This window comes from Catharus ustulatus, chromosome 1 (genome assembly GCF_009819885.2).
Source record: "Catharus ustulatus isolate bCatUst1 chromosome 1, bCatUst1.pri.v2, whole genome shotgun sequence".
NCBI lineage: Eukaryota > Metazoa > Chordata > Aves > Passeriformes > Turdidae > Catharus > Catharus ustulatus.
The window spans coordinates 26,486,544-26,558,154 of NC_046221.1; the positions used below are offsets into that span (position 1 = coordinate 26,486,544).

Below are 71,611 nucleotides of genomic sequence, written 5' to 3' on the forward strand. Positions count from 1 at the left end.
TTGCCCATTTGGGATTATCTCCACACCAGTAAATTCATTTCCAAAGTGAGGCCTCGCAAACACATCTGCTTCCTCAATTCCCTACTGCACAGCAATAGCTTTCATGAAAAAAATTCACACAAAGCAGCCTCTCCTTCCTCACATTTAAAGCTACATTTCACTGGTAAATCATGGCAAACATGTATTAATATTCTTTGTTCAGGTTCTCTTTTAAGAGCTGCAAAAATTGCTTCTAGATTTTATTTAACCATTATTTTTACTGCCTAATATGATTATGAGTAACACAGCTCTGTACATATTATGATCATTAATCATTATTTGTAGTCACCTCATTTCTGTGGAGGCACTATTTTCTGTGTAAGAGAAAGAGAGGACAAAAGCAGCTGTATTTTTAAATGACTACTTACCAGAGGAAAATAAGATTTTTCTCTATCTGACTAGCCCACCTAGCTAGTATGCTGAAGAGATTCCTATTGCTTAATTTGACTACTTTAATTAGGTTTGAAACCTGACCTACGGGATTTTCTCAGCATTTTATCTGAATGACAGAAACTTTTTAGTATGGAGACTATGAATGGTAAATGACTCATATTTTTATTCCTATGGAAGTATAAGCCTTCCAGAGTTGTAAGTATGCAAGTACTTACACAGCTATGCTTACATGCATAAATGCAGTCAAATGAAAAATAATCTGCTGTTCAGTCTAGTGTTTCCAACTGCTCTCATAAGGACTATTCAAGCAGTTATAATCATTGGCACAGGCTGATTCCATAAATAAAACTACTATACTATTTACTCTTTCCTAGCTATCAGGACAGCTACTGTCCTTCATAGAGTGTATGTAGGGATTGCTTAAACAATCAGGTTAGACATTTCAGATACAGTATGACATTTTTTTTTCAAAACATGAATGAAAACCACACTGCTTCTTGCTTCTTGAGGCATGGAAAGCAGCTGCATTCACAGACACAACTGGGCTATCTCTGCTATGGTATGTTATCAAAAAAGCCCTGGAATCTGTGCTTTAACCTGAAACTGTCACCCAGATGCATCAACTGGGATGGTTCCCACAGTTATTGCTCTGTGTTCAGACCACAAAATCTGAAAAGAACCCACTCTGGGTTAGACCAAAGATGCATCATCCCAGAGTCCTTTCTTCAATACTTACCCAGCGGGGAAGGAGGACAGCCTGATGAGGAAAATAATTTTCACAGTGTTGCTTATTCCTTGCATCCCTAGAGTGCTGATCTGCAATTTTCCCAAATGCAGAAAATTTTTGATCAGCTGGGCCATATTCACAAGGAGAAGGAGAAGGAGAAGGAGAAGGAGAAGGAGAAGGAGAAGGAGAAGGAGAAGGAGAAGGAGAAGGAGAAGGAGAAGGAGAAGGAGAAGGAGAAGGAGAAGGAGAAGGAGAAGGGAAAAGAAAAAAGAAAAAAGGAAAGAGAAAAAGGAAAAGAAGAAAAGAAAAGAAAAGAAAAGAAAAGAAAAGAAAAGAAAAGAAAAGAAAAGAAAAGAAAAGAAAAGAAAAGAAAAGAAAAGAAAATAAAAGAAAAGAAAAGAAAAGAAAAGAAAAGAAAAGAAAAAAGAAAAGAAAAGAAAAGAAAAGAAAAGAAAAGAAAAGAAAAGAAAAGAAAAGAAAAGAAAAGAAAAGAAAAGAAAAGAAAAGAAAAGAAAAGAAAAGAAAAGAAAAGAAAAGAAAAGAAAAGAAAAGAAAAGAAAAGAAAAGGTGAGACAGTACCTACGCACCAGTGAAAGGTGCTAAAGCTCCTTAAGAAGTCACTATGGAACCTCAGCTCCTGGTGCATCCTCCAAGTCACACATCAGTTCTCTCCCTGCATCTGGGACCAATCTGAGGAATATGGGAACAAGCAGCACATGATGAAAACTGTGCAACTGCTCAAACAAGCCATGTTTTCAGCCTCCCATCATTCCCTTTCCTCCTGGTGGCAGGTCTTACAAGAGATGCAAGTGCTATAGGTTTCCTCAAAGGCGCTTGCATCACAGCATACCCTGATTCTCTCTCCAAAAGAGCACAGTGGACAGTGTGTCACTTAGAAAGAGGGGGAGAGTTTGAACAGTTAGGAGAAGCTGATGGAGCAAAAATGGATGTCCTGCCGCCAAATTGTAAGAAGATGTCTCTGGAGTGACACCCTCAGATGTCTTACACAAAATCACGAGTGTGAATAAATTCGTCTAAAGCAGTTTGTCTTTGCGAGGCAAACTTTTACTTTGAAAGCAAAGTTATCAAGAAATACGTACTTCTGTAATTAATGTAGAACAAATCTAAATAACATGAATGGGAAACATTTTGTGTAATACAAATCCCACTTCCCAAAATACAGGACCAGATAGCAAAGAGACAAAAATAGAAAATAACACTTCTGAACATTTCCTGTCCCCTAAAACTTAAATCTCAAGGACATCCTGGTGCTCTCAATACATTTTTGATCCCTTTTGATTGTGAAGTGTGACTGGTTGTTAATAAACCCAATAAATGTTTTTACAGCATCCCAGGAAGAGATATCTGCAAGTTTCCCCTGTGATACATATTACTCCTTGTGAACCTTCCTCCTACTTGCTGCTCTCTAATGCCTCCTTGCTTGTTGTTGTACAGTCCATATCCATCTCTCTATGGAAAACTGTTATTACCTTCCGTTTGCTTAGCTCTAACAGTCTGAAAAATTGCCAGATCCTCTCTCTGCCTGTCACCCACCTGGAGTCTCCCAAAATGTCATTACGAACTCAATGGCTAGGATGAGTCTGGTGTCTAAAGACAGAATATGGAGCTCCTCAAGTGTACAAACTGTTTAGTGAGCAGGCAAATGCATGCATTTTGTTTCTTTAGGCTCTACCCTATTTTAGTTTTCCACAGCCACATCCTGTGGCTTTGTCTTCATAGGAGAGCAGTAATTTCAACCATGTTGTTAAGACAGGCACTGTGTCTTCCTGAAATTTGAGGAAAATCTTTCAGGAACCATTGCTTTTACCGTATTTGGTTGGCATTGTGACTATCACGTGAATAAATGTTCACAGTGGGCTGAAGGACTGATGCAGAAACACACAGACCTCATGACGGTACAAGCCTTGTTTCCTAAGAAGCTGAGCCAAAGCTTACAATGAGCTAATAAATTATTACTCATTCCAAATCACATTTCTCATATGATCTATTCTTTTCTGAGCAAAAAGGGATATTAGGCCAATAAATCCTTTATTCATTGACAAGATAACAGACCTGTTAACATAAAAGCTTTTTTATTTTACATATGAAAAGTAAGTCTTATAACCAGTTTAATAAGAAAGCATTTATATTCTTTTTTTCTATTGTTTTAGTGACTCAAAAGCTGTGAAACCCTGAATTAATTTGAGAATGAGCTAGTTAATAAATTAATTTTCCTGAATATTATTTTACTTTGAAATACAAATGCTATTGCAAAACTGGCAAAGACAATTAAATTCTACAGAAAAAATCTTAATATGGAGGAAATAATTTAATCAAAGGAGATTATTTGGTAGTGGTAGAGGCAGAGGAAGGGGGAGAAAAGGCCTTCCACACCCCAAATTTAAATTCTCTTTAAATGAAACTGGGTCCACATTAGATAAAGCAACTTCATGCTATGTATGGGTGCATTTGGCTCATTGTAGGTAATCGTAACAGCATAGCACCACTCTCCATTCCCATTTCAATTCAAATATGATTTGGTGGCATAAATCCAAAACTGCTTGCTTAATGCCTTTGTGCATCACCTTTATTATGCAGACACTCTCAAAACACTTGCAATTAGTTCCCATATCCTTCATACTCTTAAGCAGACCAGGTGTTTTGGACCAGTATGGAAGCTGTTCATTTTTCTTGTTGTGCTTCTTGTCCATTTCTCTTCTCATGGCGTAATTTCTCCTTGAGCAACTCCTGATCTAGACTGTGATATATGGTCTTGAAAAATTTATTTGAGAGTGATGTTTTCCCCTCTTCACTCTAAAATGTTGAACAGTGTTTGCAGTCAGCTGAGACATTTGGATGGCACTGACAGCTTAGACACTGCACGGCTCATCACTCAGAAGAAGAAACTGCAACATGCTTTAGGAAGAGCAAAAGCAGCTTTCAGGACAAGTTAACTTTCCTCACCAGGACAGATTGTTTGAGTGAAAAAATCCTTGAAAATATTTTGTGCTTCTCTTGTATCATTTTATAATGTCCTACCACAGCACAGTGAACTGTTCAACTTACCTAACACTGCTCATATGAGCTATGAGGAAGACGATTTTGTCAGCACTTGACAGAATAATGTATAAAACCATCTCAAGTAAGGGTGTCACAGGTAAGTTTGTTTTACATGGCAGTCTTCTAGATAAAACCATGGCTTCCGACAGAACAATTTAATATATGAATGTACAGGAAAACACTACTTTCTACCAGAATATCTGAAGGATAAACATTTCACTACTAACAGCATCAAATCCTCACTATTCCTATTTACTCTGATTTCAATACAATTTGTGGTTTGGTTCTACTTCTAGAAACCTGAAAGTATTATTGTACATTCCCAATGGTAAATAGACCAGGCATTGGAGCATTCAGTGAATATGGGAATTTGTAATTCTCCTATTTTGAAAATGAAAGATGTAACCACTCTCCACTGTTTGAACGCCATAGGCAATGTAACCTTGATTAAGATCTCTAGGATGCTTGAAGCACCCTTGAGATGGGAGTAAAGCTGTATAAATCCATGTAATGTTAAATTATGGTAAAATACAGCACCTGGGCAATATCTATCTTACTAGTCTGGGATGCAGACATGTTCCTGTGTTCAGGAACATAACTTAGCCGTATACCAGTTCTGTTTGACATCAATATCTAAGTGCTCCTCACCAGAATGTGGGAGAGGAATCACAGGAGATACAAATAGGTGCCGGATGTGGGTAACTGCTGGCAGTCCCACAGCATACCAGTGTGCATCACAAGGTGACTCAAGGCACAAACTCAGGGCTCCTGCAGAAAGACAGCTCATGCCTACTGTCATAGGACAAATCCCACCCTGGAGTGTTTCTTAGGCAGAAATGGTTCTAAATGTTCAGCTGTGAAATACAGCCAGTCAGAAAAGCATGAGAACAGAGCAGGAAATTTGTATCATGAATCTTGAAACCAGAAAAGTACCATTGTTCTATGCAATTATGAATATAATAGCTCCTTTTTGGAAAAGAAGGGAAAAAAATCATGCATCTGTTATTTTTATATTACCCTACTGCTATATTATGTTATATTCAGACCATCTACAGCTTCAGTGAAATTACTATATAATAGGCAGTGATAAATGACTCAAATAATCTGTTTTCCCCTTGTGAGTAGAAATAGTCCCCATAACCATTTCCGTCTCTTGATTGTACTAGAAGTCCTGGACAAGTGATAGTTCCTCTCCCCTGAGTACATACACCACAGCAGCCCTGATCTCTGGCGGCACATCTTGTGTCTTAAGCCGTGAACCTGAAGTGCAAAAACAGACACTGCCCACCACCTCTCCCTTTGCTCAGGAAGCACAGCACTATCTTTCTCGAGTTCTCTTCAGGTTCACTGTTCATCCATCATCTTCCTGTTCATCCCAAACAAAAATAGCTCAATTTAAATGGAGCTTCTTTTTAATATTGTTGTTTTTTGACTGCTTCTCTGTTGGCATTACTAAACTGTTAAGTCAAAATCAAGAAGCAGATCCTTATTACCTTAGAAACAACAGATCCTTCTGTATAGGCCATTGCACTAGTGGCAGGAAGGCACAGGAAGGTGAAAACAGCACATTCTTCACTCAGCAGTCACCATGCTGATGAGGACATGTGGGACAATGGTTGCAGGTGAATAGCAAGAAAAAAGGGATTTAAATTCATGTTTCCCAAACCAGCTCCACCCTGTCACTGTGCTGATCATCACCCTTTCCACCAGAGAAAAACTTAGGTTGAAATGTATTTTTGGATGTGATCCAGACCATCTCTTCTCAGTTCTAGGATAAATTCAAAATTCTATCAGGGACAACAAACCTGCTCTTCCCTTCTTAGTCATGGACAGAGAGCACACACTCTTACGCTTCTCAATCGGTTATTTGTGTATCACTACATGGAAAAGGATAATTTTCCACAGCAAATTTTCTATCCAACAGGCTGACTGGGACACTAGTTTCTGATTGTGGAATCAGTGTAAATTGAAGCACCTCTCAAAACTTTCTCCAAGTCTGAAACTTTTCAATCTAGTGCAAGTACTGGTCCTCAGGACTGACCACATGACTGAAGAAGGAGATTCATTTACAGGTGATTCTTGACATTTTGGTAACTCCTTATCATTGTCTTCCTCTCTCAAGAAACCGACAAAACTTCTGTAAGAGTCTTCTCCTAGACACACAAGGTACTGCCTGTGCACAAGGCTGGATGTGGCTGCTTCATGAAAGCCTCCACGCTTTAGTTCTCTTTGCCACAGAACCCACATCCTTTTCCACAGGTTTTGGAAGCATGTAGGAACTATGGCATTTGTGAAGATCCTTGGAGCACAAAAGACCCAGAATTGCTAGTAGTATCAGAGCCTCTGTTCACGATGCATAGCTACAGAAAAAATCAGACTCATCTCTATTGGAGACAAGGCACCAGACAAATCTCTGCATGCTTTAACATCAAGGAGATTAAAGTGGTGTTTATGCATGTGCTCTCCTAATCTCTGCTTTACCTCTCTGGAAAGTCACACCTAAATAATGGTCTGAAAATATGGTCTAAAAAGGTACATAAGGGGTAAAGTGCCTTTAATGTAGAAGTAATAATGATGGTGAAATTATACTAGCCCTTGGCAAATGTGTTTATTGATGTTTTTAAGAGAAAGGACTTTTTGTCACCTGTTGTTTGTTTTCTATGTTGTACACTTTACCACGTGTGTAGACTTTGCCTGTATGTTAATAAAATAATTGTAGCTAATAAAAGAATTGTAATCAAACCAATCTGCCAGTGACAAACCTTTACTTTCACATGTTAGTATAAAAATAGAGTTTTATTCAGAAAGCAAATGCTATCATCTTCCATTTTTCTTAAGGAAAATATCAAGGGAAAAGTATAAAAAGTGTATGAAACCAGTAATGTTTAATGAGATACTTGGGAACATATGAAAAACAGAATACATAATTCGTCCTGAGGTAATAGACCTCAGATCTTTGACTAATATTTTTAACTTTGATGTATCCAAACGTATTTAACATGTTTCTCATTATTTGCTGCACAAAACTTGGGATAAGCTACGCAAGAAAGATGTGGATGTTTTATAAGCACAAGCTATCTGCGTTCTAAGATGGGGAGGAAAATGTCCACCACTCCAGCTTTCACTTGGAGCATGTTTATTCAACATGCTGCCTCAGAGTAGGCATCTTTATTCTGGCATAAATCTTACATCATTCTAATATTATCAGCAAAGTATTCTCCCTGCTGCAATGGAAGCACCAGTGTATCTGTCAGCTCTGCTAAGCACAGTATCACCTTTCAGTCTATTTTCACTCACCAGGGCTTTACGTGAAGGTCGATGCCAATGCCTTCATCCTCCTTTTCCAAAGCTAAGAATAAATCACTGAGCAATGTGCATTGCCTTTAATGCACTGTGCAGTGAGTGTACACCAATTGTGGTAGATCCATATGTAATCCACTTCCCAAATTAGTTAAAATGAGTAGCATCTTTCCTGTTGTTTTAACCACAGCAATTCCCTTGAGCTCTTTGGAGGAGTGGTTTAGAACTTTATTTTCAAGAAAGAACAAACAGCTGATGAGACGATTACCTTGAAGATGGGAAGGACAGGAGTGTTGCACACTTTCTACTGACTAACCCCAGGGGGTCTGACTATGCATTGGATGTTTGCATTCTGCTTTCAAGCATCTGCCTGTTCCTGGTATTGGTCAAGAGAAGTAGGAACCTTCAACCTGAATTTCATTCCTTTAGGTACTCTAGTAGGCAGCTAAAATTTAAACACTGTAGTCCTTATGTTTTTATGTATCTAAATCTTCAATAATAATAACAATAATAATAATGATAATAGCATATTTAATATACAGGAAGACCTCCACAATTTGGAACACATGCAAGGCATGTGATATGCTTCCACTATTTGGACAAACACTATGCCAGCTGAAGTACATTTTACTAAACAGCCATTCCTCCTTCACATTCATGGCCACAGACAGGCACTGTTGCCTGCGCACAGCACAGCCAATGCCCCCAGCTCTGTGTGCAGCTGTGGATGCAGAGAGCCAAGTGAACTTGCATGTTGGCATGTTATGTGGGAGCCAGCACAGCTGCAAATTTGCTCATAATTTCTGTCTGAATTCATTGTTCTGGATGTCCTGGGTAATTCAACTGTCTAGGATACTGTTCAGAGTACACTTTTGTAATCAATACAAACTATCAAAACTATTTGTGTACACACAGTACAAGGTATCTGTAAGAGCAATGGCATGGAGGAAGAGCATGGGTCTTAATGGTCACTCTGAGATCAGTCCTCATGCATCTCTGGATTAATTAAAATATGACAGTTTTCCTTATATGGAGAATGGTATGGACCTAGATGAGAACCATCTCTTATTACTGCAGGTGAGCAGAAAGACAAGGAATTCAGCAGAGTGCAGGAATTCAGCCCTTTTCTGAGCAGGGCTGGGTGGTGTGCAGAAACAGGCTTTATATTTGGGAATGACAGAGTCTGCTGCTTCACTCCTTGAAGGGATGAAATGGTTTTTTTTCCTAGTCAAGTAATGACCCAGTGATGTAAGCATTCCTGAAAGACTTGATTTTCTCACCTTCTTAATTTGACTACTTCTTATTTTATACCTCAAGCTCACAAAAAATTAATTTCTTAATACTGTATGAATTGTGAATTGGACAGCAATTAGCAAGTGTCTTAGGCAGACCAGTATTTCATTTCAGGTGACTGCAAGCCCAGTAGAAGTGAGGGCTCTCCCAAAGGCATGATGCTTCTAGGTTAACACGTCATTCACTGGTCTCCACTAACAAGAGAAAGAACCTGGGAGCAAAATCATAATGGTGGGTGAGATGTGAGTGAATGAAAAGGGGGGTGAGGAAGAGAGCTCTCATGGAGCTGTGATTTCAGGGTGCCACAGGGCACGGCAGGGAGAGCCCAAACACTCACCAGGGAGTCCTCCTTCCTTAGACCAAGCCAAGGTTTTGTGATGCTCCTGCTCTGTCCTCTAGCCCTTTGCACAGACCCCTCAAACCTTTCATCGTGCACATCAAAAGGAATACTAGAAGAAACAGATGTAAATTATCCAAGTATGAATCCCACCATATCAAGGACTTTGCATCAAGCAGTGGGGGCTGTGGGGTGAGAGAAAGCTTCTTTAATTTCATTGGGCATGGATGTCGTCCCCCAAGAGTTGCTGTGAGGATCTGTCCCTCCCTCTTAGCTGCTGACAATGGTGGGGCTCAGCCCTTGTTAAAGCATTTGCGTCAGACGTGACAAGGTTTTAAAATTGCTCTGAACCAGCGTGGGGTGAGTGGGAAAGGATGACAGCAACAAGCAGGTAAAATATCTTCACATGCAATCTGACAGAAAAGCCTCAAGTTTCCATAGCATCCACCAATTCTGCAATTCTGTCACCTTCCTCCTCAGGACACACATTTGAATTCCAGTGTGAATAGCCCTTCTTTGGTTAGGCAGCTACTTCTATTAAACTTCTGTGTAATAAATAATCCCTATAAATTGATTTCACACTTTTTGTTATCTTTCCAGCTGAAGAACTTGCAAGGAGGTAACCTACTTTAAAATGATCTTGTCACAGACATGAGTTTAGAACTTGACAGTTTTTTTAAAATATGGGTAAATTGTAAGATTCAATATTGGAAGACAAGACAGCCAGGCCATAGAAAGATATTTTACTTCAAGTGATTATCAAAGTAGCAAAATTGCCTTGCTATTTTCTTGCTTTCTCTTCCTTTTTTTTTCTGTTTTACTTGAGCATCTTAACTCCTTAAATCTCCTACTGATTCATGCTCAAGCAATTTCTCTTTCTTTACTTCACTTTTATCTCACCATACACAGCATTACATCCAACACAAAATTTCTGGGTGTTTGTTCCAAAAATGTCAGTGTGCCTTTACAAGTTGTTGCACATAGGTTCATAAGGAATTAGAATGAAGTCTCCTAAAAATGGAAGCAAACACAAAGTAGAAAATTCGTGAGTGAGATTTTTGAGGACTTCAAAGACTTCTGGAGATATTGTGAACTTCTGTTGAAGATAAGTGAGGAAGAAGAGAGGTACACTGAGATGCAACAAGTGCTAATAATGAAGATAATGTTATGCGTTTGTAAAAGTTGTTTTGCATAACTACTAAAAACCTGGTAGTCGTAGTAATATTAGAATTAATTTAAATTTTGCCAAAACTGTGCCCTTTTATCCTGCTGATTTCTGAATCTGTTATTCAAATATACTGAGTTACTGAGAAAACTATTAATATTCAATGAAAGTATAGTCATATAAATTATCCAGTTTTTAATATAGCTTAGAGAAGAGGATGATTCATCAGTGTTTGATCTCGAGTTAAGAAAGTGTTTCAATTAATCAGAAATCGTAGCAGCCATGAGTAGCTATTCCTTTTTTGCTGTTGCAACGAGCACTGAGATGCTGTGGGGAATTGGCTGAAGGAGCCAGTGTAAGACATGCCTCATCATCCATGCAGGAGAAGGTCTGGAAGTGGGGGTGGGCGGTGAGGCCACCCCTCCCTGTGCCCAGCCACTGAGAGCTGTTGTTGCACAGAGATCTAAACAGACTGGGTGGGACAGTGGTGTGAGTGGTGTGAGCATGGGTTTCCCAGATAACCTTGCAGTGCTGTTGTGTATTCCCATGGCATGGACCAGGGCTCTTCCACTTCCTGGGCTATCCCTCCAACCTGACCCTTGTCCTCCACCCCTTCTGTCCTCAGCAGGAGCCAGACAGAGTCAGTGCAGTGAGGACAGGTTCTGGTGGCAGGATCAGATAGAAGATGCTCTGGTTGAACACAGACTTTGATGATCCATCTGCAAAATTCGCTAAGGCTGAGGTCAGTCTCTGAGAAAAGATTGTCCTTCCTACAGAAAAGCTTTACAGAAGGTGCACTGAGCCCAGATTATAAGCCAGGGTTTTACTTTCACCTGTTGACAAAGTAAGTCTAAATCCTCCTTTACCCTCACAGGTCACTGTGAGGTAGTTTACAAATAATCTTGGACAACTGAAGCAAAAAGCCCTAAAGAGTGATCTTCAGACTCAGAAGGTTTGGTTTGAAACAAATCAACTGATTTATACATATATTTGTAAACCAGTAAGTATTCTGGAGACAAAACAGGATCTCTGCATCAGAATGAAGTGATGTTGTCAGTTTTCTTCCAAGAGTGACAAACTTAATTCCTCTCAAGCATCTGCTCCTTGGCTGCTCTGAGCCTTTTGAACTGTGAGGAGAGTTCAAATTGCAGTTTTTCCCAGGTCAAGCTCAGAGCAGTGATGCTCGCAGTTTGCCTCAGCTTTGGAAATATTTTGTACCATATTTCATGGTTTTTCCTGGCAATCTTGTTGGTGATGGCAAATGCGAAAAAACCCCCTGGTTTCATGGTTATAAGCAACAGACACTGTTTTTGTGAGAGGAGTACTGTCCTGTATTTGCTGTTGAAATGCTTAGCAAATATTGTATCTCTCATTTTTCTTATGAAAACCATTTGGAGAGTTATGGCAAGGCATCTCCAGGTACCAAATCCAGTTCTTCTCGCAGTTGTTTTGAAATAATACACATCTAGAAATGCCTCTAGAGGCCCTTCTCCTCACCAACTCCCCCATAGTTGCTGCAGATGTAGAGATGGCTTTGCACAACTTTGTTTCTCAGACATCTCCAAACAGATGGAAGAAAGTGCTTTTTCCTCTCCAAGGACATGCTCTCTCTCGAGCCCAAGAAGCTCTACAGGACTGCAATTACTTCCCTTGCAGATGATTGACTCTAGAGATATTAGGTTGAGGGGATAACCTTCTCTGCAACATTCATGTTGTAGGTTTAAATTCAGCATTTTCATACCCTGACATTTATTTCCATTTGGTCCCACATCCCAGCTTCATGTCTAGCTTAGTGTGGACAAAAGTGAGCCTCAGATCAGGGTAAAGGAAGCTCACTTTAGGTAAGATGTGATGATACTAGTGGGTGGGTAGGGTGGAGAGCAGTGTTGGGAGTATAAAAGATGACAGATACAAGAAGAGTGGGGAAACCTGTTAACTTTTCAAAGAGGCAGTTGAAGACCAACATTGCATTTTCAGCTCTTAGCAGGTGATTCAGTAACTGTGAGATCAGCCTTGCTTCTGCCTGTGCCTGCCCAAGAAAGGGCATTCCTGTGGCGTGCAATTCTCACTGCTCCCCCCCTTGCCTGCCCATGAGCACAGTATAATTGAGCCTAGACAGAAGAATAAGAACTCATTCTTTATAGATGGATAGAGGGGAAAAGAGAGAGAGAGAGAGATGCGTAATTACCACATATGCCTCACATGCATTTATATGTACAAGCATATGCTCTGAAAATGTAAATCTTCATTAAAGGAAAAATTGAAGATGACAAATTCGTAATGTTAGATTTAAAACACAAGAAGGGTGAAAAATTAATTCAATAGTCTGTCCACACTTAAATAGAAAATAGGATGCTATGGTGAGTTCTGCTAATTTTTCCAATGCCACTTGGATGCATTGCAAATAAATAATCTTATGGTGGCAAAATGAATCATTGTGTTACAAAGAGCCCTCATCTGCAATCGAAATCATTCTATTTTCCCCGGAGACACATACCTATGAAAAATTCAGGAGGTCATCAATCACAGTCTCTCTTTCCAATGTTTATAAAGTTGTGTCTTTGGATAAGAACATTTCCAGTCTTCTTGTAACAATCAAAATCAGAGCTGAGGTGTGGTATATGTACAGGGAGGATCACTGTGCTCAGGTAGGCTGCATCTCATCCCTAATTTCTTCTGGGGCTGTCTCTGTTACTTGAATGCCCCTGGTAAAGCGATGAAAAGTGATCTCAATGTACACAGGAATTAGGTTCTAGGTTTAAATATGTAGTCTGCAATTGTATAGCATAAGACCACTGAAGATATCTATCCACAATGATAGATGCATTCATTTCATGTCAAGTGCTCTGAAACTGTGCATACTCAAAAAATCCAAATCTGCATTCTGCACAAAATCTTACATGGGCACATGTAATCTGTTATTCTCCCATCACACATTAGCTGTTTCTTAATGGTATAAGAATCACGGGGTATAGCAGCCAATGTAACTTATCATTTAATGATTAGACTTTTTTACTGGAAACCAAAACATCATCAGAAAATTAAAATAAAACAAGGATCATCACAAGGAGGTATCACATTAAGCCTACTGATAAACCAATTCTCTGAAGTGTGTTTCACAGGCAATTGCTTCTCAAATAGTTTTCCATTAGTGTTGAGATTCAAGCCACAACAAGTGCCTTTAGTCCAGTTCCTAATCCTTATTAAGGAAATGTCTGAATAAGGCCTCTGGAGGCAGCTTTCTGTGTCACTTCACAGGAAACTTATTTGTCATTTGTCAACCCTTATTTGGGTCTTTTGGACCTAATGGTCTCTTGATTCATGACCAAAAATCTTCAGTCTGTTGGAAATCACAAGGTCTAACTGTAACAGAGGTGTGGGGTCTGTGCCCTGAGTAGGGGTAGAGAAGGAATATTCACCACAGACACCTTGTACCTGCCTTTGAGCTCAGATATGCATTCAACAAGGCTGCTCATAGATATAAAGATGCTACTACCATGTCTGAGGAAGAGGTAGCTTTATAGCTTTGAGGGCCTTGTGAACGAATATGTGAAACAAGATTTTGTTTGTAAACAAAGGGCACATCCCTAGGATACACCTAATACGTCCCTAGGATAGGGACTGGGCAGCACAAAGGCAGGAGCTTCAGCTTGCTTCCTAATTTCAATCTTCTATGCCCTTTTCACATGAAAACAATGAACTCAGATAATCTTCCTAGGAATCAGCTTTGCTCATTAACCATGAAATCTGCTCACTTTCTGAAAAGTTCATAGTGCAATGTCTGGCTATGTCAGGTCAAAAAAAGATTAAGCAGCAAATTTATTCTAAAATTGAGAAAGAGAAAAGTGAGCTTGAGCTATTAATCAGTTTTTCACTTCCACCCAAACTATTAGATAAGTCTGAGATAAAGCATTTGAATTCATTAAATTCTCTGAAGACTGGGAAGGACCCTTTTTTAATTTTTCTTCTTTTGGTCTCTCAAAAATGAAGATCACTGTAATTTCATAGGTCAAGTTATGGTTACATCCATTTTGGTAAAATGTTGAATTAGAGAATTAGAACAGATAGGATATTTCAGTACAAACTTGTATTTTCCATGGACTCACAAGTGATAGAAATTGACTTCGTAGGAAGTTGGGAGTTCTCAGGATTTCTGAGAGACATGAGCTTCAGGAACATTTGTTGGATTGGCAAGCCTGGTTTGATATATCTGACCAGTGCCCTTTTGTCACTATAGTTAACAGAAACAAAATAATAAACAAAACTACAAGAAAACTATTTTTCTTCAAGAGACTTCAAAGTTCACACATCAAAGGGAATGCTGCAGTGCTGCAGCATGAAAATCTGACGGTTTGGGTTTCCAGAGTTGATAAACACTGTAGTTTCTGCTAGTTTGTTGATAGAATAAGGAGCATTCTCATCACCCATGCTCGAGGCCTCAACAGAGGTGCCCACTGGAGGTGCTTGTGCTGCATGAAGTCCCTTCTCTAAACCACTATTTCTTGACCACACTTTCAAGCAGCCCATGTTGATCAGAGTGACCCTCAGCTCAGGGCCACAGTCTTTCTTATTTAAGGGTAATCTTATAGACAAAGTGTAGACACCCTCAGAACCTGGAAGAGTCTCCTGGCTGATTGTGTTCTGGGGAGTGCTTTGAGTTTTGAGGAGCATTTCTGGTTAACAGGGAGGCCTGATATTAACCACGTCTTTATTTAAAGAAGTTTCGGAGTCTCCCTTGGATCCACAATTATATGTCAATGCACAATCCTTAGAGAGAAGATTTACCACATCCTGGAGCAGGAAGTGGTACCAAGGAGCTCCTGAGCATCTAATTCGTTATCAAAGAAAGATTGTTAATTCCCTCTAAACTCTATCCAGACTGCCTGTTTTAGGCTTATAACACAGGGGCTGAGGGACCACCAAGGTTAACTGAGAAGCCTCATGCACAGTGGACCTTGGAGAAATAAGATGGGGTAACCGTGAAAGAGATAATAACCTAAACAATTACCTGAGCCGAATGCCAGCAGCAGCGCAAAGCTGTCACAGGGGAAGGACGCCGGCAGGGTTGTGCTGCTGGAGAGACTGGCTCAGTTCTCTTTCCAGTGCAGGCGTTCGCCTTCTACAGCAGCAGCCCAGCGGTGCCAGCTGTTGCCCAGCGGCGGCAGCCCCTCTGCAGGGGCACACACACACCAGACCTGCCCCAAGCCGGCACCCACCCGGCCAGTGCCCTCCTCAGCTTCGTGCATCCCTCACTTTTAGTCCCGGGGGACTGGGGCTACCTGAGCAGCAGCACGGGGGAGACAGACCCGGGAGAGGGAACAGACCCGGGCACGGGACGCTGCCCCTCTGAAGGGCTCCCTTCTCGTTTACCGCTGCCCTCCATTCCGGGGGTGCCGCTCGCAGCGGAGAGCAGCACCCCGTGCCCTGGGGGAGCGGGGCGGGGAGGCAGAGGCATCTGCACCCTTACATCCGCACCCGCATCCCGCATCCCGCATCCACACCCACACCCACACCCCGCGTCCGCACCCTCGCCCGCCGCCGGGACGCGCCTTGGCCGCGGACGGTGCGGGGCGGCCCCGAGGGCACGGAGCTGCAGCGAAAGCAGCGGGGGAAGCGGAGGGAGCCGGGGGAGCGGGGGGAGCCGCCCGGCCGGCCCGCACTGCCTGGCCCCGGGCACAGCCCAGAGCCGCCGCCGGAGCGGGGGGCGGGCGCTGCTCGCCGGGGCGGGGGCTGTCGCGGGGCTGGGACGATAAAACCGGGGGTAATTGCACTTAGGCAAATGAGGCTGCCTCTGCCCTCCCCGTCTCCAGGTATATAAAGTGGGGAGCGCTCCCGCAGCCGGTCAATGCGCTCGGAGAGCAGCGCCCGCCCTCCCCGCTGCAGACGGTGCGTGCGCTGCGGGAGCCCGGCCGTGCCCGTGTGCGAGGGGTCCGCTTGTCCCGTGCTTGTGAGGGGGTGTGCGTGTGTACATTCTCGTCCCGGTCTGTCTGTGTGTGCCTCTCTGGGGGTGGGTGCTTCTGTGTCCGTAAGTGCGTGCCTCTGGATGTGCAGCATGTTTTCGTGCCTGTCCTTACGTGTCTGTCTGGATGTACAAAGGGATGAGGGTGCACCTCTGGACACGTGTGTCTCTGTGTTTGTGTGTGTGGACAACTACAGTGGGTGTGAGCATTTAAGGTATGTAGCTCTTTGTATGGGTTCGTAAGTGGATGCATATGTACCTGGATGTGTGTACGAGGGGGATGTATCCGGCTGCGCGTGTATCTTTGGGAAGGTGTGAATCCTAGATGTGCCTGGACGTGTGAGGGTGTATTTATGTCCTCACCGTGAGTGTGTGAAGGGGCACCGCTGGCTGTGTGTGTGCGACCTGTGTGCCCCTCTGTGTGTGTGGGTGTGTGTCTATCCATTCGGGGTGTGTGTCTATCCATTCGGGGTGCCGGTGTAACTCGCTGTACGGGCGAGGCAGTGTGTCCCCAGCAGTGCCCACGGCCGTGCCGGGGTGTGCGGGGGGCCGTGCCGGGGTGTGCGGGGGGCCGTGCCGGGGTGTGCGGGGGGCCGTGCCGGGGTGTGCGGGGGGCCGTGCCGGGGTGTGCGGGGGGCCGTGCCGGGGTGTGCGGAGCCGTGCCGGGGTCCCACAGCGCTCCCACCTGTGCCCCGCAGGACGTCGAGGCGGCGATGAGGCTCCCGCTGGCTTTCGCCGTGCTCCTCCTGGTCTCGTCGCAGGCGTTGGCCGAGGAGATGGGAACCACCGACGACCTCAGCTACTGGTCCGACTGGTCGGACAGTGAGCAGGCCAAGGTGAGCCCCGGCGGGGTGGGGAGCCAGGGCTCTGTGCGGGCGGGACTGAGCGGGGGGTCCGCACTGAGCGCCGCCGCTGTCGCCCCGCAGGAGGAGCTGCCGCTGCCCCTGGAGCATTTCCTGCAGAGGATGGCCCGGAGACCCCGGCCCCAGCAGTTCTTCGGCCTCATGGGCAAGCGGGATGCCGGTGAGTGGGGCGGGGGGCTGTCCTCTTCTCCCAGTGCCTGCCCAAACCTTACACGGTTATCGTTCGGGATCGGGATCTCTTCGTGGGCTGCCGTGAGGGTACTTTGGGTTTAGGCTTTTTTGTTCGGTTGTTTCTTTTAAGTTTTGTGTGAGAAACTCGCTGATTGGGAAAGAGAGGGCTTTAAAATCTTAAGTGTGTACCTGTTACAGTATATAAATCCCAGTAAATGATAGCAAGATAATTCATAGGTCAGTATACATGCCACCAAATCATCAAAGTGTGGAAATGGGTTCAGTATACAATTATTGTCACGTTTTCTACATGTTTACTGAACCAATAATTGATCTAAAAAATTGGAGCTGAACTAATCTAAATTGTGTGGGTTAAGCTGAAACAAGTTTTTTAGTCTCTTCAAAGAGAAATGCAGTGGTAAACCATCACCCTAATTTCTTTAAGTGGAATATGTGTAGGTTCGTTCTTCTATTTGATTTTTTTAAAGCACTGCAGTAGCATCATATGTATAAGCCAATTCTTTTCTAACAACTCTTTGTCCTTTTTCTCTTTCCTCTTCGAATCAGGATATGGCCAGATCTCTCACAAAAGTAAGTTTAAAAATACAAATATTTTAACTAATCATTAGAAGATTTTCTAATAGAGAATAGTGTATTTGACAGGATTATTTAGAAGGTGACTGATTTCAGCTAGGGACTGGCAGCACCACTGGTGGATAAATGATCTGTTAGAGAATTGAAAACTCCCCTTCAGTGCCACTGTGAGCCTGTATCTCATCTGAGCTGCTGCAAGCTTTGAGATTTCAATCCATATTAATGTGCGGATGTTGCAGCTCTCTCTTATTTCCCAAGGGGAGGATTTTGTAAGCCTTTCTCGTTGGCAAGGCAGGCTTACTGCCAGACTCTGAGAGGAGCAATTAAGATGGCAAAATCTGGAAAATTAGAATAATGAATTCCCAAGTCCCCAAGAATGCTTTCATGGGAGTGCCTGTGTCCTCATATCAGAGATGCTGTGTCTGTGCTCTCAGCATTGTCTGAGAATCAGACTCCTGCTCACAGAAAGGGCTGATTGATGATGTGCTGCCATATGAAGAGCCATATCTTGTCCCATTAATAAGTGTGCCTTGCTCTGCTTCTGTGTAACACCAAGCAGGAGATGATATCAACACTGGGGTGTTACCTTGCTCTGCACAGTGGTAGTTTTATTTTCTGAAATTTGCTCAAGACGTTTAAAGAGAAACTGGAAAATTTTTATTAAGTAAACATGATCTTATATATCACAGGATCTGTGAAACCTCCTCTGTCCATGGAGGCCAGCAAATGTCCCAGTGTTCTACTATACACAAGATGCTTCCTCTAGGGTTATGTCTTGGAAGACCAAATAAAGAATCTGATACAAAGCTCATGCCAAATTAGCTGCTGACTAAAGTAAAAAAATTATAGTTTTCTGAAGCTGCTTCAGCTTGAATTAATACATGTGAGGTCTGAGTATCTTGCTTTGTCTATGAATTCACCAAGCAAAATTCTTTCCAAAGAGATACTTCTATTCTGTCTCAAAAGTCAGTTTAGAAAAAGAAGAACAGTTCATTTTCATTCCTTATCTGAAACTACGGCTACTACTATAACCTGTACTGTATAACCTGTACTGTAGGCCTAAACTTAGAGTAATTTATCCTCTACACTTCCAGTGACTTGAGAATTACTAATGGGACAGGGAGGTAATACCTGAACTTATAAATATTCCAAAAATAGAGCCAGGCTGTCTAGCTCAGACGTGTCCAGACACAGAGTCCCCTTGGCCCCTTCAGCAAGAGCTCGACCTGAACTGTGAGGGAGGATTTTCTTCCATGTTACAGAAATAACAACAGGTGGAAGAGATGCATCACACAGATGCAGGCTATACCAAGACACTGCCTTCTTGTGCATTTGCTCAGATCAGTAGGAATTGTACTGGGAGAGAAATAAGATTTGTACTGTTAGTGGCCATTGTTTTTCCATTATACTTAACCCCAAAACCAAAGGTCTGTCTAAGGTAATGAGAAGATGTCCACCAACTGGCCTGTGCCTTGGTCTATCCTGTTTATTCTGTTTAGTCAGACTGCTGTTCCTTCTCTGGTGTCTGAGAGTGATGTGAACAACTGGTCTGTGATATAAACAGTTTTGGACCCTGTCTTCTTTCCTTGCAAGAACCTGTTATTTTAAAAGCCTGATTAGTTAAAATGTATTAAAACACCCCTAAATATATTTTTTCAGGGCATAAAACAGACTCCTTTGTTGGACTTATGGGCAAAAGATCTTTAAATTCTGGTATGTATTTGACTAAATCTGATACTTGGTGATATACAGCCTCTTCATTCCGTTGCCTCTTTGTTCTCTCACAGCGGATGGAAGAAGCAGTTTTCATGTAATGTAGATACAGAGCTCTCTGAAAAACAATCAGGACTTTCTTTGTTACCCAAGATTTTTCACTTCACTTCAACGCTTGAAATGACCAGGCTGGAAAGCTGCAGGCAAGCTCAGGTAGAATTCCCCAGAGCACTTTCATTACTGCCCTGTCCTTGCATATTCTGCTAATCCCCAAAGTGGTAATAAAAGAAAAAAGCCTAAATTTTACTGACATATCAAGAAAAATTTGGAGGCTGAAAATGCAAGGTTCACTTAACTTGTGATCTAAATCCAGATCCCATCAGGTAAAGGAATATCTTCTCTGGAGATCCTTATTCCTAATACTTGGAGTAGAAGGTGAAAGAACAAAACTTTACCATTAACATCACGTCATTCTGCAGATCAGGCTGTTAAACATTCACAGTCTCTTTCAGCTTTTGACTTCACCTAAGGCATTTTAAACTCTGAATGGATACTGTGAACTTATTTTCCCCATAGCATCTATACAGAGCAGAATTTTCCTGTCCCCTCATACGCAGAACTCCTGTGGGAAACTGGGAGGCTCCCCACAGCTCTACCTTCCTTCCTTGTGCTATAGGGCTGTACTGAGAAAATCCTTCATTGTGAACCATAAAGTAACAGTTGATTCTCCAGGATAAGAATTTTAAAAAAATAAAAAAATATATATGTATTTCATGTCTCTTCAATAGTTCTTACTGTTTTGTTAAATGGATGATAAAAGTTAAATTACTAGCTGACACCTTCATATTATGTGGAGACATGCTGTGATCTATATTCTGCAATTATGGTTGTCAGTAACTTTTATTTTCAATTAAACCCCCATCAAGACTGGTAATATTGCTCTCTGCATTATTTTGCAAATTGCTACATATCAGGAATAATTTTGTACAATTTTCTGCTGTGGCAATAGCTATTAAATGCATAATACCTGTAAATATATCTGCTATCACAAAAGTAAATAGCCTGTAAGTAATAAATTGGGTTTGGTTTCCACTGGGATTACATTTACATTAATGTGAGAATGTAAAATACAGAAGATGTTTTAAGAAAATGCGAAGATTTTATTGCCCTAATTTCAAAATTGCTGGTATAGTCAGGATACTGTTATGTGGTATTTCTAACAAAAGGGAATAATGATGTTTTACTTTGTTGGGCTATGTAACACCTGTCTGAGAGGTAAAACTAGAATTCATAGCTTTTCTGCCTGATTCCTTGAGGGGGAAATGGTAAGATTTTTCTGCTCCACTAGAGAAGATAGGTCCTAAGGGCTGTGTAATCAAAGCAAGATCAGGAATAGTAAGTGTTAGGACTACCTTCATTTCTCCCTTTTGGAAGATATTTAACTGGGCAGGACCACTAGCCCATGCTGTGATTTTCTTCTGCAAAAAGCCCCTGAGCTCCCTGGTAATGGGCAGGAGTCCATGCTGCCCCCTGGGTGTGAGCATGTTGCTGATTTACAGCCTCAGGTGCCAAAGCAGGATAAGGGGACACTGATGTCTCAGTCCTTGGTTTGGGCACAGCCTTGCTCAAAAACGGCTCTCTGGATTTCCCTCTCATTTTAAATAAGCAAGAGGAGAGATCTACCACTACCAAGCATAAAATATGTTAGTTTGGACTATTTTAGCCTGCAGCTTATCAGCACGGTAGTCTGAGTACGTCTGAGGAGCTCGCCTCCTGCCGCAGCCTACAGTAAAATTATCCCTGTGCGCAGGGCTGGTGTGCAGAGAGAGTTTCAAAGAGCTGACTGCACAGGAATATGTCTGTGGAGAAACCCTCTACCACGAATTGACCTGAATGCTTAGATCCCATCAGTTAGATGAATTACTGAGAGGTAAAGGGACTCTGAGTTAATGCTGCTTCAAGCAGCTCAGCAGACAAGAGGAGGAAAACACTGCTCAGAGCTTCAGCCTTCTGGAGGACAGCGCAGTCTGAGAGGTAAAATCAAGTCAAAGCAGCTCAGGGATGGTGCCAGCTGGCTGCAGTCTCTGACACATCTTGGGCCTGTTGGTGTTCGTGCTAGGCTGTACCTTGTTCTTCAATCTGCTTCATTTTTTTGCAGGGTCCTCCGAAGGGAGCGTAGCACAGAATTACGAACGGAGGCGTAAATGAAATATTCCCATGTATTATTTATTAAACTTCATTTGTCCTAATGGCCAATGCAGTGTAATATAAACTAACCACTGTATGAAAAAATTATTTATTTAATAACTGAAGAGGTTTTGGTTGAGTTGTACATTCAATAAAATTATTATTTTTCATATTGTGGCAGTGACACATGTTGTGTAGGTGTGTTGTGGTTCTGAAAGGACCAGCAACGCTGGTGATGTCTCACAACAAAGCACATTGTTTGATATGACCTGTAAAGTTATGTTTACTAAACAAGCAAGTGTTCTTTTGTTCATTGAAAGCGAGTCTATCAGCTTCACAGCTAGTGCAGAACAGAACTGATGTTCAGTCTAGTGCCTCAATTTGTTTTCATGGTTTATAATGTACTGTAATTTCTGTATCAAAAATATATTTGTATCATTGCAGCATGTTTTATGTTCTGTGATTATGTATCAATATATTTTAAAAAGGGGGATGGATAATGTTTGAATGGGAATCCAAGGTCTTCATTTCATAGTCTGGAATTTTATGATAGTAACATTTTAAATAAAACTACTCTGGGGCTTTTGCAACATACTTCCTCTGGTGATAGTGATGGAGTTATTTCCCATGTTGGTCTGGAATGAGATTTGGATCCAAGCAACAGTGGTCTGAGACTGGAAAGAAATATAAAATTGTTTTCTTTTTTGCAGGGAGGCTGTGAGCCTCCTCATGTGTTTGGTGAATGTTTGAGGGCTTTTTTAGTGGAGATAGAGTTCCTGAGATTGCTCCGGGTCACACAAGTTGCCATCCTTTCTAAACCTGATGGAAATCATGGAAAGAGTATGATGTATTCCTCAGCTCCAAAGGGAATAATTTGCTATGGAATTAATCTAATATTGCAGGTTTATTGTTTGAAAGCCAAGCTCTTAATAAATTCTATTCCTCAGATTCACAATAAAAGCACCTGTGGGCATGAATCCATGCAATCTAAAAGAAAAAAAAAGTACCTGTAATTATCTTTTTGATTAAAATATCTGAATACTGTGTATCTGGGATAGTCCTGAAATGCTACATCCATCTTACCGGATGCCAAGGCATCTGGAGCTCTATCTTCTTTCCCCCTGCTACGACCTATACTTCTCTGATGCTATGATGTAAACTTTCATAGCAGATGAATCACCAATAAAAACAGTCAGTGTATAAAAACTAAATTTAAAAATAAATAATACAAAGGGATTCACTGCTTGTTGTTTTCCATTTTGGAAATTAATTAATACACTTCCCTCTTCAAGGTTATCTGAAGCACCATCATAACTACCTCCCTCAGGAGCATGTGGCTGCTGGACCTCACTCCTGCTAGGTTAGAAGCAGCACCTAAGCCTGCCCATACTTAAAACAGATCCCTCTTTCAGCTAGGTAGAAGCCAGATCTAGCAAGGTGCGGTGGGGGCTACATGGTGGGAAAACTGAGGTGACTTGGGGACCACATTGATGTGAGACATGGTGGTTGTACTGGCACTCTGGCAGCTCTTTGTCTTTTCAGGGCTAATTTTCAGACTAATAAACTTCTGTATGATCTCACACTGAGCTCAGTGAGGAGGAAAAGATGACTGCTGGGCTAGCAGCACAGCAAAAGGACTGTGGAAATCATGTTGAATAATGCTCAGTGAAGGGTGGAAAGAAAGAAAACCTTTAAAATGTTGTTACCCTTGCCTGGAGGACCCCAGCACTCACAGAGCTTACAGTCTGTGTGTGATGAATTGTGAGACACAGAGAGGAAAGAAAAAGCCCCAATTCACTCCCTGCAGCCTGCACATCTCAAAAACCTCCCTGCAGAAGCTATTGCAAAGCCCAGAAACATACACGGGCTTTAAGTGTTTGAAAGACAGCACAGGACTAAATAACAGCATCCAGTAAACAGATAGGACTGAGTTTTCTAGAAAAAAAACATAGAGTGGTTTGGGTTGGAAGGCACCTTTAGAGATCATCTAGTCCAACCCCCTGCCATGAACAGGGACACCTTTCACTAGATCAGTTTGCTCAGAGATCCAGCCCCAATGTCACTCAACTCTTCCAGAAATGGGGTACCCACAATTTCTCTGACCAACATGTTGCAGGGGCTCACCACCCTCATTGTAAAGATTTCCTTCCTTAAAACTAATTTAAGACTAATCTCTTTCAATTTAAATATCTGATCATGTTCATGCCCACCCGCTGTAGTTGCTCCAGCTACAGAGTCCATGTTCCTCCTGTACTGGGGAACCCAGAGCTGGATGCAGCACTGCAGGTGGGGACTCATCAAAGCAGAGTAGAAGGACAGGATCCCTCAGCCTGCACTGCTTTGGATGCAGCCCAGGATGTGATTTTCTTTTTGGGCTGCAAGCTGGGTCATGTTGAGTTGCTTATCCACAAAGAGCCCCAAGTCCTTTTCCCCAGGGCTGCTCTCAATCCATTCCCTGCCCAGCCTCTATTTCTTCTTGGGATTGCCCTGACAAAGGTATGGGACCTTATACTTGGCCTTGCTGAACCTCATGGAATTCACATAGCTTCACTCCTCACAGCTGTCAAAGTCCTTCTGGGTGGCATCACCTCAAGCATGTCAGTGGCATTACTGATGTATTTTTTGTGCTGATACAATTTACTCCACAAAGAAAGGCTGAGCCTCTGTCACCAAAATAGTCTTTTACATCTCAGTCTGTTGAGTGGTTTCAACCTGGCATTTGAAACAATTAATTTTAATTTCTGGTGGCAAAATAATGTCAGATTTGTGCTACTTCGGGTTTTGAACAACAAGTTTCAAATTGGCATTGATTTATATATTTGTATAAGCATATATTCCAAGCTACAAAAAAAGCAAACACACCAAATGGCATAGCCTGAAATGTTCCAACTGTCTCTACCAACAAAACATTCAAAATCCCTCTTCACATTTCAGCACTGGCAGGAAAAGAGAACGCTCCTCTCATTTCAGTGCAGGCAGGGATGGCTCAGCCAGGCTGTGCCACATCAGGGCTGTGGGGCTGTGCCTGCCCAGGAGGTCCTGGGCAGATGTGGAGGTGCATGAATTGCACACATTTGCAGGCATCCACAACAATATTTGCCCTCACAGGCATCCTGGGGTCCTGGAGACACAAAGAGAAATTATGTCTTTTGTCTGCCTTCAGTCTAAAGCAGCATAGTCTATGAACTATTGAGCATTTCAAAGGGAGTTTTAAATAATTTCTGTGGTCTTTAATCTCCCTTTTAGGGCTCCACCAGCTTTTAAACATTTTTATATGTTGGATACTATTGCTTGCAGCCCCATTTGTGCCTTAGATGGCTGGGCACTCTCCAGCTCCACTGCAGGCTTTGGAGAGGCTTTCACCAAATCCCTCACTGTCTCCACAACAGCCAGCCACAACTGTGACACAGACTGAGCTCTTTTTGGTGGCAGTAGACTGGCATCCCTCATGTTGCATAAGCTAATCAATAACACTGCAGCAAGGCATCTGGCAGCGAAATGCAAGCAAGATTTAAATAAAGCCATAAAAGTCTTTCTAGGAAGTCAGCACAGAGAGTAAACCCTATGCTGATAATTGTCCCCACTAGGGATGCTATATGCAGTTTGACATCACAGCCCACCTCCAACATGCTTAGCACCTTTTCAGGTTATTTTTTTCCCCAGAAATACATCAATCATCTGCATTGTGACATGTGGCTGCTCTACTGGCAGGCACTGTCTACACACAGGCACTCCCTTCACCCAGACAGGGATGTTGAAGTCAAGTTCTCAGAAGCCTGTCTTGCCCAAGAGTGACACAGAAGGCCAGCAGCTCTATCCATCATCTCCATCTCTCTGCTGTTGCATGGAGACTGGGTGTCCAAGCTGGAGATGCAGCCAAACTCAACCTGGCAAGCCAAAGCCAGAGGCATTGCTCACAAATCCTGCCCATGAAATGGGGAGCTGGGAGAGGGGTCGGGCCCCCCACACCTCACTTCACGTGGGGACCTCAGGCTCTGCAGTGCTTTCCTGATTCTGATGCCGCAAACAAATCCTTGCTCTGTTCATGCCAGGAGACTGGTATTTTTCAGCATGGTCCTAACCAAAAGAAAAGGAAGGTTTTGGAAATGTCTGGGCATGGAGATCTTGCAGGAACCCAGACCCTAGCCATCATGAGCAAAAGCAGAAAAACATCAAGAGGTTTTATGAAAATTATTAAAGCAAGTCTTTAAAAGGCTGTTTATTCAGAGTACACCAGTAACAGCTCTTCCAGAGCTACCAATAGCCATTATTTAAATCAAATTTTGTCCCTTAAACGATGTCTCCTAAATTATGGCTGACTGCTTTGTCATAAGAGATACTGAGCAAGTCCAAGTGCAAACTCCAGTAGCCCAAGCAGCTCCTTTGGCCATCATGTTACACATTGCACTGACAAACATCTCAGAGTGACGGAGAGGAGCACACAGTGGCTCCTTCCCTGGAGCTGGTCTGTGTCAGTATACAGCCTGCAGTGCTGCATGTCCTTATGTTACCTGCAAAAGAACTCACTCCCCTTTATAGAAAATACTTGTTTCTGAAAGAGTAATGATTTTTAAATTTTTGTTTTTGATGTTAACAAGTGAACAAATATTCTTTCAGAGAAGAAAAAAAAGACACTGTGGATTAATCTCTTAATTCTTCTGATACAGACTGAAACATTTGTCAGCTGGAGAGGCTGTGTAAAAATCAATATGATATTTATTAAAAATTATCACTGCTCCATTCCTGATATATATCTGATTTCTACCAGAACAAACCAGCTCAGAAACTCCTTTTTAAAGAGAGGTATACAGAGCATGTGCAAAAAACATTACCTCTTGTTTTCTACATCCATCTCCAAATTAAACAATGTTACCACTTACTGCAGATGGAAGAAATGAAATGTGAACAGACAACAAAACACTTCAACTGTCATGGTGCTTCATGCTCTCCCAGAAGCCTGGAGGGAGGAAGCCCAGCAAGGTGAAATGGCTTGGCCAGAAGTAACAACACTGGCTGAGCTAGAAATGCAATGCACATCATGCACCTAACCAGCCACTTCAGTGCAAAGAAACTTCACAAATTTTAAAGAATAATGCTAAATGCCAAGAAAATATTTGCAGGGGGGAAAAGTACAGTAAATTCACGAATACAAGCCGCACTGAGTATAAGCCGCATCTCTGGGTGTTGGCAAACATTTCGGTTTTTGTCCATAGATAAGCCGCACCCGAATATAAGCCGCTCTGTCGTTCGCAGCGAGGACCTGCGTGCAATTAGTAACAGAACTGCGGGAGGGCGGGGTTTACTGGCTGAGCTAAGGCTGTGCAGGCTCGGCCCGCTAGGGGCCGCTGACGGGGCCAGGTGGCCCAGCCCGGTGCTGCAGCTCGGGGCCGGCCGCCGCTGCCACTGGGCTCGGTCACCCCGGGTCGGCACTGCCCTGCGGTAGCAGGCAGGGACGGAGCTTCCCCCGCTCCTACGGCAGCGGCGGCGGGCAGGGACGGAGTTTCCCCGCTCCTGCCGCGGCGGCGGCGGGCGGGGACAAAGCACCCCGTCGGCTCCCCGAGCCGCAGCAATGGCGGCGCGCGCTTCCCCCCCCTCCCCGGGCCGCAGCAACGGCAGCGCGCGCTTCCCCCCCACTCCCTGGGCCACAGCAATGGCTGCGCGGGACTCCTGTCGGCTCCCCGGGCCGCAGCAATGGCTGCGCGGGGCTCCTGTCGGCTCCCCGAGCCGCAGCAATGGCGGCGCGGGCTTCCCCCCCCCCTCCCCGGGTCGCAGCAATGGCGGCGCGGGCTTCCCCCCCCCTCCCTGGGCCGTGGTAGGGGCGGCCCGGGTCCCCCCTCTCCTCCCCGGGCCGCGGCAATGGCGGCGCCGCGCCCCCTCCCGTCTCTCCCCTGGGCTGTGGCAGAGGAGGAAAGAGAGCTCTCCCGCCTCTCTCCCCGCCCCCCGAGCTGCCTGCAGGGAGCCAGGCTCCACCCGCGGTGCAACAGAGTAGTGATTTGTAACAATCGCAAAATGCCGACTTTGCAGCTGCTCGGCTCAGCACTCTGGCAGGCACTTCTGAGGTTGTATTAGCCGCTCCTGATTATTAGCCGCATTTCCGGTTTAGGAGCAAAATCTTAGTCAAATTGGTGCGGCTTGTATTCGTGAAATTACTGTACCTTTTTCTGTTTTGTTTTTTTTTTCCTGTCAAAACAATTTCCTACATTTTTATTTCAGCAGCATAGCTGAAATACATCTGCAAGGATACACCTGCACCAACATATCACAGAGGCATTTAGATTTAAAAAGACCCTTAAGATCATCGAGTCAAACAAATGTAACAATGGAGACACCACCTGAAGGCAAGAGAGACTGGAGCTGTGTGAAGCAGGTAAAGAGCTGCATAAATTCATGCCTTATATTCTCAGCCAGAACTGGAGTGTCTCAACTCCAATACATGCTAATACACCTTCAGCATTTTATTTTCATGAACTGGTTAGCATTGAAAACATATAGCTGAGTAACAGAACACCTTTAATTACAGGTATTCAATTTTTGGCACATAGAAATGCTTTCATTTCCACTGTTACAACACTCAGACAATAGCCACGTTGTGTTTCTGTGTACCAAAGCGTTAAAATTCAAGCAACATGCTCTGGAAGCAAACCTTGCTTGGAGAAGACACACAAAAATTAGTGAAGGAATATATACATGTGGTGGAGTTATTCTAAGACTGCATTAAAAAAACGATATAATTCAGTGAATTTTAAAACAGTGAATTCCATAATACCCAGAAGACATCATAGCTGTTTTGTGAGACTTGAACATTTGCAGTTCGGATTCCCATGGTGCTAACTCAGCCTGAGCAAAGCCTGCACTGTGTGGGTGTGAGTGAGACCCACCCAGAGTGCCACAAACCTCCCCAAAACTGTACACAGGCACAAGACAGCACTTCAGAACAGTTTATTGAAATCCAGAATAATCAATTCTGATGTCTGCAGATGGAAACCTGTTTATCCACAGCACATCTTCCCCACACTTCCTTACCAGCCCAATTCTAGCTTGAGGAAACAATCAAACCTTCCTGTCCTGCCCTCCCAGGCTGCCAAAGGAGTTCCAATTAGTGTCAATTGGGATAATAGCTCTATTTGCATTTTTAAGCTATTATTAGCAAGTTGTCAGTCAGTTAGTAATTTGTATCACTTTGGTATAATGAGTATTTAAATATTTAAAAAGAGAACATTCCTTTCTACCACCCCCTTCCTTTTTGTGCTCTAATAATAATGGTTTTAATCAAAAGTAATTTGTATTAATATACATTTTGCCCCAGGTGTTATAGTCAGTCTTCAAGAGCAGTGGTGAGAGATGTTAAATAATAGAGTTTATTAATATAGATAATTACTCCTGTCCTTGATAGTAGCAAAAATGTAGGCAGCTTTTGCAACCAGAATAATCTGACTCTCCTCTTGGCTTCTGCAATATGATTATGGTCTAGGAATTGAGGTCAGTTCAAACAATTTTAAGTACAGTAATTTCACGACCATAAGGCACACCAGACTATAAGGCGCACGCCCCGGGAGTCGGCAAATTTCACAACTCTGTAGATCATATAAGGCGCACCGGACTACAAGGCGCACTTTTTGTTTGCCATGAAGATCGGTGCTGTGTGCCAACAAAGTAACGAATTAGTAACGGAATCCCGCAATCGTGGAGTTTACTGGCAGGTGCTCAATTTGCAAATATTTTTCACAGATTGGTGTAGCCTTTAAACGCAGCCCCAAGCGTCCTCCCCGTGTGCAGGACCCGGCGTTCCCGTCCGCCCCCGGCTGGCGAGGCGGGGCTCAGGGTGGCTGCGGCTCGGGGTGGCCACGGCTCACACCTCGGAGTTGCTGCAGTTCAGGGCGGCTGGGGACCATTCACGGCTCGGGGCGGCATGGTGCTGCCCACTCCCTCTCTCCCTGTGCGACTGCTGCTGGTCGGTGCCTGGCTGGTGTCACACAGCCTGTGCTGTGGGGGCTGGCTGGGGGTTGGCCGCTCCGTCTCTCTCCGTGCGGCTGCTGCTGGCCTAAGGCCGGCTGGCGCTGCCCAGCCTGTGCAGCAGGGGCTGGCCGGTGCCTGGCCGGTGCCACCCAGCCTGCGCTGTGGGGGCTAGCAGGGAGCTGGTCGGTGATGCCCCGCCTCGCAACTCGGCGCTCCCGCGGCACCGCCCCCCCATTGCAGCTCGCACTTCTGGGTCGGCAAATGTCGCAACTTTGTACATCATATAAGGCACACTGGACTATAAGGCGCACTTCCGGGTTCGGGGCAAAATTTTAGTCAAAAGGGTATGCCTTATAGTCGCGAAATTACTGTACCTAGTATTACAATTTTCTAAAGGACTATTATTTTGGATTCAATTACTTTATCTTCTCATTAATGAAAATTCGCCAATTAAGCACTCTGTTCCACAAAAAAAAAAAATAAATTAAAAATTAAAAAAAATAAAATAAAAAAAAGGAAAGCAGAAGATCTCTTTCACAGCATGCCTGGAGCAGGCAAAAGGCTGTGTGTTTGCACCACCAGTGGTCACTGGGGGATGCTTTCTCCTGACAGGGCTCAAGTCTAGATGCTCAGGTGTACACAATGCATTTGTATTTTTTAAATAATACTTTTTGAGAAAACAAATACCTAAGCCTTTCTGATGTGCACCTGTAAAACTTCCTAGTAGCTTTGAGAGGTGGGTCCCTGAAGTTCAGCTGGGCTGAGGGCAAGGCTCACACCTGGGTCAGAGTAACCCAAAGCATAAATACAGGCCAGTGAAGGATGGGTTGAGAGTAGCCCCGAAGAAAGGGAAGGACTTGGGATGCGGGTGGATAAGCAAGAGCTGGCAGTGTGTGCTCAGAGCCCAGGAAGGTGATGGTTTCCAGGGCTGCACCACAAGATGTATGGGCAAAAGATCAGTGGAGGGGATTCTGCCCCTCTGCTCCACTCTGGTGAAACCACACCTGGACTGCTGCATCCAGCTCTGGGTCTCCCAGCATAGGAAGGACCTGGAGTAGTTGGAGAAAGTCTAGAGGATGTCATGAAGATGATCAGGGGTGGGAGTAGCTCTCCATGAAGACAGGCAGGGTTGGGGCTGTTCAGCCTGGAAAAGGGAAGATCTTACAGCACCTTACAGTACCCAAAAGGAACCTACAAGAAAGCTGGAGAGGGATGTTTTAGTGACTGAACAAGGGGAATGGCTTTTAACTGAAGGACAGTAGATTTAGATTAGATATAAGGAAGAAATTCTTTACTGTGAGGATGTGAGACACTGGAACAGGTTTTCCAGAGAAGTTGTGGGAGTCCCATCTCTGGAAGTGTTCAAGGTCAGGTTGGATGGGACTTTGAGCAACCTGGTCTAGTGAAAGGTATCCCTGCCAATGGAAGGGAGGTTGGAACTAGATGATCTCTAAAGTCCTTTTGAACTCAAACTTTTCTATGATTCTATCTAATGTTGTCTTTGCATAACTATCTGAAATCCTGTGATCTAATCATGAAGGAAAAAGGAAAAGCTAAAAACCCTAACAACTTCAGAGGTAAAATTAACATTGCTTATTTCCTAGTCTGGTATTGTCTTCCATCTTCCCTAGAACTGACATTTTATACCTATTCCAACTCACATTACTGATTTTTAATATAACTAGTTTTGACTAGTTATATGTCTAAGGTGAATATTGAATGCCTTCAATACTAATATAATTCATCTCTCAGCTGCTGCCTTACCTGCAGCAGCAGCATGAAAAGCTCTGCACAACATCTTTTGAGCAAGATCTATTTGAAAGTATTTTATTTTATGCTTGGCTTTATCCTTATTCTAATCAAGTACTTATTAAATTGCACGAGGCTCACGCACAAATCCCAGTGACAATCGTTTGTGAAGGAAGATATTAAAAAAAAGAGAGCAGGATGAAGAGCATCTTCCCCAGGGATGAGGAGCTCATGTGCACGGACGCGCTGGCTAGCGGCTGCCATCTGCCGGCTAGGAAAAGAAATTTTTTTAAAAATTAGGAAATCATTCCGGAAGGAACTTCCCGATCCGAATTCAAATTTTGACAGATTCTTTGCCTGGCTGCCCGTTGGCTTCTCGGAACACAGAACAAGGGGCGGAATCAGCCCCGAGTCACTTGCACGGGAAAAACACAAAGTTGGGTGACTCCAGGGTATTCAACATCTGTTGTACTCACAGGATGATTGAAGGGTCCAAACCTGGGCATAGTGCTGGGAAAAAAAAGGTTGCCCAGCTAGTTTTCTCTTGTTGGAAGAGTTTCCAGGCAACAAAAAGATGGGAAGTGGCACTACAGAGAGGGGTGGGTGAAATACCTCAACAGGTCTTAGAAAGCAGCTGTTAATGTACCACCTCCTTCACCACTACTCCCACCAACCTGCAGAGAAGCACAGCAGCAAAGACCACCTCCCTGCTTCATTCTTCCTTGACTTTTTTCTGGGAACAAGCTTTGTAAATAAAAACTAATATTACTCTTTTAAATGAAAATAAATTGAAATTATTAAATTAAAGTTAAATTCTCTGTATTACCTGCATCCAGAGACACACACAAAACTAAGACTTTCCTAACTGCAGCCTTTCTGTCAACCACAATGTCTACGTAAATACATAAATAAAAAGCAATAGGGCCCTAAGTTCCAAAAGGAGGAACTGTGACAGCCATGGTCCAGGTGATGCATGTGTTTTGTCTATCCCATGGAGAAGCACTGAGGAACACACAGTGTAACTTGTTACAGAAATAAGCAGCCTCTCCCACAGTTCAGCTGCTCTCTCCTTTGGAGACACTGTTGGATAGCCAGCTCAAACACAGGCTTACCTTGTGCCAAATCCTCCTTCCACAACTTCTGTTAATGGGAACCAAAAATTAGGTCTCTATCAGGGAAAAATAAAAAGAAGAAAAAAGAAAAAAAAACCAAAAAAACCCCCAAAAAACCAAAAAAACCCCAAAAAAACCTCTACCCCTCCAAAGACTAAAATAGGTTGCTTTTACATTTTACTGTGATTTTATACAGAGTTTCAAAAATTTTATGTAATTTCAAACCATCCCACATAAAACTCTGACCAATGGACTAAGGGCTGCTAAAGTCCTGCCAAGTGTTCTCTGGATCTTACATGTTGGTTTGTACTGGGGAGCTTCTCTAGAGAGCCACTGTCAGGGAGGCTCCACACAAGCAACCAACAGGAGGTTAAAACAGCATGTAGGCTTTATTTAAAAGGTGAAGGGCAGAGGTAGCACTGGGCAACCTTAAGTACCTGGTATGTCTCATACCCTGCAGTGCTCTCTTCGGAACTGTTAATTTCTCATTCCTCAAAGGGAGGAAAGACTGTTGCGAAATAAAATTTAATAACTTGATAGATTTAAATTAAAACAAAACCGAACAAATCCAACCCAAATAAATTTTAAAAACCCTACATTTTTTAGCCACTTTGCAAGAACCCTACAGGTTCTCCCTCAGCCCTCATCAGTTCTTCAAGCCAAGCAAATACTCATCTCTGCCTTCCCATGTAACCACAGACTTCAATTGCCCATCCCCACCTGACACAATACTCAAACCAATACACTCAAGCTGTCAGAACCATCCAGGTTAATTTTATCCAAAAGAATGAGAAAAAGAGGCCACCACATTAGGAAGAAAACTAGACAAGAGCGCATTGCACCCTGGATCTGCATACTGTTCCCTCCTGTGAAAAATTACATGCATTGCTGCAGCTGGCAAATGATCCAGAGTGGCTGGATGTTTTTGTTTCAAATTTTCTTTTCTGTTTTGTCTTTTTTTTGCCTCAATTTTTATTTTAAAGGAGAAAAAAGAAAAGAGAAAACATAGCATCACAGAAATCAAAAAGGCTGTAGAATTCCATACATAGAAAAGGAATGAACAGGTTTTATACTCACAAGACCTTTGACAAGGCAGCAAGCACTGTATTCTTCCTGCGCATATTAGTAAAAAGTTAAAATAACTAAATCATCAATCCAGAATGTTTCCCTGATACATAAAACTCCAATGTTCTAGGAGTTTTTTTTAAAATTAACTGGATTTCCTTGAATGCTGCAATGTTGCAGCAGAAAGCGCATTTGAGCAGTGATCCCAAAATATGTTTAGCCTATTTTGACTTCAGGCAAATACTGTTTTCTTTCTTTTTGGAAGTTTACAGTGAGTAGCAAATCTGACCTGTACACATCAGTACCTAACCACATACTCTACACTCCTCTCTCAACTCAAAATATTCTTAACTGTTTCAAAGAATCCAAAAAGAGAAGCACATAGCCCTTAAGTAAAGAAGGTTGCAGAAACATTACAGAGAGCACACAAGTGCTGTGGTGCCACCAAAAGGTTTCAGTAAAATTTCAGGGATACAGACTCAAATGCAGGACTAGGGTGGAGCAACAAACAGACAACCAGTCATTTTGTGAAAGTTTTAAATCAGAACAGTTTATATTTTATCTTTTAAATAAAAGATGGCTTTGGTTTTCTAGTCAAGAGGGACAATAAAGAAGATTCATTTTCATAAAGAGCATAATGCTAATCAAGTCCATCTGCACACACACGTATTTCTTGACCACCCTCATACTTATGTTACCTTCCTAAAAGTGACCCTCAAGACTAAGTAGCGAATAAAAAGTTATCTTGGGTAAAAATTCAGGTGTTTTTTCAGTAGCATATTAGAAGCTCTTGTGATTTCTGAAGCAGTTTTTCCCTCCTTTTTCCAAGCGAGGCATCTGATCCCATTGTTGTCAATGATGTTTTGTCCAACTACAACCTATGGTTAACAGGTTTGGTTCACACAGTCGGCTACATGCAGTTCAGCAGCAACACAGTTGACCTTTCATCATACAGGTGGGAAAACTATCACAATAAATGAAAAATTTCTTAAAATACTTACTCATACATCAGACTGATACCCACCATCCAGTTAACACTATTTTTTCAAGAATAATAAATACATTTATAAAAACTGAAGTTCTTGAGTTAGAAACAAAGACATAACTTGGCTTCTCTTATCCATTCTGCTCTTTGATAACAGTCACAATATCTTTCAACTGATGGTATATTTACAGAACAGCCAACTGGTGGCTTCGCAGTAACAAATAAGATTGCCATTCATTTAATTAACACCTACCACCACCTCAATAAACTCTAGAAAGCATCTCTGCATAGCTATGAATATCTAAATACTTTTTGAAAACTAGATCAAGGTTTTCAGGAGTGTGTAGAAGAACATTCAGAATAGAATATAGATACAATCCAAGCCCCTCAGCCCAGAAAAGAAATCACCAGACAGCTAGAGTCCAATTCCCCTTTGCTCAGAGGGGAGTTTGCATCCCTCAGCCTGATTCAGGTCCTCAAAACAGAGCTCACATTAAAATATATTAAATGATTCAAGAAAAATTAATACAATCAAGGTTACATAAGGAACAGAGCTGTCAAACAAAGTAGTCCCTTGTCCAGAAAGTATTTCCCTGCGAATTACAAAGTTTTGGTACAGCAGCATAAATTCTTAATAGTACACTAACAACAGAAAGCTTTTATTTCCAGTAGCATTGTCAAAGTACATCTTAAAGACAATTTAAGCTTTAGGTTTGCATAATTTGTTTGGTTTTCTTAAAGCAGAGTGCACACAAAACGCTTGCAGCACTTTTCTATGGGGATTATTTGAACAGTCTATTCTTGGGGAGCTGACTTGTAATGTTTCAATGTGCGTGCAGAAGGATCAGTAGCTTTAACCCATCTTGGCATCCAGTAGTGGGGTAGCCAGCTGCTCTGCCCTGGGTAGTGCTTTTCAAAGATCTGGCGGTAATAATAACTTTCTTTTGTTTTAGGAGGATTGAAAGGATATTTCTCTGCTGCCTTCTCCAGTAAAAGGTCATCAACCTACAGACACAAGCAAAACTCAAGTTAAGCCACAAATATCTTCAACTTTTCAAGACACACAAGGATTCACCAACTACTAAATATCCACAGTTTTGAAAAAAAAAACAAGTCTATTCCAGAGGCACAGATTTAACAGGTCAGACCTGTGTCACAGGCTCATTTGATCTTTATGAATATGTAAATGTATTTCCAGTGCTATTGGTATTTTGGTATATTGACATGTGAAGTCCATTTCTCTGGGTCACAACCACCTTAGTAAGGTCACAGACACATCTTTCCTACCCTTCCTTTGCTGTGAAACGGGTACAAAACTTAAAAGCAGTCATTTTGCCATGTACGTGGCTTCCTAGGTTGCTTTTGTAGCTTGGGGAAGAGTTGGCTGTTATAATTAACACCAATAACCATGCTCTTTGCAACAGAAGACCTGGGATGCAGAGGCAAAGACACCTGCAGTTGCTAAGGTGGCTGAGAAAGGAAGGATTAAATAGTTGCACCAGTTGAGGCAATTTCAATGAACAGTTTCTGCTGCCATCATGCTGTTTAACTTTTCATGTCTGTGAAATAAATTTGCTGCTCCTACAGCAGTACAGGCTCAGAACAGGAAGAAGAATACTGTTGCCTGACCCAACTACTTCCTTGTCTGAGGAAACTGAGAAAGAAAACAGGGAAGAAAGAGTTGGTGGTAGGACAGACAAGCTCCCAGGCTTGACTACATGTATTTCCATGTAACAGAGCTCTGGTGTAAATAGGATGTTATTCCTTCCTCTCTATGATTAAACTACCTCTGCACTCCAGAGAGGATTATCCTTTGAACAGACTCAAAATGCTGTAAGTCTTCACTGGTTAACAATACAAGAAGAGGCTTTAAAAAGCAAAAAGGCTTAGCTAGGGACGGCTTTGAAAAACGAATGACGCAAACAAGAAAGTACATTATAAAGTCATTATGTTGTTATTCAGCTGCAGAGTAAGTTCATGCAAGTGCCTTCAGCTGAAGCAGCTGCTTTGCCTGTAACCCAGAAATTGGGTCTGTTGATACACAATCTAATTTGCAATCCAGACACTTAAATGATGTTCATTTCCTTACACAGTCATTTCTGGCAGGGTCTAGCACACAAATGCCTTTAACCAACTCAGATATCTAGAAGAACACTGATTAAGGTTTATCTTACTTCTCCACAAGGAAGCTCAAGTTAACTGTTACATCCAGACTTATTCTCTCAAGCATGTGAGCTGCCTCCCACTGGCAATGATATCTAATACACCCAAGTCAGAAAGGAAAAAGCGGTATTCTACCTGTTGATCAATATAGTCCTGAAGAATGGAAAACCAGGATTTCTTTACCGATGCTATACCATCACTGAAAGCTTCTTTGGGTCTCCAGAGAATTTCTTTGGGAAGTAAGTTGGAATCTTCAAAGGACAATCTTAAAAGGTATTTTTCAATTCCATTCTGTTTGCAGAACAAAAAAACAATGTCATGAGTCTCAGGAACTGCACTGCAAAGGTCTGGATTTAAACATTTACGAAATGGTCCCCTTTCAGAAGTTTTGGTCAGAAAAGTGTTCCCAGTAGACCAACAATTCAGTAAAATATTTGAGAGCGTGCTTCATTTTGGGTGGAGGATTTAACCATCAAATTCAGCAACCTGGTCATGCTTAGAACATGTATCAGAGAATTTGTAAACTTGCACTTGGATCCAATCCACTTTTACGTACCTTTGGGATTCGCAGTTCTGCTGGCAGAGATAAATAATAAGAAGTAAACCGATGATCCAAAAATGGGACTCTCAGTTCAAGGCTAAGCAGGGAGAATAAACGGAAAAGATACTGAATTAATCCAACAAGCCACCTACTTAAAAATTCCACAGAAACTAAGCTTTCCCTGTCTTTCACATAAACACCGGATTTTCTGCTTTTACTTGGAAGAAATTTCACTTGCATATTTACAAGTACCTGAATTTGATTCACCAATTCGTAAAGTTAGGTGTATGGTCTACACAGATTAAAGACTACTATGTTTTATAATGCCACATGCTGGGCAGTTTATAGTGCCCTGAATTTGCACACTACAGTCCTGTAGGATCTGCAACAATCATCACAACATGTATGCAAAAGCACATTTAAAAAAATAGTCCTCTCAGAGAACTACCAAGTTGCTCACTAGGATTTCCATCAGCATTTGTAAACATATCACAGAACCAAGCAAGGACTTCTGCTGTCATTTCTGAAATCCACATTTGTTTGTATTTTCAAGAAACAACAAAAAGGAGCCCTGCAGCATTCCTGCAAGTTCTCTCTTGTATCAGTGGTAGATAAACACATGCAAAGCCTTCCTGCTTTTGTATACCACAGCTTCTAAGGACACAGAAGGCAACAAATAAAATGACAGTAACTGCAGCTTCAGCAGAAAGAACCCCTCTCAGTGTGTCTGTTAAAGAGAAATTATGTTGTCCAGCTTCACAAGTGAAAGATGTTATACTGCATCCTAGTAATTTCATTGTCTCTTTAGTTTCTACTCTGATAAAAAGCTTCAGCTACTTCAGGTAATACCCACTTTATGAAAAAAAACCAAATGAATCCAATACTGAGTATTCAGTAATCAAATACTGAGGGCTGTTTCTCCATATACTAACAAGGTTTACACTGTATGTCGTTCCTTACAGTTATTCTTGTTCCTAACTGATAATGGTAGTTTCACCCTTTCCTCTCTACTCTTACTTCTTCTCCCTTTTCTCCATAAATGTGAACTCCTTGAATTCTGTTCTGATTTGTTAATACAACGGCTCTTTCTCCCTAACGGCGCTGTGCAGCAGAATCCAAAGAAAAACAAAAGCAGCCAGCATGTGATACTGAACAGCCTTGAAAGTGTGCTGAAAATTTTCAGCACAAAACAAATTATGAGACAAATGGCAGGTCTCCTGCACTAGGTAAAGAGAAACAAGAAAATTGCAAAAAGCTGGGCAAGTCATTTTGTGGCAGGATCAATATACAACAAAAGCTTCCCAACAGATAAGTTGTTTGCTTTGCCAAAGGCACGATTTTTTCTTACCTACAGACAGCTTTCCAACATTTTTCTCAGTTTAATTAATGTATTTCTTTTAGTAAAATGCTTCTGTCTAGTAAAAAAATACTATTTTCTACAGCACTCAATTTGGAGATTCTTTAAAGTATCAGTTACACAGATTGTATCTTATTATCTCTTTATTACAGTCAGCTACCTAATGCACATACCTTTTTCAGTATGTTTAGTTCTGACAATCATCAGATTCAAGATTTCCCTTTGTCTAAACCTCCAAAGACCCCAATCAAACACAAGTTTGCCTTCCCTCCTTAACTCTGAATATTTTTCTTTCCAATTCACTGCTTCTGTAAAGACCAGTACAATCCTAGACAAAAAATATTTCAGTTGGCAACATAGTGGGCCCTATAGTCACAGATCAGATTAAATTTGGCAGCGTGCTTCATTGTTGCTCAAATTCCTTAAGCCCACAACTTCATGTTGGCATACAAATCCTCAGCAGTCTTTTCCTGCCTAATCTTCTTTTGCTTTTAATTATGAGTGCTCAGCATCCAAGGGAATACATTTTACCCATGAGCTGCAGTAGTTCTGTCTGCACGAAGTACATCAAATATGTAGAGCTCCTTCAGAAGCCTCTCACTCTCTCTGCAGCTTCCTCAGGAGATGGTGCCTGAAAACAAACAAAGCATGGAGCACACAGAGGGAACATGGATGCACTGAGGAAAACATTGCTGGTTGTCCTGCTTTAAATAGTAGTGATCACCAGGCAATCTCAAAACCAGCAAAAAAATACATATAAGAAATAACAACCTCAAGAACTTCTCAAGATTAAGAAAGCTATTTCTTAGGTGATTAAATCCCCTGGATTTCATGTCACCTCAGAAGAAAAACTCAACAAAGATACAGTAATAACAACCCTGAAATATCACACAAGTTCTGTTGAAAGGCAGAACAAGCAGCTCAAGGGCATTCTGTATAGTGAACACATTTACCTTATGGAAATATATATATCCTTGAGTCAGCTCATCTGATCCTTCTCCTGAAAAAATTACCACACTGTCTGTTTTCTTCCGAATATATCTGGAGACAAGATACATACCTTAAAAAAAAAAGCATAAAGTTATTAAAGTACATCTACATACATTATGCCATATACAGCTAGTAGTTTAAAATTTAGCATTTTAGAAATTTGTCTCCTACACTACTTCCTTCTGTAGCAAAAAATTGATGCAAAGTAGCATCTCATTGTTACTCAAAGCCACTAACAGACTCACCAAGCTGGTGCTGCAAATACATCTAAACTGTGTACTTACACTCGGCCACCAAAATATCAGAAAGATGTGTCTTCTTGTAACCCTGGGAACACTGGAGGATTCCCATGGGAACACAGAGAGGAGTTAGTTGTTCTGATTCAATTTGAAATTAAGTATATCATTAATTCCAGCACAGTGCTGAAGAAACCTTCTAGCCTTGGGGAAAAGCAAAAGTTTCTGTTTAACTCTCCACCACTCTGAGTTGAGCTGGATGAAGCCCTTTTTTCAATTTTTTTTGTAAAGAATTATTTATAAAACAGAATTCTGCCTTCCACTCAATGCATCTTTCTGAATGGGATGCCTTTATAACAAAAGTATTACAAACCTAAAGAAAAGTATCTGGTTCATTATTTACCTAAGCAGCAAATCCCAAAGAAAAGACGACAGAAAAAAGTTTTAGTAAAATGCTTCAATTTTTAAAAAAATGCATTCATTATTTCACATTGCTAAATCCCATCTTCATGGAGGAAATTCTACCCAGAGAGCTCAGAGTTTTGAAAACTGTGTTGTCTATTTGGCTTAAAAACTCTTTATGATGACACAAGATTAACTGGGTAAAATGCTGTAGCTTGCATTACACAAAAGCCCAATTGGATTAGGGGTTTTCCCCTTTTATCAGGCTGGCAGTGCTCAGTTGGAAGCTGCTGATGACTCCCTTCACGTCTCAGAATCAAGTGCACATTCTAAGAACCTGTATTACTGAACCTATGTTACTAAAGGGCAATAATAAATATTTCACATTAGTATCAAAATTATGCAAGAATGGGTAACTGATTTGTCGTCATAATATTCAGTACCCCAGAAAACCTGTGAATATCCCCCTTCCTCCAAGAGCAGAAAACTTAGATCTGTAGACCTAATATTTCTTATTCATGTAACTATGCTTTCCATCTCAAAGCTTCAAGAACAGTTCATGACAGTTGCTTTGTGCAGTCAGGGACTTGTAAGTAACTGCTTTGCCTCAGTATGGTACCATAGATAAGTCTGGGTAGCAGAACTTTGGAGTCCAGTCCCCAGATTCTGTGCCAGCTAAGGAATCCAGTAGACCACCATGTAAGTTTGCATAAAATTTTATTTGGGTGATAGAAACCAAAGATGGTCACTAAAAAAAAATCTTACCAATAGAAGCTCTTATTGTTGTTATATCGTAGGTTTCCAATGAGAAGATAACATCCTCTATTGCCTGAATCCCCTCTTCAGTATTAAGTATTACTTCATGATGTTCACTGCCTATATGTGCTGCCACCTGTTTGCAAAGGTCAAAATAATGCATCACTTTTCAACTAAAACATTTTATAAATATCCATTGTGTTTAAAGCAAACACATTCAATGAAAGCACCAGCTCTCTTCTACTACAATGAAAATTATGACATTAGGCCAAGAAAAGACATTACTCAGCAGACCTTTGACTTGCAATGGTATGTTCACCACAAGAGAACACAGTCTCCTTAATTATAGTGTTCAATCATGATTGCAACAGACCATCCAGCTGCTTGCCTAAAATTTTAACAGAATCTGTAGAGGATCTAAGTATTCCAGATATCTGCCCTTAAGAGAAAAAGCAGCACAAAAATAACGAAATCCTGCATAGTACCCCAGATGCCAAAACAGTTTGTACAAAACTGTTAATTCAGCAAACTGCTAATTAACTTACAATACTTAACATACATATAAATGCCTTAGTATAGGAACTTAGTATAGGAACATGGAGACCTACCCTAAAACTCAAGAGGCAGAATTGAGACAAGTCCAAAGAACTATCCTTTTGACAACAATGGGACTCTGTCATGAAAGTCTTCCAAATGCAAGACAAAATGGATAAGGTTCCAGTTGCCTCTTTTGTAAGATTAAGTAGCAAATGTTGTACTAATGATTTACTGCAAACTGATTTACATCATAGCAATAAATGAATTTTCAGTGTTATTATTAATGCCATACCATGAAGTTAGCACCATTAATATACACTGTTAAGCATTCAGTAACTCAGAACAAACTGAAAGCAATGCTTAAGATACCTTTCTGGCAGCAAGTAAGTCAGGACTGTTTTCCATTCCAATTGCAAAGGTTTGCAATGGATAATTGATGTTGATTTCTTTCATCAATTTCAGAAGAACAGCTGCAACCAAGCTGGAATCTAAGCCCCCTGCCAACAAAACAAATGATCTGATTAGGTGTTTGAATGATGTTTTGCTTCCTCTTAAGGAAGCTAGATACTGGAATCCCATGAGTAGGCCTTCATTTTTAAGCTGTGTGAATACAAGGTACTTCTCATACAAGTGCACATTTACCTCTGCTTAATAATAGAATCAGGCAACTTTAGTGGAAAACTTCAATAACAGTTAAAAGTACTTTTGGTGTCAGAAGCATCAGTGGAACTCCTTATTTAAGATAAACAGAAAGTATACTGAACATATTGTTCTACTAGAGACTACTCCCCTTCTCAACCCTGCTAAAATGGGATTTATTCTCCATTTAAAACCACTCTCTACCTTCCTTTTACCTACACATTTAACAGTCAACTGATAGGACTACAGATTTTTATTCACTGTAAGTAAAAGAACAGAATTAAGTAAAAGAACGGAATGCTTATTATAAGGGTTCCACCCTTCTTCAGCCATTCTTCTTTTTCCTCCTCTTCTTTCTAGAGGAGAGTGAAAGGGTCTTGACCAAAGTTTGGAGAACAAGCAGAAAATAAAACCAAGAGATGCACAAGCTGCCTAAATGTACTCTGAGAATCCACCTTCTTATTGTCATGAGCTAGTTCTGCTAATCCTTGGCTAGTTCTACTTGCTGCTCTCCTACTGAGAGTACTGAGCAAAACACAGCCCCTGTTTGCCCTCATCTGCCTGCAGTTCTGACAAGCATGAGGCAAAACCCTGTTCTCTTTGTTTCCCACAGTCTGCATGCGTTTTTTCCCAGATAAGTGCATTAGCATCAATTCCCAACCTGATCCCCTTTGTGGATATGGTATCTTATTAAAAAATATATATATTTCCTGTCAAAATTACATGCAAATTCTGAGAAAGGAGAGCACAGGAAACAGTGCTCAGGATGCGGAAATCAGGAAAATAAAACCCCGGGTTTCCATTGTAACACTGAAGAATTCCCTCTGTGATTGGAAATGAAAGCAATTCTCTGTGATGTTCCAAGCATACTCAAAATTGTGAAGCACTGGATGCTTTGGTATTATTTGTATCAGCACAGGCACGTAGTTTTGCTGCTTCCTGAATGTGCATCTGAGGAGCTACTGACTGCCTTCTAATCTGATATTTGAAATTTTGGGGCTTAAACAAGCTTTTTTACTGAAAATGAGATCTTCCAACTCTATATATCTTCCTGTTTTAATTTACCTTCTTCCCTACTTCTTATGATTGCATAGTAAAAAAATGGTCCAGCAGTATCTCCTGGTCAGTTCTCATTCAGATGCACATTTAATAGGGTTCATGACAAATGAGTGTAATTACTGTTGTTCAGTGAATGCATGAAAACCACTCCAGAACTCTTACGACAAGTACCAAGTGCCACACAAACACAGGACCGTGCGTTACATGGTCAGACCCATGGTTACAGGAGCCTTAACTCTGTAGAGTGCCTCTGTAACACTGAACCATCAGATCACAACAGTGACAGCTAAGTCAGTGAACAACTTCCTGTACCACAAGCGATTACCTTATCTGCAAAAAGAGTGTGGTAAATAATTTTGGTCCAGATGGTCTCCGTAATATGGTAATTAAGGAAGTTTAGGATGAAGACTAAAGCAAAGGCAGCAGGTAAGAATTCTCCTGCTTCTGAAACATGCTAAGGCTTTCTTCTGCACAAAGGGAATGTAATAATTACATTTTCTTTTTAGACCAACCTAAGCAAAATCTCATTCTGTTCAAGAATACATTATGTGATTTTTCAATAGGAATGCTATATTTATTTGTCTTATTGAAAATGCTCAGTGTCTCAATAAGCCAAGATCCCAGTCCAGAGTAAAATTTAAAAGCATAAGACTCTCAAGATACTTGTAAACTGGAAAACTTGATTCTACACCAAGAAGTTCTCTGTTGCCTGTTCTAAAAAGCATATGGAGATTCAGATCACTCCAGGTACATTGCAGCAGAGCAGCCAGTATACTTTCCTTTAACTGGTAGAGGATGGGCAAAAGAGAGAGAAGGCACAGAATCACTGTGGTTCTTGCTGCTTACCTGACAGAAGACAACCAATCCTTCTGTGAGCCATCAAACGTTTCTAACAGCATTTTCAAAGAGAATACGGATGTTGCTTTTCACTGTTTCAAGGTCAAAACCTGCTCAGAACAAAGAAAAGAGGAAGGGTAAAAAAGTCCAAAAAGTGCTACTTCGACTTTACTGGATGATGCCAGTTACATGCAAATGACTGCCTACAATAACAAAGTCCCTGCATTTTAAAGGTTCTTACAGGTTGGTTTTTTTCCTTAAATGGTACTGTTTTAAACCAATCAAGGCAAATTTTACATTCAAAGATTATGATTTTTTCACTTTTAAATCAGAGTAACAAAATCTTTGCTGTACTACCTGAAGGCAGAGCTTCCACTGTATCATATGCAGCATGAAGTGGTCATCTTTACAGCTATGAAAATTTTACTAATTCCACTGATGCAACCTTGCCAGAGGGCTTTAAGTCCAACACTTCATAATGACCCGGAAGAAACGGCTCCACTTCAGAACACAAGGATGTTGAATGCTTTAAGTTAATAAGCCCTACACATAAAATGGGAAAAAAAGAAAAACGTCAGAGTTTTTGACTTAATGGTTAAGTTACACCTCACTCAACAGCCTCTCTACTAAAACTGTATATAAATATTTTCTCCAGACCCTAAATCTAGTATTAAAAAAATATCCTTTTGAGTCATCATCAGTCCTGACTAGAGCAGGATTCTGCTTCAGGCAGGATGTACACAAAGATCTGAGCCATCCCAAGCTGAGGCAGACAGCAGAGAAAGCAAACCAGCAAGTTTTACTAATTGGCAAGTAGCAATTTATCCCTGTGAGCACTAGGAAGAGCACTTTTCTAACTGACTACACTATGGCCAGGTCAAATTATAATATGCATAGGAGAATTTGAATGACAATTATTAATTACTTCTGTGTTTAAAATTAAGTGTAGTCAAACTAACAAGGGGTTCTGCAATAAAAACAGTATCACTGTACTGACTGCTTAATAACATATATTTAGCGATTTCAAAACTCATTGGTTCTAGACTGATCTACTCCACTCCTATTGAATGCCAAGTACAACACTAGTAGCCAAACCTCGTTTTCATTCCCCACGTGAAAGAGGATGTTTTGCACCCGCTACTCACTTGGATGCCCTTTGAGGACATCCTCAAAAGGGACACTGAATCGCTGTTAGAGAGGGACTGGTAATTCACTGTGATTGTTACAGACACAGCCCTCAAAACATTCACTTCCCTTCTTCCTTCACAAGCAAATGAAATGGTGCAGCTCTTAGTATTACTACACAGTACCTTTAGAAGAGTCAACTTATACTGGAGTCTGATAATAAAATAAATACACAATAAATGGGAGAGGAATAATAATGAAAGTAAATTTTAGCTAAAGTGTATTTTAGGCTATAAACTCCCTTTCGACACTGTTTGGATTTGTTTATGACAGCACCAAGACTAGAGATAATTAACTTTAAAAGAGAGGAGTGATGTGCCATCTGAAAGAAAAAAATCATCATCAAATAAAGTATGTGATTCTGGGAAATTACCCAAGGCTGCAGTAAATTTCAGTAGGGTTTCAAAACTCCTGGCTTTTACAGATTAGCAGTTCTTGTGGTATATTTACCTAGCTCACTACATAACACCAAGACCAAAGTCTAATATCATTTAATGTAGCATAAATCTAGTCTAAGTGAATAGACAATATTTAACTTTGGCCCAACATAAAACATCTTGATTTCAATACTGCTATGACTCTAGAGCACAAAAAATTCTAGTTAAATAAGTAAGTTATTTTAGAGACACTAAAAACAATTAAACAGCTTGGATAGTTTTATTTTAATGATGTGTAGTTCTTCTATTACTAAATACAGCTCATATATTACTGAACTTACAGTTCATTTTCTCTTCACACTAAGAAGAAAAGCCCAACAAAAAAGTTTGCCTCCAACAGAAATATCTAAGATTGTTTAGGCACTAAACACAACTGGTTTTTACCTTTTGCCTCAGAACAGACACCCAAAAATCCATCATTAGTCAGCACCTTAAACAGTGGTCTGACTCCATAGGTATCTCTTGCCAGAAACACTTTCTGTTTGCAGTATCCAGAAGGATGAAAGCAAATACACCATCTAGCATGGATGCTGCTTGTTCTATTCCTCCTCTGTTGTATAGATGAAGGATAACCTCACCATCCACTAATGTTTGATAGTCAAATCCAAACTGCTTCTGCAGCTAAGAAAAAATATAAAGAAAAACATAAGTAAGCATTTGCAAACATTTGCTGCTTAGCAATTCTTTCATAAGAATAATCTTGTATGTAAAAACACGGTTTAAATTTTAAAAAATATTTCTGCCCAAGAAGGAAATGATACTTTCGGTGTCAAAGTTGTACTGGGTTTGTGTGGCCTGGCTTTGGAAGTGGAGAGACTACAAGGGTGGCTTCTGTGAGAAACTGCCAGAAGATTACCCCACATCTGGCAGAGCCAAAGCCAGGTCCCAGGACGGACCCGTTGCTGTCCAAGTCAATCAGGAATGACAGCAATGCTTCTGGGATAACATATTTAAGAATAAAGAAAAGTTATTGTGCAGATGTAATTGCAGCCAGAGAAAAGTGGGCTGAGCCTATGTGGAGAGGAACAGCTCTACAGACACCAAGGTCAGTGCAGAAACAGGGCAGGAGGTGCTCCAGTGCTAGAGCTGGATTCCCCTGTAGTCTGTGATGCAACCCAAGCTGAAGCAGCTGTGTCCCACCAGCCCCAGGGAGGAGCCCCAAGCCAGAGAAGGTGATGTCTGAGAGGAGGCTGTGAACCCATGGGAGACCCATGCTGGAGCAGGCTCCTGGCAGGGACCTGTACACTTGTGCAGAGAGGAGCCCATGCTGGAGCAGGTTTCCCAGTAGGGCTTGTGAGGGACCCATCCTGGAGAAGGCTGTGCCTGAAGGAAAGCACCCCATGGAAGGACCCACACTGGAGCAGTCTGTGCAGAACTGTTCCTGTGGGACAGACTCATGCTGGAGAAGCTTGTGGAGGACTGTCTCCCATGGGAGGGACCCCACACTGGAGCAGAAGAAGAAATCTCCTTCAGCAGTGGCAGAACCATCATGTGATAAACATATCCTGTTTCTCTGCTGGGGAGGAGAAGGTAGAGCTCAGGAAGGAGGAAGGGGTAGAGGGAAGGTTTCTTTTTTCAAGGCTTATTTCACTTCTCATTACCCTGCTCTGATTTTGTTGGTAATAAATTCAATTATTTAATCTCCCCAAGTTCAGTCCGTTTTACTCATGACAGTATTTGGTGAGTGATCTCTCCCAGTCCTTATTTCAGCTCATGAAAGTGTAGTCGTATTTTGTCTCCCCTGTCCTACTTGTGTCTGGGAAGTTTTGATAGGTGCCTGGCATCCAGCCAGGGGCAACTCACTCACAAAAATTTTACCCAGGATAATCTCTTAGGCAATGAGATTGACAATGCAGTCTTAAGTAATCATGTTAAGGCAAATTTTTCAGGGATACACTTCTGTCTGAGGATGTCAACTGAAAACCCATGACCCTGGTCTTCAAAAGCACCAGCCGCCACTGTGTCTGAAAAAGATTACTGCAATTCCTCAGCTTTTGTTATGCACATAATTTCCTTCAGCCTAATCTTCCTTCATTCCCTCAAACTAGCCCTCTTCACTCTGCCTGTGCATATAAAATGGGGGGAGGAAGAAATCAGCTGTCAGACTTAAGTCAGACCAAATATTTTTAGCAGCAGCAGCATCACATCCATCAGAGACATTTAGTAACTTTAGGAACTATGTAAGGATTGCTGTTTGTTTTGGCCTAAGATACTTAGGTGGGTCTCAAAAACCCCACAAAAACCTGACTTCTGATGAAGATGCCTAAGGGCTTCCATGGCATGCTGGAATCTCCCTCCCTAAGGCTTATTGTTTTTATATAAATATGTAAGCATGCATACTATGAACTACTATATCTTAAGTGACATATCCCATCTAGACTGAGATGCAGTAATAAAATGCAATACCTAACAACTTGGGAGAATGATGACCCAAAACAATTGAAGAGCAAGACAGTCTAAAAGCATTTGTATTATGAAGAGAGAAGAAGGGGAGAAAGAGGCTTGGAATTCTTCTACCCAAGAGATAATGAAGAATGTGTTTAACTTTCAACTGAACAAACCTGAAGATGTGCATATTTATTGCTATTCTTGTCAATTAAAAAGCGCTTTTTCAGTATTAAAGAATAAGTATATTGCTAAACAAGCTACCAGACTCACAGCTCATTGAGATGATTGATTTCCTTTAAAAAACTAGTTATTTGCTAACTTTCATTTTTTTTTTCTGATATTTCTAGTCCAACACGTTTTAAAGATGTTCTAAATATCCAATATAGTCTTGAAATAAGAGAAAAAAAATTTTAACTGCCTTTTCAGGTATACAACACTTACCTGTTTGAAATTGTAGATTTCTCCATTGTACACAGCCAGAGGTATGGGAATTTTTTCACCCGGATAGGCTGCATTCCATATAACTGATCCACAACTGCCAGGCGGTGGAAACCAAAACAGCAGTTGGTGAAACCATTGACGTTTTCAAAACGAAATGCATCAGGACCTCTGTGTGCTATCTTCATGGCACTTAGACACTGCACAGAAAGGCATTCATCGCCTCCCAAACAGGGCCCAGATACCACACATTGTGAGCCTCTTGTTCTACCTGCACGTGGAGAATCTGTTCAATACAGACATGAAAACTGTAAGCAAGAGCTGACACTTGTGTTGGGTCTGGCTGAGAGGGAGCTCATTCTCCCCTGAGCAGCCCCCACCGTGCTGTGTTTTGTGTGGTATCACAGCAGTGTTTTGGCTACTGCTGACCAGTGCTTACAGCATCAATGCAAGCCAACATTTCCCCCTCACCAGAAGGCTGGGAGCAGGCAGGATCTTGGAAGGCAACACAGTCAGGACAGCGGACCTAAACTATCCAAAGGGATATTCCATATCTGATGTCTGTCCAGATGAAAAATATAAGGGAAAGGAGGATAAAGGCAGAGCAACTACTACACTTGCTGAAGCCCTGCTTCTCAGGAAGTGGCTGGACATTGCTTGCTGATGGAATGATATAATAAAATCTTTTTTATTATATCTTTTGCTTGTGTATGATCTTATTTAAAATTAAACTGCCTTTATCTCAACCCATAAGGTTTTTTTTTCTTTTTCATCATATTTTCTTTCCCCTCACTTGATCCTGATGAAGAGGGGAGTGATAGAGTGCCTTGGTGAGCACCTGACATCCAGCCAAGGTCAACCCACCACACTCCTAAAAAACCTCAGATAAACAGATATAGGTTATCAAACACTTAACTGCCAAGAGGCCTGATAAGAAGCATACCAGACTTTACTAACATGAAGTAAACCTGGCTTCCTCAAAGTATCATAAGGAAATTTTAGCTAGCAAGAAATTAGGTTTTAAATTTACCTTTATATACAGCAAGGCTGTCTATGATTTTTTCTTTTTTTTTAATAGACCACAAATAGATCAAATAATTTCTCGTCATACAGTATGATATGTTGAAGTAACATCATCTGAACAGAAACTTTAAACATCCTTTCAGTTAGTCACCTTTACATTCAAGTGGGTTTATAACAAAGAGGGAGGCTCTTTAGCAAGTAGTGACAGGACAAGGGGAACTGTTTGGAACCCCAGGAGCACAGGTTTGGAGTGGAGCTCCCGATCAGCAGCGTGGCAGGCCCAGGAGGCAAAGGTGTGGAGGGAGCAGTGCTGCTGCAATGCCATGCTCCCCTGGCCGCTGCTGCAGCCCGCTGTCTCTGGAGATAAACACAGGCCTTTGAACCCCCGATCCAAACAGGCTGAAGCTGGGGACCACCAGATCAAGCCATGTCGCTGGAGACATCAGCCCAACGCGGCCATTAGGGTTTAAGGTTCAGAGAGCCACAAAGCCTACAGCTGCGGGGACACAGGGGATGCAAAAGGCGTGCCACTGCAACACTGCTCCCCCTGCAACATCTGTGCCATCTGGAGCTGGGCCTTCCACCATCTGGAGCGTGCTCCTGCTAACCCCAGGGCCCCTGGGCCAGGTTCCCTCCACGCGCACCCGCCTGCTCTCGGGCCCCTCCACGCCCTTCCCGTTTCCGCCGGCGGCTGCTGCACATGCCGGGCCCGCCGCTCCCCCGCCAGCCGGCGGCAGGAGGCCGAGTACGCGGCAGCCCCTGGGTCGGCAGCCCCTCTGACCAGCCCTGCCCGGCACGGCACCGCCCGCTGCCTCACCCGCTGCCTCACCCGCTGCCTCCGCCCGCTGCCTTACCGCTGCTGGGCCGCCCGGGCACGGAGAGCCGCCGCACACGCCGCGCCGCGCCACGCCGGGGATGGAAGGGGCGGCCCCGCCGCCTCGGCTCCGCCCCGCCGCCAGCTGCTGTTGAAACGCGCCGCGAAGTTTCATCATGCGCTTCCCCGTCCGACCCTGTGCCCCCCTGCCCGGCGGCCTGGGCTCGCACCCGCCCGCACCCGTGTGTCGGTGTGCAGCCCGCCCGGCTGCCCCGCGGCAGGACAGGCGCTCGCAGGCCGAGCAGCGCCGGCTCCGGGTTCACAGAATGCACAGACTCACCAGGTTGGATGAGACCTTCGAGATCATGTCCTAACACCTCAACTAAACCATGGCACCGAGTGCCATAACCAGTATTTTTTAAAACACACCCAGAGATGGTGACTCCACCACCTCCCTGTGAAATGTTACAAAGTGATTCGTGTCATTATAAAAATACACCATAGAATCAATATAGGCAAAAATACTGAATCTGAAGTAAAGCATGGACGTGAGTCACAGGAAAATCTAATGATTTCATTATATTTGTTTAAATCACTTTGCTGTAAATTGTTGGTTTTTGTTTTCATGTATTTTTATTATTTGTTCACTATAATTATGAATTGTATCCACTTCTATGTATAAGGAAAACGCGGGCTTGTGTGAACATCAGCAGACTTGTCACTGCTGTTGCCTGCTCACTAGGAGTGTAACCTGAGAACACGGTCGAGCCTTGTCTAGACCTGGTGGGGCTTGTGGCCACTGCTGTTTGAGTGCTGGCTAACATGGTTGGGCTTGCTCGGACTTGTACCCCGGCACACTGCCTATGAAAGGGGCACTGACCAAAGGTAAGACGGATGTGTTGGTGGAGCGCAAACTCCCTGCGTCCCTAGTGCTGCTTGGCTGTTCCTTATCAACAAACTAATAAATTGCCTTATTCATTGACCTACCTGATTTTGGTAAGTAATTTATAACATCCCCGGGCAGACCATTCCAGTACTTTATCACTCTTTCCATGAAAAACTTTTTCCTAATATCCAACCTAATTTTCCCTTGACACACCTTGAGACTCTGTCCTCTCATTCTGTCAATGCTGCCTGGGGAAAGAGACCAACCCCCACCTGACCACAGCCACCTTTCAGGGAGTTGTAGAGAGTGACAAGGTCACCCCAAGTGTCCTTTTCTCTGGGGTAAACAACCCCAGCTCCCTCAGCCGTTCCTCACAGGGTTTGTGTTCCAAGCCCCTCACCAGCCTCGTTGCCTCTTCTGGACGTGCTCCAGCATCTCAATGTCCTTCCTAAACTGAGGGGCCCAGAACTGGACACAGCTCACCAGTGCTGAGTGCAGGGGAAGAATGACCTCCCTGCTCCTGCTGGCCACGCTATTACTGATACAGGCCAGAATGCCATTGGCCTTCTTAGCCATCAGGGCACACTGCTGGCTTCAGCCAGCTGTCAGCCAGTACCCCTAGGTCCCTTTCTGCCTGGACACTGTCCAGCCACACTGTCCCCAGCCTAATACACTGCAGGGGGTTGTTGTGGTCAAAATGCAGGACTTGGCACTTGGACTTATTAACTTCATCTTATTGGACTCTGCCCATCCATCCAACAGGTCCAGGTCTCCCTGCAGAGCCCTCCTGCCTTCCAACAGATCAACACACGCTCCCAGCTTAGTGTCATCTGCAAATTTACTGATGAAAGACTCAATACCCTCGTCCATGTAATCAATGAAAATATTGAACAGAACAGGCCCCAGCACAGACCCCTGAGGGACACCCTGGTGACTGATCCCCAGCTGGATGCAACACCATTCACCACCACTCTCTGGGCCCGGCCATCCAGCCATTTCTTAACCCAGCACAGAGTGCTCCTGTCCAACCATGGAGTGTGGTATGGAAGACAGTGTCAAAGACCTTGCTGAAGTCCAGGTACACAACATCCACAGCCTTTCCTGCCTCCACCAGGCAGGTCACTTGATCAAAAAGGAGGTCAGGTTGGTCAAACACGACCTTCTTTTTCTAAACCCGTGCTGGCTGGGTCTGATACCCTGGCCATCCTCTAAGTGCTGTGTGATGGCACTCAGTAGAAACTGTTACCTTACCAGGCACTGAGGTCAGGCTAACTGGCCTATAGGTTCCAGGATCCTCCTTCCCACCCTTTTTATGAATGGGTGTCACATTGGCCAGCTTCCAGTCATCTGGAACCTCACCAGTGTCCCAGGACTGTTGGTAAATGATGGAGAGAGGCTTTTCAAGCTCATCTGCCAGCTCCCTCATCAACCTGGAGGGGATACCATCTGACCCCATAGATTTATGAACATCCAAGCTGCTCAACAGCTCTCTGGCTGCCTCCTCCTGGATAACAGGGGGATCATTCTGCTCCCTGACACCACCTACCATGCTAGGAGGACAGCTGTCCTGAGGACAAGCCATCTTCTCATTAAGACTGAGGCAAAATCCTGTCCCTTCAGGTGTGCTCTGAGCCCTGTCTTATGCAGTGTCCAGGCAAAAGAGCAAAGGCATTGCCCTAAAGATGCTTTATTTGGTTTAGGAGAGGCAAGTGCGTGCTAAGTTCATGCCTTTGGAAGCATTTGCCAAGGATGTATGATTTTTCTGTGCAACACTAAGTTCTGAATCATAGACACAATGGGTAAAACGGGATTTTGGTGCTTACCTGAACTTCATTATTGGACAGTTTTACTTATTTGTCTTTGAGAGTGCTTAAGTAAATGAAATTCAGCTGTGAATATTAGGATGTGAAGTCCTAATTCTCCACAAATACTTCAAGAGAGCATTTAGTAATTTGCATGCAGTGTGCTTTCATAGCCAGCTTTTGTGGAGTTACTGTAAAACTGCAGTACTGTGCATAAAGTTCTGCAGGTCATGCAGTTTGTCAGCAGTCAGTGTGGTCTGTGTGTAGAATATTAAAATGACCTTTAAGAAGTCATTAAAAAGATATTTTTAGGCTTCAGAAAGAAAAATGTGTTGAAGCATCCTGTGCGTGAGAAGTAGACTCCAGTGCTGATCAGGAACAGATGTAGGATGTTTCTATCCAGCACAGCTTCACCTGAATGCAGGCAGCCTGCATATGCCATGTGTGCAATTCCCAGAGCTGTGCAATACCTGGAAGGGCATGGTATTAATGTGTGCAATGGCATATGGAGTCACTGCTCACAGAAGAGAAATGGTTGTGGTGAGGAACACCTATCTCTTGAGGTTTTTTCCAGAGGTCTAAATACCACACTGCATTTTGGAAAGTACAAGAAACCTTGTACTAGCTTAGGTTGTTTTAGAGGGTTGGTTGTTTGTCATAAGTTTTTGTAAGCAGCCTTTCTTTATATCTTTATTTCTTTTCTCCATGCAGAAGAGATTTTTGGATGGGTCTACTTAGGCTCAAATTGTTATCTGGGCGCTTTCATTGATGGTTCCTAAGTATTGAATTCCTGGTTTATAACTGGATCTCATACGGTGCTTTATGATAGTCACAAAACATTTGGTGCAATAAAAAATCTTTTAATGGAGAAACTGAAGCAAGGAGACTGAGAAGTGACTGGCAGAAAGTGGCTTGGAAGGCTGGATAGGCACAGCCAGGATAGAGCAAAACCTCCCAAGTCCTCATTAAAGCCTGCATCCTTAGGGTGCACGGGGTACTTTATCCTACTCTTTGCTATCACTCCTAAAAACTTGGGATAACTGTTGCATTTAACTGTGTTTTACATGTTTAATGCCCAATTTTAATGAAGTTGATGCTGTTACATATGGGACTATTGGCAGAAATATTACTTTTAATATTAGCAATGTTAGTGTTTGGTAAAAAAAAGTGGAACAAAAACTGTTATGTCCCTGGCCTTTTCTCTACATTGTCAAGTAGCCCATGTAGTCTGTTTATATTATGTCTTATTCGTCACTGTCCTGTCTCTCCTTTCAGCGTATCTGCAGACAGCACTAGATGTAATTACACCTCAGTCTCTCACCTGTGTTCTTGTCAAGTTACATCTTCCCTCTCAGTTTTCTCATTCTTGCAGACATCATGTGTAATAGTTTCTCCAAAGCATTGTCTTCTCCATTCTAATCTTCTAAAATTGATTTTTCCTTACATTTTTGTCAAAAGAAATTTACATTGCTCCTAGCTGGGTTGAGAGAACAGGTTTGCATGTAAATATTGAGTGCCATTAGTAGCTAGGAAACTTTCTGCTTTGTGATATGTACCTGAGAATTACCGCTTGGCCACAGAAAAAACCATTTAATAATGGCTGGAAAACCCTGTAAGAAAGTTTCTGATTAATTAATTAAGAAGTGCTTGCATTAGTTTTGTTTCTAATCAGCTGAGATGAAAGGCTAAGAGGTTTCTCTGAAGGAAAGAAGTAAATGAATAAATAAAAGGTCCAAGTTAACAGTTAACCCAAAGCTAACAGGTAAAGTGAATACAATGCAGAATGAACTGGTGCAGCTTCATGACTCTCACTGAACTGGTCGCTGTCAGCTCAGATCTCAGTTGAGCACTGCTCCTAAATGAAGTCTGTGCTCCTCATTTTGTTCCATTTAAGATGAGTACCTTTGGTGCATCTGTTGAATGTGGTGCCACCAGCATGCTTGGAAGACTGGAAATATCTAAGTTCTGTAAGACTGATGAAATGGACAGGAGAGAGAACTGAGGGGGAGAAGTGGAGGCTGTGATTAACAAAGGCAGATGGTGAAGTTCTTTTGCTTTCACAGCAATGACTAACAAATTAACAACCGGTGGTACAGGGGATTTTACAGGACACAGTCTCCTGAAGATAGCACTCATGAGAGGGTTTTTTGCATGAGAACATATTTCAGCAGGTTTTATGATAGTGGCTCTCCCAGCTCTCTACTCCCATCCTTTGCTCTCACTGGAGGCGTGCAAGAAAACAAAATGTGAAGTGTAAAACAATGGCAAGACTCCAATATTAGAGAAAGACTTTCCCTTTTCTGCCAACATCCAATGCACATTCTCTTGAGTTTCTCAGGCAGGAATTCAACACTCTGCTGATGGTGAAAGTTGCACACAAGTGGATTCATGGACCAAGTAATTAAGATGGGCAGGACTGTAAAACACCAGAAATTCTATTTGTGTGTCTCAGCACAGCCTCACACCAGCCCTTTGCACAGAAATTACTAGAGAAGAGGCATTCTGCACCTTATCAGGCCACCTACTTAGTCACAGACTGTTTAAAATGCCTCATCACCAACAATTCGAAGGATAATAAAGATAATGCTGAAACAATTACTGTTTTTGAAAAATTGAAGATTTTGACTGTGGGAAGGAGAAGGATGTATCTTGTCTACACTTTCAGGACTCCCTTTGCAACCAGTATCCATTTTTAGCTTGGACCAACTACTCTTGATCTGGCCTTGAACATATCCTGAATTGTAATAGCAAGACTTGTCTTCTCCTAACTTGTGTAGTAATGGAGGTGTGGGAATAGGCAGTTCCAAGTTTCCAGATACCTCAAAATATCCTTTTCTCAGCACTCAGTGACTGGATGTTTTCTAGGATAGGGACTTATCTTGAAAGCAGAAGGGTGTTCCTCCTAATGGAGCTGCATAGAAAGATCCATATTCTATGGTGGTGTTGTCAGCCCCTTGCACTGAGAGAGATCAGTAGCAGGGCTCAGGGAAAGATGGAAATCAGTTTTCTCTCCCCAGTCACATGGGTTAACATAAACAATGTATCTCATACCTGGCTATATTTTAAATATAGAAGCTTTTGGATACTGTACATTCATCTGGAAATTGTAGTGACAGGTGTTCTGCTAATACCCGTGACATCTGAAATGCATGTTTGTATGTCAGGGATATGCACATGCAGAGAGCAAAGGCCTTTGCCTGTATTGGTTTTCCTTCCCCAAGAGATAGTAACACTATGTGCTCTTAAAGTCTGAATGCTTGCACTCAAGATCTCAGGCAGAGCCATACTTTAATTCCTGAGTAGAGAAGAAAAGGAAAAGAGAAACTGTCAAATTCAAAAGCTGTTTGAAGCCATAGCTTGAAGCAAGGTAAGCTCCCATTTGTATTATTTAGTCTGGATTTTGCCCAGAGGGACTGTATCACATGCCAGCAAGCTTGCAGCTTTTAAATAACTTATCGACCTAACAGAGCTCTTTGTTCCTATAATTTTGAATTTATTTATTTTTCCATTTTTTTTCTTATGTGTTCCTTTCCTTTCAAAAACATTTAAAGGACGTACAATCTACTTTCCTCCAGACACAATCTTTTTTTTTTTTTTGTTTTTTTTTTTTTTTTTTTTTTTTTTTTTTTTTCTCATAGTATAAAAAGTAGCTGTTTCTCCCACTGGGAATTCCTATTGCTATAGTCTCTCTTATTTAATCATTTTTCTTTTCTTCCTGCTTAATTATGTTAAGCTTCAAAACAATAAGACTTGCTCTGACCTCGGACTTAGAGGTCACAGCACTGTTGAGTGTTGAAAGAAAATCTTCTCTAGAGCTCTGGCATCAGGACTTTGGTAAAGTACTAGGAGGCATGGCTAGTGCAGCAGCAAGGGAGAACACAAAGTAAGGTGATTTGTTACTGCCTGCACAAAGGACTAAGCATTTTTCACCACTGCTGCATCCTTTTTTTAACATCCCAGCCCTTCCGTCATGCCCTGTGTTTCTTAGCACAGACAAGAAAGGGTTGCTGAAGGAGCTGTTGGCCATACACTGCACATGGCAGGCATGGCATATGGCACACCAATGGTTCTATTGTCCAGGCCAGGACCACAGAGGAATGAAACACTGCTGACTTTAACTCAATAGCGGTCTTGGCTAATGAGAAGGAATCCAGTCTAATTTATTCTCTTCCTGGGGAGGGGGAGACAGGAACAAACCACAAAACCAAAACACTCTCTCTTTCTCTCTCTCTCTCTCTCCATATTTATATATATATATAAATATATATGTTTTTTAATGATTTGCAGAAAAAGACAGAAAAAACAGTTGTCTGATGTTGACTCTGCAACAAAACCAGCATAATTCTCTAGAGTTCTTAGAACCATAATGGTAGAAGCAATTTAAATTCTGGTTCTTTTTGTAGTAGTAAAGATTGGGTGTCAGCTGAATTAGCATTTAAACTAACTCTTGTAGTCAATACAGCAGGATTAACTGCAAATTACAATCTTCAGTTCACTTTTTCATTGTAATTCACCCATTGTGAAATTTTGTCCTGTTCAATAGATGTTTTGTTTAATACAAACAAGATTTCTTTCACCTAGAATCTGGCTAAATTCAGCTGTAAGAGAGATGGTTAGCTGTTAAAAACTGTAACAGCTAAATTAATTTGAACATATATGATTGTTTTAAAATACGCTGATATATATTTTTTCAACTGGAATAAATGGGCATATTTTTAATAAAAAGTTATTTTCACACAACCCTCTATTGTGGTGCTTTAGTCTTTTAAAGTGTATTTAATGTTGTGATTTGTTTCTGGAAGACAAAAAAACCAACAACAGGTTCAGTAAAATGTGCTAAGAAGGCACAATTACATTCTCCTAATACAGTTAAGAACAATAGAGGAAGAATCATAACAGTTATTGTACACTGCATGAGAATTTTTTTTAAGGAAGTTCGATGGTCTTTGGATTATAGAAGATTGAGAAACTATTCTAAAACCTATGACTGTAGGAGCTCTTTCTCATCACTAGGTCGAGCTATTACCTCAAAATGAGAAGCCATCGCCCTGCTAGTACTGCTGTTACCAGAAATAGAGGTGTAGAACAAATACAATGAAGGTCAGCAGTGACAGAATTAGACTGGTAATGTAACCTTTGCAGTGTGGAAAATAAACAGCTGCACTACCACACACACACACACACAAGTAAATTATATTTGTAAAAGAAAAAATTTCATAATGAAAGCAATTTCCCCCCATTTTCTCACACACTAAAATAGAGCTCACTTCACAGTATGTCATACTAATTGTATTAAATCACCAGCACTGAACTCTTCAAAGGTTATATAGTTATTACAGCTACTTGCTCTCACTTTTTACTAGGAATTGATTTTTAATTCTATACAGAAGTAAACTTCTGTTTTGTTACTGCTATCATATAAACAGTAAAATCTAGTGTCTCTCCTCCCAGTTCTTCCCCAGCTAGAAACTAACAACAGACTTCATAAAAATAGCCTTGTTTTTTACACATAAAGAGAAGAAAGAGAAGTCTTCCTGATTCAAAACAAAAGAAGACCAGTTCTAAAGGAACTCAAATGCAGTATCCATTCAAAAGGATTAAAAGAATTAAATAATGAATGACTGCAAAGAAGAGTTAGTTCTGCATTCTAATTCTTACTGAACAATATCTCATCTCTTACTGTGGATGCCAGATAAGAATGTGCTTTCTAGTATTAATGCCAACATTTTTATTAAGGCCTTTTTCCCAAAGAAAAGAAACCTCAGCCAACTAAAATTCTGTCAATTCTCACAGAAATGCACTTTATAGCAGTATTATTTTGAATCTCATTTTAGTTGAGAGCAACCCTGAGAACCTCTTTATTTTTGCCAGGTACCAGATGGACAAAAGAAAGGATCTATCTGCAAGAGTTGGCTACTCCTCAATCTGCTCTGAAATTTATCTCTTATTCGAGTTTGTATTAAGAGAGAACGTATTCTTTATTTCTATTGTAGGAATTTGAGAGATAAAATATCTGCACTTGTCCTGGCTAACTTTTAAGTTGTGTGCATATGTAAAATAAATGGGAAAATACTTATCTATACAGAAATATATCAGCAACAAGAATAAAGAGAGACACACATTTTTCTTAAGTGCTTAAAGGTTTACTAGGCTATTTCTACAAATAAATCAGGGCCAGGAAATAAAGTATGGGAGGCTAATTATTAACTCACTCACTGACGTGACCTGTGTCTCTGCCAGGTAGCATTTCCTTGAGAAAATCTCTGGGCAAGGTAATGAAGCAACGCTTGCAAGAGCTATTTATAAAGAGCAATATGGACAAGGCTGAGGTTTGGGTCCATCCAGGGGAATCCCAGCAGGCTTCCTAACCACTCAGTGCTCCTTTATCCCTGTCCATCATGTTCCACAGCACTGAAAATGAATGTCTTTTCTCAGTTTCCATGATATGAAAATTTCATTCTGATGGGCTACAACACAGCTTTCAATATACTTTGAAACTGAAAAATTGTGAAATATCTCTGTCAAAGAATGGTCCCTGGCACTGTTTCACCTAGGGAAACACAGCTGTAGCCTGGAGCATTTTGAAGTGGGCTTTGGTGTAGGTCTGTTAGCAGGATAGAAACGTTGCGACAAATACTTTTCTTGCAGTCTCCACAATGAAAGCCCATTACATTTTGTCTGGTATTTCCAATGAAGATACAAAGATACTGATATATATATATATATAAATAATGAAAAAAAATTCCCTTCAAATGTTTTACAAGTGTTCTTTTGAATGTCACGTTTTTATCAAGATCCAGTGATTAATTCCTTATTCTGCCACTTGAAATGTACAACCGGAGTTTTTGGCACACACTGATACTGATCTACACCGAATACTAATCTGGAAGTCCACAATGGCTTGTTTAAGCCAATTATTTGTTGCAAGGAGATCTGGTCAGCAGGAGCAGCAGTGTAGAGATTGTACAATTGTTTCAATGAAGACAGCACTTCTAATTTCACTGATTGGTAATGTGTGTAATTCAATTCCTGGCAGTTTCCACTATTGTTTGTGCAAGAAACACAGTGCGTAAAGTTCCGTATCATAGCAGGATGTCAGACTTTCAGCCAGCTGGTGTTCTTACTGGTAAAGGAAGGTGGAGTGGTACACTCATACTTCTTTATTATGTCAAAATACACTTTATCTCACACAGTAATGTTACCATACTGAAAAATTTACTTTTACAGCTCCATATATTGTTCAGATTGTTCCAGGACACCCCGGCACCAAATTAGTGTGTCCTGCCCCAAGTCAAGTGGGCAAAGGTGTGGTGGTAAATTGAAACTCCATTGATTTTTCTAAAAGCCTTTGTTCTGTTCTAAGAATTAGGATTGGTATGTGTAATTCTCGAACTTGATCTGGTCCAGTGTGCCTGCAACTACAATTTGTGAGTTCATAAATGGGCACAGAATGGATAATAGGTTTTTTAGAGAGTGGCAGCTTTGCTAAATCTGAATGGTCAAGTTAGTGAGATATTTTCTTAAACAAGTAAGGCATTCAATTTAATCTGGCTGTATAATCACATAGGAGTGCAAAGAAAACACAAAAGTAGCTTTTAGCCAAAATACATGGAATTACTTATATAATATGTATTTTCGTGTCTTGCTAATGAGGTAAAAGCAATGGCATAAATTGACTCAATATAAGACCATTTTGAAATTAAACAAAAATGTTAAGAAAACATCATTCCTTAGCAGTCATTGTCTTGTAGAAAACTATCTACAGAAGGCAGTCTCACCACAGATATTTATTAGATATCTATGATATATTTAAATGATATATCTGTAGTCAGTGACTTGTCAAATTGCAGAGGCTCAACAGAAGCTGTTGCATTTTGCTTTCTGCCTTAACTCTGGGTTAGCTTTCCTATCTAGAAACCTGTGTTTTGAGACTCCTGTGCAAAATGGGGGGGAATTGAGAGCAGTAGCTGATCGCTGAGTGGGCTTTTATGGAAGGTCCATACTCCAGAATGCTCTCCAGAGGGTGTAAGCATTGAAACGCCCATACAATTATCTCACAGAGACCTCCCTAGTGATGAGCAGAGGGATTAAGGGCCTGCTACTCTGCTTTGTCCTGCTCAAAACAGTCTTTATGTTGAATGCGGCTGGCCTTCCTAGATAGGGAAAGATATCATTCTTTGTATTTACCAATATGAAGTGATTGGTTCCTTGATAAATTAAAATACTAGAAATTGAATTTCCCTTTCATTTGTTCCCAACCGCATGTGCCAGAAGGTGTGAATATCCTTGCCATATTACAGTTATACAACTGTGTCCCCTAACACTGCTGGGCTTTCTCAGCAGCTGAGAATTTCCCATAGCAGTACTAAATTTACATAGAAAGGGACTGTGGTCAAGTAGATCTGCAGTCGTGGAAGGAAAATAGAGCACCAGGCTGCTCCTCCTTCTGCCTTAGAACAAGAGAACAGCTTTTCCCTTGACCATCCACCCAGAGGCAGTGTGTTGAGCAAAGCAGTGCTGCACAGAAGCTGTGGATGCTACCACTACACATGCAAGGCACTCCCTTGAGTGGCCTGTTTCCTTACCCTGAACTGTAAGAGATTGCTGCTGGAGAGCTGTGAGAGAGATGGCTTATCTCCCCCTGAATGAAAAAAAAAATAAAAAAACCCCCCAAAAAATCACCAAAACACCTACTTGTATGTGTGATATGTAAATATCTCCATAAAATATTAAACAGACACTACAACGTGGCCAAACCAGTCCCATTTGTTAAAGCAAACTTTTTGCACCAATATTAATAGGTAAGATGTGGCTTTTGTTAAGTCACAGCACATTCTACCTTCTATCTGAAATTTCCTTTTTAAATTAGCCTAACAGAGTGAAACAGCTCAATGAACATGTCACTATGAAAAAAGTGAAGCACTGCATGCATAGATTTATGGGTGTGTAATATACAAGGGCTCCAGTCCTTGACAGAAGAACTACTATGATGCAAGACCAGGTTTAAAGCTCACTAGGCAAAATGGAAGTCTTGTATTCAACTCAGACATGCTGCATTATCTGTAATTCAAAACAGTTTGAGAACTTCACTTAATCTATTTTTGAAATTTAAAGCATTCACTGGACATGGGATGGACGGTTATTCTATCCAAATTTGGTGGGGGTGAAAAGAGGGAAGCAAGAAAATAGACACATACTCTGTTTTTTTTTTTTTATTTACAGCCTTTGCAATTTCCCTTATCTTTGTTATTATTTCCTGTTGATTTTCTTAATGTCAATCAAACTCCTGCCCTACAAGAAACCTGCCCTTTCTTCTGATGAAACTAGTTCAAGAAGATACTATTCACGAAGTTGCTTGTAATTTTTATTTAAAGGAGGTAGCAGAGTGGGATGGGACAGGAATGAGAAACTATGATCTGGAGTAATGTGGGACATGGGAGCTTTCTAAATTGGTACATTCAGCATCTCCTGAATGACTCAAGGCTACACTTCAAGTGGTGGGTCCAGCTGTTGGTCCCTCACTTCAGGAAAGACATTGAGGTGCTGGAGCATGGAGCTGATGAACAGAGGGGAGAGTAAGTCATATGAGGAGCAGCAGAGAGAGCTAGGGGTGACTAGCCTGGAGAAGAAAATAGGGCCAAGAAACACATTATCACTCCCTACAGCTACCTGAAAGGACTTTGAAGCCAGGGGAGGGCAAGAGGAAGTGGCCTCAAGCTGCACATAAGGAAGCTGAGATTTGCCATCAAGGAAGAATTTCTTAATGGAAACGGCTGTTAAACATTAGAATGGACTGCCCAAGGAGGTGTGGAGTCACTGCTCCTGGAGGTGTTTCAAGAAGTGACTGGAAGTGGCACTTAGTGCCACGGTCTAGTTGACAAGGTGGTGTTTGGTCATAGGTCAGACTCTGTGATCTTGGAGGTCTCTTCCAACCTAAATGGTTCTGAAATTCTGTGTGAATCATTGAAAGAAAAAGAATAGAAATAAACATGAAAATGGAGATGAAAGGGCACATCTCTGAGGTAATAATTTTTTTTGCGGAGAGGGGAGACAGTAGGAAAATACACAGATCTATAGCTATGATGAGGGAAACCTATGGTTTGGACTGAATCTGTGGACAAGCTGAGGAAGGATGGAGAGAGGGGAAAATCAGAACAGCGTGTGCAGTGACCTCCATTTACAGAAACACTTAGTGGCCCTCAGCATGGACCAGTTCTGCTCTGCACATACCTGCACCCAGTACTTAAAAAAACAACACATACACAAAAACCCTCCCCAAACAAACCTATTAACTGCAGAGCTCCACTACCTACCCAGTGCTCACAAAATGCATACAGTTACACTGTAAATGTAATGAAAAACACCTTTCAAATCTACAGTTCCTCTTATTTAATATGTTTTTCGCTAAGGAAATCACCGACAGATAAACGTCGAGTTGTTGGAAAGGTAAGCAGCGTTAGCACAGGGAGATAAGAAGCGATTGCAGAGGGTTCGGTATCCTAGCAACATCCCTTGCAGTTGCCTAATGGTATTTTGGAAGTGCAGCGGCTCCAGACCGGCTGAAGTGAGGGGAAATGAGGGGCTGGAGCGCAGCGGAGCTCCGCAGCCCGGCCTGAGCGCCCGGCACCGCCGCTTCCAGGCAGGACCAGGCAGGCGAGAGCGAGGTAAGGCGGTGGGAGGGCGGCTGGACAGCGCTGCCCGGGGCATTTCCCCGCCGGCCGTGCCCGCGCAGGCACCGCGGGAGCGCCGCGCCGGTACCGACTGCAGGGAGCTTCCGGGGAGCCGCCGCTTTGCGCTCCTCAGTCCCTCCCGCGCCCCCTCTTCCCCCGGGACATTTTTTCCCCCGCTCCCCTCGAAGTCACCGCGCCACCGCGCACGGCAGACAGGCCGGCCCCCGGCCACCGCTCTCGCGCTGCGGCTTCTGCCGGGGGCGCCCGCCCTCGCCCAGCGCTGCACACCGGGAGGCGCGTGCGATACTCGCGGCCTGGCCCGGCGACGTGGCCACGCTCCCGGCGGATGGGGAGGAAGGGGCGGATTGCCGTGACAGGGAAGGGCAGGAGAGGGGCACCGCGCTTCCCCCGCGCCGGGAGAGAGCCCCGCCGCCGGTCCGCTCGCCGGCCAATGAGCGGGCGGCGGGGCGGTGCCGCTCTCGTCCCGCCCGGGGTGGGGGGGGGCGCAGCGCGGAGCGGCCGGCGCCATGGGGCCGGCGGGGGCGCGGGGCGACGGGGCCGGCGGGGCCCGGGGCCTGCCCTGCGCGCCGCCTGCGGGTGCCCGCGCGCCGCCGCGCGGCTGAGGGCGCACCGGGGCCCCGCCGGCCCGAGAGGTGAGGGGGGCTGGGCCGGGCCTGGCCGCGGGTGGCGGGGGGGGTCGGGCCGCGGGGGCAGCGTCCCGCCCGCAGGGGCGACGCGGAAGAAGGCGCCGAGGGTGCCTCCTGTCCGCGGGGACGGGGCGGGAGGAGGCGGCCGGGGCGCTGCGTGTCACCCCGGCGGCGAGAAGGCTGCCCGCGGCTGCGGGGACAGCAGGTGCCCGGCTGCACGCCTGGGAAGGAGCGGCGCCAGAGCAGGGGTCTCCTTGCGAAGCGCGAGTCCCTGGGAGCCCGGCGGAGGGAACAAGGCGCCCGGGGAGCCGGGAATCGCTGCTCCCGCCCCCGCCGCGGGACTTCCTGGGCGGGCGGCCGTAGCGAGGCTGGGCTGGGAGAGCTTTGGGAAACCGTGATTCGGGCACGGGCACTTGTTGCCGAACGACGGCGTCAGCTTTTGGAATGAGGAAGGAGGAGCCAAATGTTCCTTCCTGACCACCGGTACTGTGGATTGTTACACGTCTCGTTTCAGTGCGGTTGTTCGCCTCCTATGCCGAAATACCTTGATTTGATGGTTCGTATTTTCTGCTAGAACAAGCAGGAATTATTTTGAAAGAAACGTTTACAGCATTAGATGTTTAAAGTGGAAAGATACAGTCTGTGCTTAGTCGATAGGAAGCTGCAGAGGCTCACAGGAATCTTAGATGCAGACAACGTTAGCAATTGCACAATTTGTGCATATAGCTGCATTTCAGAAGCATATGAATATACAGAGCAACTAGCAATAATATGACTTAAGGAGCAGAAGGCCTGTTTGCACAACTAACTACGTTTATGCAGCTCTCAAAGGATATTTATATTGTTTTGTCATGGGGCCTCAGAGCTTCCCCCTTGATTCTTAAGTAAGGGGTGCAAGAAAGAATCAGCTCTGTATGTAGATTTAACTTAATAGAATCTTAAAGTGATTATGGAATGATAGTGGAATAAGCATGTTTAAAATTGGAGTTATGTTCTACATTCTGTAATTTTCAAATTCCCAGATTTGATGGTTGTGGGGTTTTTTTGTCATGTTGTTTTGGGGGTTGGGGTATTTCTGCTTGTTTCTTTGGTATTTTGTTTAATGTGTTTCTGTACATGGTCCAGGTTAATCAGAGTTTGTGTAAAAGTATTAATTTTAAAAGTGGTGGAGTTGTTTTCTTTGGTGATGGGGCCAAACTCTTGCCATATATTCGTATTGCATGTTTTTTTCCTAAATTTCCATTGGCTTGTGGAAATGACCTTAAAGTGTTTATTGGAACAGCAGGGTGAGAGCAGTAACTTAGATTAACATGTTCAAAGGCTCACCAGTAGGATGCACAGAGGCATGGTCTCATCAGAGGAGTCAGCCCCTGGTTGTGTCACTGGGGAGCCACCAGCCCCATTGCCCAGGTGTGACAAGCAGTAAGAGAAGTCCCCAGGAGGGACTCAAAAATCGAGGGGGATAACTGCCCAGAAAGTATGGGTCATATGGGATGCAAGAGAAAAGCATCTGTGACTACAAAATTATGGGGTATTCCTGGAGAGACTAAAGGAAGGGTGGTTTGAGGAGGAACAAGTATGGGAAAATAAAAGGATGAGATAAAGGGCCTGGTCAGTTAGAAACAAGTGGCTGGTCAGTCTGTTTGACTGTGTCCTGGGCCAGGTTGCCACAGCCTCTCCCCTTTTCTCATTAAGATGCCTTTCTAAATGTTTTGCTGGGCGAGAGGACTCTGTGCCGTATTCTTGTGCGCATACTGAGCTCTAAGTGCCAGCAGCTGGAGATGCACAGTGAGTTGTAGGGACCCTGTGTCTGGTGTGCCAGCAGCTGGAGGGACTGGAGTGAGTGAGGGCCTAAATGCCCAGCAGCTGGAGTGGGGACTGTGAGCCACAGAGGCTTGTGTGTGTATGCAGCGCCTGCACACTCTGCAGTGCCCATAACTGGCAAGAGTGGAGTCTTGGCAAGGATGCCAGTGTGTGGTTGCTTGTGAGTATCACACAGGGCTAGCCAGTGAGTAGGATTAAGAGGCTTGGGAACTCACTAGTAAGTGTGGGACATGTACTAGTGAGATCAGAGAGTCATCAGTTTGACAACAGAGCAGGGCTCTGGGGAGTCTGAGCATTCAGGGTTGGTTCCTGAATAGGGTTGAGGGTCTGAGATCAGTTACAGAGGGATCCACATTGTGTGTATGTGTATATTTCCCAGTAGCAGACCTTTATCCTGGGCAGCTGTGGGGAGGAGCAGCATAAGGCCAGGCCATGTTTGTGTCTGCAACGAACATTTGTTTTCATCTGTGCTGATATGGTCAGCCATGTGTATATGCATCTTTGCATGCACAGCTATGGAAATACAGTAATTTCACTACTTACAAGGCGCACCCTTTTGACTAAAATTTTCCCCGAACTCGGAAGTGCGCCTTATAGTCCAGGGCACCTTATATGATGTATAAAGTTGCGACATTTTTAAACCCCGGAAGTGTGAGCCGTGGGGGGAGCCGGCAATGTCGTGGCAGCAGGGTGAGGCAGGCCCGAGGGCCCGCGGCACCGCCCCTGTCAGGTCCAGGTGGGCCCAGGGGCCCATGGCTGCCGGGTTGAGGCGGGGCCTCAGCCAGCAACCGTGTGGGAGGAGCTGGGGGTGGAGCCTCGCTGCAAAAAAAAGGTGCGCACTATAGTCCGGTGCGCCTTATATGATCTACAAAGTTGCAAATTTTGCCGACTCCCGGGGGGTGCGCGTTATAGTCCGGTGCGCCTTATGGTCGTGAAATTACTGTACATCCTCAGCCTGGCTGGATCTGGGCACATGGAGTTGCAGCAGCCTTGTCATCAGTGAGCTGCCAGGTTCAGCAGCCCCTAACAGAGGAAAAAGTAGTTTTTCTGCAAGCTTGAAGATGTAGAAATTGTTGACTCATGAAACTTAAATTTAGAACCAAATCTTCTTTGACTGTTACGTTGTGATAGAATTTGAAAATATTTATTGGTTTGATTGGGAATAGGGCTACTACATTAATATCTAAATAGCTGTATTATTTAAGCTTCCATGATAGAGCAGTGGAGCATAAATTAAATTCAAACCTAGCCTTTTATTGTAAGGGGTTTTTTACATAGTGTATTTTTTTTACTCAAGAAGTAGAAACAGATGTTTCCTTCTCAGAATGTCATAGATTTGTAGCATCACAGAATGGTTTGAGTTGGAAGGGAGAAGGGACCTTTCAAAATCATCTAACTCCTTTTAAAGTCCAACCCCCTGCCATGAGCAAGGACAACCTTTCATTAGATCAGGTTACTCAAAGCCTCATCCAGCCTGGCCTTAAATGATTTGCGTGTCTTCCCCCTGAATAAATTTGTGTGTAGAAAAGGATATCAGCAAGGAGTAGGGATGTTTTATCATCTGACAACTGACCTTCCTTTTAGGCATTTTCTGGTTCTAGTGTAATGCTCTAGTGTTCAGTTATTTTTGCTGTCGAGTTAAAAGACTCAATTTATGTGGAATATCAAGATATCATAAAAAATGAAAATTTCTGTCCTGTTTATGTTGGAGTTTACAAATGTGGTTATGCACTCACACATGTTTAAAGTGACCTATTCTGTTGGTAAAAAAATTGATAGAAATGACAAGCAGATTATTTTACATTGAAAACTGTAACTAGAGGCGTTTTGTATCAAATAAGAAGTACAGCTACTACCTGCCCTAAGAAATCTACTTTGTATGTGAAAGAACTGCCAAATCAGCTTCTGATTTCCAGTGTCATGAATGCACCTTTTCATTTGTCAGCATTTCCAGCACATTTAATTTTTTTCTATAGAATTCAGTTGTATATAATTTCATAGTTAAATGAGCAGCAATTATTTTCAAATTATTTTCATTTTTTTCTCTCCAAGAGTAATTTTAACAGCTGTTGGAGCAGATAACTGAAATTGTATGGCAGAGAGACACCTAATATTGAAAAGTAGAACAGTGGAGACCTTTTCTTCTAGAAGGTGGTGTATGGGTTTGTATATTTCCCCACTTTGAATATACCAAAAGAAGGCATTGTTTTATTTTGACCATCTCCCTATGTGTATTGCAAATTTGAGGGGACTTTATGGTGGTAGATGGGGAAAGCAAAAACAAACAAAAAAATCTTAGTACAACAGGTCCTTTGCATTGTCATAGGCTGCTTGTATGCATGAGCTTTTTGATAAAGGTTTAGGGAGTTTTACTTTTATTTATTTTTTAGCAGCTGATCAAAATACTCTTGTTTTCTTCTCATTTAATGGTGTAAAAGACAATAGAAAAAAAGCTGGAGACCAAGTAATTTTTCAAGGCCTGGGTCACAGTTTTTTACTTTGTGATGTCATGTCTAAAGGCAATCACTTGTCTCCACCAAGATGTAGTACTGAATTGAGGGAAGACAATGTGCAATTTAAAAATTGTATGATGTGCTTGTTCATATTAAGGAACTGCAACTCCTTATCAGTTGTAATAATTTAAGTTTTATATACCCTGTACATTTCTTGATTTTTATTTTGTGCTTCGAGTTGTGTTTTCAATTTCTTTCATTTTTCTAGCAGTGTGGAAAGCAAAGCATTACCATATGTGAGAGCTGTTTCACTCTCAAATGGTCTGGGTCTGCAATGTGTACAGTAAATCTGATGGATTTCTGAAAGTGCCAACCTAACAACATGCACACATGCATTCCATCCTTTGCTTTCCTTCCTTCAGGAGAACTGAAGAACTGACAGAAAGCTGGAATTTGGAGTGTGTGTTGCTGCCCAGTGATTCATGCAGCTTGCTTGGGGACAGCCTGTTTCCAGTACACTGCCCAGGCAGTGAGAGGAGGGGGTGCAGGCTAAATGAGTTGTTTTGGTGGCTGCAGCTCTTCTCTGATCGATGGTTTTCATCGATGCTCTGTGCAGTCCATAATTTTCTTTTTGGGCTCTCTCATGAACTAAATTGGCTTCTGCCCACTGTCATTAATAATGATCCTAGTGGAGGGAACATCATTGACTTGTTGTAAGGCTCTGGCTTGAATTTGGTGTGTATTTAATAGTCAATGTTTTTGTAGTTTAGTCATGAACTATTATAAAGTAGCTCAATTTTCTGAAGCTGAAAAACCCTCAACAAATTGAAATTGGTTTTCAAGTGTTTAATATATTAAGATTCACACTCGTTTTTGATGCAAACTCCCTTTATGCCATTTGATTTAATAAAAACGGTCAGCCAAGTCCTTTGGTTTTTGAGGAGCAAGGGTGTGACTGATATGAAGGGGTGTTTTATTACTGGAATACAAAGTTTTTGAAGTGTAGAAGAGGCTTCAAGGCTGATGTACTTTCTTCTTCTCTTCCTTTGAAAAGGGAGTGTTTCTATATGAAAAATTCAGATGTTGTCTTACTCTTTTTCTGAAAGTCAGTCCTCAGTAATTCCTAAAAAGTGTAAGGACAACTGCCTTACTTTGGTAGTAGATTTGCTTTTAGAACTCTTTGAAATCTGCTTGTGATTGCCATATGTTAAGAATTCTTGTAGTACACATTTGGCTGGAATTTTAAGAACATCTTGTGACCATGTTGTATCTTGAAGTGTAGATTGCCATTGATCATCATCTTTTAGCTTCATAATGATGTAGGTGTTGCATTTTGAAGTGTGGTTTTGTAGGCTGAAGATAATAAAAAAGTGTACATATATTACAGTTTTATAAAGCTACTGCGCTTCTGTGTATACATTCTTGTTTAAATGTTGTATAAATAAAGTTAATAGGTTTTTTAATGTACAGCCACTATCAATGGATGTACATATTATATCAATACTATATTGATATTTGCATTGCTCTTGTAATTAAGTTTCTGTGCAAGCCCAAGGGAGCTGAAGCTGAACTAGAACTGAGCTCTCTGCTTTCAGAAATTTAGTCCTTTATTTCTTCCTGTAGTTTTAAATTTGATTTCTATGTGAAGTCTAATGTATTTTTAATTTGGTTTTAACAGTATCTCACCTTCAGGAGATGGCCTCTTCTAAGTCTTTGATGAACCTTCTGACCTTCACTTTTGGCTCAGCAATAGGATTTTTCGTCTGCTACCTTCTGTTTAGCATTATACTAGAAGAGGCAGGTTAAGATCCAGCCTCATGTTCTTCACAATGATCCACACGGTCAGCACTTAGCAGATACTGACAACAATCAGCTGCAAGGACAAATGAATTTCAATGCAGATGCTGGACAGCATAAAGGTATTTGTTAGACCTGACTGATTAGCAAATGTCCTCCCTTTTCATGCATTGCTAAACATTGCTTCTTCACTGCCAAGAATTTATATGAATAATTTTCATTCAGTTTCCCCATGTTCAGGTTGCATGTAAATAACTTTTTCTCTTGAGGTCTACTGAATAGGGTTTTCTTTGTTTACATTTTTATTACAGCATAAAGTGTAAGCAGGAGTATTTTAGTACCAATTATGCAGATTTCACTGTCCATGAAATATTCTTTTACATGAGTTAAAATCTTTATGTATGTATCAAATGAAAATGTTTCTTTGAGAGCAATGAATGCTTTGGTAGCTTGAAAAACATTGTTTCACACCTCAGATAACTGTGTTTATTTTTCTGGACTGCCAAAATAAAAACATGTTATCAACAGTAGTAGTTTCATAGCATCCTAATAACTTAAATTCTGTTTTAGAAAATTCATTAGGTTTTGTTAGTTAACATGAATATATACTAAAGAGTTTAGTAGCTTTTTGGCCTTTTTGTGTTGTAATGATTCAGCTGTATTCATTGTGAATGGCAAAAATATTCTATTTTTGAATTTTCATTAGTCTTCCAAGACCATAATGAGGTTGCCTCTAAGTAGTTTTTATACACAAATCAAGGTTTGCTAAAGTCAACACTTCCCTGAACAGACACTCTCCTTTATCCTGTAAAATTGAAATAACTTTAAGAATTTTAATCTTTGAGAGTCTTGCTTGTTTCCTTCCAGAATCTAGCATAGAGTTCATTAACTGGTACACTTGGAAGCAAAAGCCTTTTTTTCTGTCTGCATGTCTTTTCTCATGTAGAAATAGAATATCTGAGATGCGGGAGGTTGCTGTTAGTTTGTTTGACAATCACATCTAATATGGTTTTACAACTTTTCTCTTTTTAGATGAGGATAAAAATATTGCAGAAGGACTGT

The 71,611-nt window shown here is 42.2% G+C and overlaps 3 protein-coding genes across 5 annotated transcripts in view; 2 read left to right on the forward strand and 1 right to left on the reverse strand.

Moving 5' to 3' along the window:
• The first annotated feature begins 16,063 nt into the window (after nt 1–16,063).
• TAC1 (tachykinin precursor 1) lies at nt 16,064–22,395 on the forward strand. Of its 3 annotated transcripts, none has more exons than XM_033073867.1 (6): nt 16,064–16,124; nt 16,972–17,109; nt 17,200–17,296; nt 17,875–17,898; nt 19,561–19,614; nt 21,773–22,395. In XM_033073867.1, the coding sequence occupies exons 2-6, from the start codon at nt 16,987–16,989 to the stop codon at nt 21,820–21,822; spliced, it is 348 nt and encodes a 115-aa protein (XP_032929758.1). In that variant the 5' UTR covers nt 16,064–16,124; nt 16,972–16,986; the 3' UTR covers nt 21,823–22,395. The 3 variants fall into 3 exon arrangements, with proteins under 3 accessions (XP_032929758.1, XP_032929747.1, XP_032929769.1); XM_033073856.1 differs by having other exon boundaries at nt 16,095–16,200; XM_033073878.1 differs by lacking the exon at nt 19,561–19,614 and having other exon boundaries at nt 16,119–16,200.
• Nucleotides 22,396–34,211: 11,816 nt separating this feature from the next.
• Nucleotides 34,212–50,597, reverse strand: ASNS (asparagine synthetase (glutamine-hydrolyzing)). Its single transcript, XM_033071193.1, is given in 16 exon segments — nt 34,212–35,673; nt 36,967–37,122; nt 37,388–37,469; nt 39,261–39,339; nt 39,342–39,360; nt 39,683–39,789; nt 41,123–41,249; nt 42,020–42,147; nt 44,195–44,239; nt 44,242–44,295; nt 44,543–44,728; nt 46,192–46,287; nt 46,290–46,428; nt 48,637–48,665; nt 48,668–48,920; nt 50,511–50,597. Coding segments are annotated over 15 exon segments (1,611 nt in total). The 5' UTR covers nt 48,822–48,920; nt 50,511–50,597; the 3' UTR covers nt 34,212–35,463.
• Nucleotides 50,598–63,569: 12,972 nt separating this feature from the next.
• Nucleotides 63,570–71,611, forward strand: part of C1GALT1 (core 1 synthase, glycoprotein-N-acetylgalactosamine 3-beta-galactosyltransferase 1) — a 14,290-nt gene continuing 6,248 nt past the window's right edge. Inside the window, 4 exon segments of the mRNA XM_033064384.2 lie at nt 63,570–63,822; nt 70,431–70,549; nt 70,551–70,671; nt 71,582–71,611. The exon segment at nt 71,582–71,611 is cut by the window's right edge and continues 600 nt beyond it. Coding sequence (XP_032920275.1) covers nt 63,684–63,822; nt 70,431–70,549; nt 70,551–70,671; nt 71,582–71,611 — 409 coding nt within the window. The 5' untranslated portion in view covers nt 63,570–63,683.

Bases quoted from the DNA above. Each gene is read 5' to 3' on its own strand.
- TAC1 (XM_033073867.1), top strand. From the start codon at position 16,987: ATGAGGCTCCCGCTGGCTTTCGCCGTGCTCCTCCTGGTCTCGTCGCAG. The intron at 17,297-17,874 runs GTGAGTGGGGCG...TCTTCGAATCAG, and splicing joins CATGGGCAAGCGGGATGCCG to GATATGGCCAGATCTCTCAC. The intron at 17,899-19,560 runs GTAAGTTTAAAA...ATATTTTTTCAG, and splicing joins TGGCCAGATCTCTCACAAAA to GGCATAAAACAGACTCCTTT.